The sequence below is a fragment of the Salmo salar genome, chromosome 01, assembly GCF_965601325.2.
Source record: "Salmo salar chromosome 01, fSalSal1, whole genome shotgun sequence".
Classification (NCBI taxonomy): Eukaryota; Metazoa; Chordata; class Actinopteri; order Salmoniformes; family Salmonidae; genus Salmo; species Salmo salar.
Genome location: NC_138291.1, coordinates 15002736 through 15074824, shown reverse-complemented (window position 1 = coordinate 15074824; position 72089 = coordinate 15002736).

Genomic DNA, 72089 nt, shown 5'->3' with positions numbered 1-72089 from the left:
GCTGTCCCAGACAGGCTAAGTACGGTAATGGAACATTTTGACTTTTCGTCTCTGGTTCCGCACTCACGCGTTATGCCTTTGGATAAGTGATCTGTACGCACGAACAAAACGGAGGTATTTGGACATAAATATGGATTATTTGGAACAAAAACAACCTTTCTTTTGGAAGTAGCAGTCCTGGGAGTGTATTCTGACGAAGATCAGCAAAGGTAAGAGAATATTTCTAATACTAATTCTGAGTTTAGGTTTCCCCGAACTTGGCAGGTGTCTGTATAGCTCACCGTGATGGCTGAGCTATGTACTCAGAATATTGAAAAATGTGCTTTCTCCGTAAAGCTATTTTAAAATCTGACACAGCGGTTGCATCCAGGGGTAGGCTATCTATAATTCTTTAAATAATTGTTATATATTTTGTCAACGTTTATGATGAGTATTTTTGTAAATGGATGTGCACATTCACCAGGAGTATTGGTGGGAATACATTTTCTGAACATCACGCGCCAATGTAAAATGCTGTTTTTGGATATAAATATGAACTTTATCGAACAAAACATACATGTATTGTGTAACATAATGTCCTAGGAGTATCATCTGATGAAGATCGTCAAAGGTTAGTGCTTTATTTAGCTGTGTTTTGGGTTTTTGTGACATATATGCTTGCTTGGAAAATGCCTGTGTGATTATATTTGTCTATGTACTCTCCTAACATAATCTAATGTTTTGCTTTCGCTGTAAAGCCTTTTTGAAATCGGACAATGTGGTTACATCAAGGAGAAGTGTATCTTTAAAATGGTGTAAAATAGTTGTATGTTTGAGAAAGTTGAATTATGACATTTTGTTGTTTTTGAATTTGCCGCCCTGATATTTCACTGTCTGTGTCCCGCAGGTGGGACGCTAGCCCACGTAGCCCATAGAAGTTAACCTGTTGGGGCTAGGGGGCAGTATTTGCACGGCCGGATAAAAAACGTACCCGATTTAATCTGGTTACTACTCCTGCCCAGTAACTAGAATATGCATATAATTATTGGCTTTGGATAGCAAACACCCTAAAGTTTCTAAAACTGTTTGAATGGTGTCTGTGAGTATAACAGAACTCATTTGGCAGGCCAAAACCTGAGAAGATTCCTTACAGGAAGTGGCCTGTCTGACCATTTCTTGCCCTCCTTGATCATCTCTAACAAATACAGGGGATCTCTGGCATGACGTGACACTTCCTACGGCTCCCATGGGCTCTCAGAAGGCGGGAAAAAGCTGAATGATGTAATTCCATCCCCAGGCTGAAACACATTAGCGCGTTTGGCAAGTGCTCTATCAGAGGGCCATTAGACTGAGGCTCGTGCATGAGGGGATAGCATGCTTTTACTTTCACTCTCTTTGTAATAAAAAACGATTTCCCGGTCGGAATATTATCGCTTTTTTACGAGAAAAATGGCATAAAAATTGATTTTAAAACAGCGGTTGACATGCTTCGAAGTACGGTAATGGAATATTTAGAATTTCTTTGTCACGAAATGCGCCATGCTCGTCACCCTTATTTACCCTTTCGGATAGTGTCTTGAACGCACGAACAAAACGCCGCTATTTGGATATAACAATGGATTATTTGAGACCAAACCAACATTTGTTATTGAAGTAGAAGTCATGGGAGTGCATTCTGACGAAGAACAGCAAAGGTAATAACATTTTTCTTATAGTAAATCTGACTTTGGTGAGTGCTAAACTTGCTGGGTGTCTAAATAGCTAGCCCTGTGATGCCGGGCTATCTACTTAGAATATTGCAAAATGTGCTTTCACCGAAAAGCTATTTTAAAATCGGACATATCGAGTGCATAGAGGAGTTCTGTATCTATAATTCTTAAAACAATTGTTATGTTTTTTGTGAACGTTTATCGTGAGTAATTTAGTAAATTCACCGGCAGTGTTCGGTCGGAATGCTAGTCACATGCTAGTCACATGCTAATGTAAAAAGCTGGTTTTTGATATAAATATGAACTTGATTGAACAAAACATGCATGTATTGTATAACATAATGTCCTAGGGTTGTCATCTGATGAAGATCATCAAAGGTTAGTGCTGCATTTAGCTGTGGTTTGGGTTTATGTGACATTATATGCTAGCTTGAAAAATGGGTGTCTGATTATTTCTGGCTGGGTACTCTGCTGACATAATCTAATGTTTTGCTTTCGTTGTAAAGCCTTTTTGAAATCGGACAGTGTGGTTAGATTAACGAGAGTCTTGTCTTTAAAATGGTGTAAAATAGTCATATGTTTGAAAAATTGAAGTTTTTGCATTTTTGAGGTATTTGAATATCGCGCCACGGGATTACACTGGCTGTTGAGTATAGAGGTTAAATGGCCCTACAAACTGCGGACCCAGCTTCCGGCAGGGCAGGCGGAGGGGCAGGTTTCACGGCCTGCTGAAGGGGAACACGGACAGCCTCCCATGTCTACTCCGCACCGCAGAAACCTGCCCACATCCTGTTAAACTCTCTCCACCTGCCCATTACTCTCGGGGTGAAACCCTGAAGTAAGGCTGAGCGAGACACCCAGATGTTCCATGAACGCCTTCCAGACCCTAGACGTGAACTGGGGACCCCGATCAGACACTATATCCTCAGGCATCCGTAGTGTGTAGACAAGGCCTCCGCAGTCTGTAGGGCCGAAGGGAGACCGGGCAGAGGGAGGAGACGACAGGACTTAGAGATACAATCCACAACGACCAGGATCGCGGTGTTACCCAGTGAGGGTGGAAGATCAGTCAGAAAATCCTCCGACAGGTGCGACCAAGGCCGCTGTGGAACGGGTAAGGGGTGTAGCTTACCTCTGGGCAGGTGCCTAGGAGCCTTACACTGGGCACACACTGAGCAGGAGGAAACATAAACCCTCACGTCCTTAGCCAAGGTAGGCCACCAGTACCTTCCGCTCAAACAGCGCACTGTCCGACTGATCCCAGGATGACCAGAGGAGGGTGACGTGTGGGCCCAATAGATCAACCGGTCACGAACAGCAGACGGGACATACAGACGCCCAACGGGACACTGGACGGGAGCAGGCTCTGCACGTAACGCCTGCTCTATGTCCGTGTCCAGCTCACGCACTACCGGCGCCACATGGCAGGAGGCGGGGAGTGCGGGAGTGGGATCCATGGGCCGCTCCTCTGTGTCATACAGCCGGGACAATCCATCTGCCTTCATGTTCTGGGAGCCTGGTCTGTAGGAAAGGGTAAACACAAGACGGGTGAAAAACATGGCCCACCTTCCCTGGCGAGGGTTCAGTCTCCTCGCTGCCCGGATGTACTCCAGATTGCAGTGGTCAGTCCAGATGAGAAAAGGGTGTCTAGCCCCCTCAAGCCAATGTCTCTATGCCTTCAAGGCCCTGATGACAGCCACATCATAGTTTCGCTCCGCCTGGCTGAGCTTCTTCGAGAAGAAGGCACAGGGGCGGAGCTTCGGTGGCATACCCGAGCACTGAGAGAGCACAGCTCCTATCTCAGCCTCGGACGCGTCCACCTCCACTATGAACACCAAAGAGGGATCCGGATGGGCCAGCACGGGAGCCGAGATAAACAGAGCCCTCAGGTGACTAAAAGCCCTGTCCGCCTCAGCCGACCACTGCAAACGCACCTGGCCCCCCTTCAGCAGTGAGGTAATGGGAGCCGCTACCTGACCAAAACCTCGGATAAACCTCCGGTAGTAATCGTCAAACCCAAAGAACCACTGCACCTCCTTTACCGTGGTGGGAGTCGGCCAATTACGCAAGGCTGAAATGCGGTCACTCTCCATCTCCACCCCTGAGGTGGAAATGCGATACCCTAGGAAGGAGACGGACTGCTGGAAAAACAAGCATTTCTCAGCCTTGACGTACAGGTCATGCTCCAACAGGCGACCAAGCACCGTGCGCACCAGGGACACATGCTCAGCGCATGTAGCGGAGTACATCAGAATGTCATCAATATACACCACTACACCCTGCCCATGCAAGTCCCTGAAAATCTCGTCTACAAAGGCTTGGAAGACTGATGGCGCATTCGTCAACCCCTACGGCATGACGAGGTACTCATAGTGCCCTTAGGTGGTACTGAAAGCCGTCTTCCACTAATCTCCCTCTCGGATACGCACCAGGTTGTAAGCTCTCCTGAGATCTAGTTTGGTGAAGAAGCGCGCCCCGTGCATTGACTCAATAGCTGTGGCTATGTGTGGTAGCGGGTAACTATACCTGGTTCAGACCCCGATAGTCAATACACGGGTGCAGACCTCCCTCCTTCTTCTTAACAAAAAAGAAACTCGAGGAGATGGGTGAAGTGGCTGACCGAATGTACCCCTGACGCAGGGATTCGGAGACATATGTTTCCATAGCCTCCGTCTCCGCCTGTGAGAGGGGATGCACGTGAATCCTGGGAAGTGCAGCGTCTACCAGGAGATTTATCGCATATTCGCCCCGTCAATGGGGTGGTAATTGAGTCGCCTTCTTTTTAGAGAAGGCGAGAGCCAAATCGGCATATTCAGGGGAATGCGCATGGTGGAGACCTGGTCTGGAATTTACACCGTAGTAGCACCAACGGAAACCCCTAAAAAAAACTCCCGAGCACTCCCGCGACCACCCCGTGAGAGCCCTCTGTGGCCAAGAAACAGTGAGGTCATGACAAACTAGGGTAGGCCTAGCACCACGGGAAATGCAGGAGAGTCAATAAGGAAGAGACTAATTCTCTCCTTGTGAACCCCCCCCCCCCCCCCCCCCCCCTGCGTCACCATGCCCAGAGGAGCGGTGGCCTCCCTGATCAAACCTGACCCAAATGGTCGACTATCTAAGGCGTGAACGGGGAAGGGCACAGCCACGGGAACAATGGGGATCCCTAAACTATGGGCAAACGATCTATCTATAAAATTCCCAGCCGCGCCTGAATTGACGAGCACCTTATGCTGGGAATGCTGGGAAAACTCAGAAAAAGTGACATAGACGAACATATGAGCAACAGAGGGCTCTGGGTGAGAATGGTGCCGGCTCACCTGGGGTGATGCCAGAGCACCCTGCCTGCTGCCTCGATACCCAGAGGAACCAACCCGGCACCGACCGGCAGTGTGATCTCTGCGGCCACAGATGGTGCACGAGTTGGAACCCCCTCCGGTCTCCCTGCGCACCGCCCCTCCCAGCTCCATGGGTATCGGAGAGGGGGTGCGAGTGGATGGAACCACCAGACCCCGATCTCAACGTCCGCTGGTAGCCAGCCGGTTGTCCAGCCGGATGGACAGGTCCACCAGCTGGTCGAACGTGAGGGCGGTGTCTCTGCAGGCCAACTCCCGACGGACATCCTTGCGCAGACTGCAGCGGTAATGGTCGATCAGTGCCCTGTCGTTCCATCCCGGAACGGCAGCCAGGGTCCTAAACTCCAGGGCGAATCCCTGGGCGCTCCTCATCTCCTGCCAGATGGAAGAGGCGCTCACCCGCCGTTCTACCCTTGGGCAGGTGGTCGAAGACGGGTGAACTCCTCAAACTGGTCCAACGCTGCATCTCCCTCTCTCCACACGGCATTGGCCCACTCCAGGGCTTTCCCGGTGAGGCATGAGATGAGGGCGGACACCCTCTCACGGCCTGACGGAGCCGGGTGGACGGTGGCCAGGTAAAGGTCCAGTTGTAAAAGGAACCCCTGGCAGTTCGCAGCCTTCCCATTGTATTCCTGGGGCAGGGAGAGACGAATCCCACTGGGACCAGGAGGAAGAGGGGCACTCAGGGGAGACCCTGGTTGTGCTGGTGGAGGCGCTGGAAGAACTCCCTGTCTCTCCCAGCGGTCCATTGTCTGGACAGCACGGTCCATGGCAGTGCCAAGATGTTGGAGCATTGCTGCATGCTCCCGGACGCGCTCCTCCACCCCTGTACCCGGGGTACCTGAGGGGGTACGCAGCTGGCGGTTGAACGTTTAAAGGGGTACGGGACTATGAAAAGTTTGGGAACCACCGGTTTACAGTATAGTGATTTTGCAAGACAGACTGCAATGAACTGTAATACATTCCTATCTTAACATTAGTCTCTCAAACTTCATTGCGGCATTCTAGAAAAGTGACAGGCCTCCGGTACTCTTTAGAATGTGACATTAACAAGCAGCAGCTTCTGAAAAGCCTTATGACATAACAGACTCCATCCTGACATAGAACTCCAATAGGGATGGCATGGAGGGAGGCATTGGGAAAGCTTGACAGCGTTGAGCCCACATGCTGTTCCCATAGTGTCTCAATCCTGTACAGTAGATCATTATAGTATTCATCTTTAGATAGCTCCCCTTTCTGCCTGCCGCCCAGGCTCCACCTTATTGGCCCTCCCATGCTCACCTGAGATTTAGTTAAATGTTTTTGTCATCACACCGGGGTAGCTCAATCAGAGTTGCCATTGTTTATTGTGATTAAGTACCTCTAATGAACAAATCACCTGCTACCTGGAGAACTTCGAGCTAGGTGTTAAACTCTGGTTATAAAAACCTCTGACCTGCTACCTGGAGCACTTAGAGCTAGGTGTTAAACTCTGGTTAATAAAACCTCTGACCTGCTACCTGGAGCACTAAGAGCTAGGTGTTAAACTCTGGTTATAAAAACCTCTGACCTGCTACCTGGAGCACTAAGAGCTAGGTGTTAAACTCTGGTTATAAAAACCTCTTCCAGCTCTATTGATTTACTGGCAACATTTGATTGTACCCTCGGGCCAGGGGGCCTGCTAGGCCGTGACAGAACTCTTCCTGTTTTACAGACCTAACAAATAAATCTTCTGACCATTAATTCACTGGGCTTTGCCCTCTTCCTGACTGTTACAGACAGGGCACAAGAAAAAATAACAGATTCATATTGGGCACCAGGCTCGTTCGGCGCATTGTTTCTCCCATTGCCCTTTCATATTAGATTAAGTCCGTACAGACAACTCTTGAGTGTTCTGGGAAGATTTTATTGTAGCCAGAGAAAATGCATGAGGAAATGATTTGAGCGGGTTATCCTGTTTTTGCAAGCGACAGTCATTATTTCAATATCCTGTGAGGTTCTTTTACGAGCCCCCCCGCGGCGCATGCTGGCTTCGTCTCCTTCCTTTAGGGAGTTGAGACATTGTACCTCATATTTAACACAAGCCAACTCCAGGGTTTGAGGAGGGTTTGGGGGGGGGGGGGGGGGGGTAGTCATGCAAGGCAGGCTGACTTTTCAAAGGGGAGGCAACTGTAAACACTCAGAAGACGTGACATATGGTACTGGAGAGCGGTGCTGCAGAAGCTTCTGACCGAAGCCTAAATCATTGGTACATTCAGACACCAAATGGTCATTTGAAAACAATGCAACCCCCTTGTAAAATGTTTCTAAGGGTGCTGTCCAATGAAATCTGCATGGCTGTTATCTGAAGAATAATTGCGTTTGATGAGACCTTTTTTATTCCGAAAAATAAGCCCACTGATATATTATGACATGTCCACAGTGTATTGTGAAATGGCTGAAGTTATTGGAATGACAAACACTGAGGTTCTGTAGACAAACACACATTTGACATTCCCATTACAGCACTGTGCTAAACACATAGCTAGCAACGTAGTCATTAACAAACAGCCTCCAACAACATGAAATATACCAGTACCCGTGCATATTCCTGGCCAACATGTTGACTTAGCTTTGAAGCAGCACTACCATTGCCTTTATTGTAGCCTTACGTAACATAGGTTCAAATGAGTCTTTCCAGCCCACAGCTATCCCAGCGGATCCGAGGTAATTGTGATCACATGCCGAGCACGCAGCTTCACACACACTGGCGGTGCGGTGCCGGAATCTTCATAGAGTGATGTCATCATCCTCAGAAGACGACTCAGAAAACCCCCTTAACCTCAGGGACTGGCTTAGATTAGACAGCTGGGCCAACAAGCAGGGAAGGAAGGCATAGGAAGGCATGCCTGTGATGGATATAGCACTGCCCTCATCTTGGAGTCGTGATGTCTTCACGGGGTCGAAGCAGCAGTGAAGCCTCTTTTTTTCATGCCAGCCATATTGGTCACAGCAGGGGAATTTGGTTTGTAATATCTAATAAGCTAACATATGGAATTGTTTTAAGATGGTGATAAAATGTATAATTTTGCCATTTGATTTTGAATTTTTGGACCCATGTGGTTTTAAATAAATATTCAAAAAATATTTGATGCAACATTGACTTTGGCCTTTACTGCTATAGCCAATAGAAACACATTGAATAACACATTTGTATATGGCAAAACTGAGTGTCAAAAAATAAGTAATAAGGTTTTAAAGTGTCTGTCCTATATCTGAGAGATATAGGAAAATGTTTGGTTGGGTCACGTTATTTGTGGCACATTTGACCCCCTATACACTTTTTTCCAATATTATGGTCCTGTATTGGGTTACCTTCAGATGACTCCCCTTTCAATATTTGTGTGCTATGTAAAGCAGAACAACCGACACGTCCATGCTCGAAGGAGTCTCTCCTTTCAATATTGGTTACATATTCGTTTGTAGCTCAAACGGTTCACGTTTTACAGATGATTTCGCAAAGATGTTCTTGTCCGGATCCTCTCATGTGCAGAAAAAGACCGCTTTCACAAGCCCTTTGTCATGGAAAGGGCGCAGACTTTATTTTGGCGAAAATAGGGGATTGAGCTGCAGCCACTACAAGAAACGGTACATTTCTAGCATAAACACACTGGGAGATATTCTATATTCAAAAAGACGTCACCGTTTGATGGACGGGTGCGTCAATTGACTTTAAAGAAAAGATGACAGACTTTGAACATTGCAGATCCGTTAGTGCTACAGCACAAGGGTATGTGTGCGCCTAGGAGGTGGGTAGGTGCTAGTCTCTAGTCATACTAGTCTCACACCAGTCTGTTGAAGTCATGAATATGTTGTTACCCTATGCTCAAACATATAGACCTTCAGGAGGGCAGAGACTTGTGCGTGTTTATACTGTACGTGCCCACGTGCATGTATGTGTGTGTGTATGTGTGTGGGAGTATGTGTGTGATTGTGTGTGATTGTGTGTGAGCATGTACGCATCCGTGTGTGTAATGTGTAGCAGCCAAAATGTGTGATATCTCAACCTCTGGCCAGATCAAACAACTGTCTTCTGCCACGGCCCTGAAGAGGTGCTTTGTCAAAACGTACCAGTCCAGAGACGAGCCATTACTAAGCAAATCCCATAGATGGCCCTTTATCTAAAATGCTTTATTAAATCATAAATATGGACATAATCTACATAGGGAGGTAACCCAGGACAACAATGAGGATCCTGTTTCATGATATCTCTGTTCTGATCCGTTATCAGTGGCAGGGACTAATGAGTTGATTCACAGCAGATACTAATGAGTTGATTCACATCATATCCTAATGAGTTGATTCACAGCAGATACTAATGAGTTGATTGACATTATATCCTAAGGAGTTGAGTCACACCAGATCCTAATGAGTTGATTCACACCAGATCCTAATGAGTTGATTCACAGCAGTGTGTGTGTACTAACTCAGGCTATGACCACATTATTGCATTGGCTGTTTTGGGTATTTCAGCAGAATAATTCATTAATGAATTACTTACTGTAATTATGCACAACTCTGATCACCAAGGCAGAACAGTGGTCATTAGTGAAACATGAATACAAGGGGACTGTCACTGTTACAGCCCACAGGTAACTCTAGCCAACTGTGACGTTGGTCAATGGGTCTTTATTCAATGATGACTGTCCTCTTTGGATCATGAATATCATCATATGATGATGACAACATGTCTATTTCTGGATTATTTTATATATATATATATATATATATATATATATACTGCTCAAAAAAATAAAGGGAACACTTAAACAACACATCCTAGATCTGAATGAAAGAAATAATCTTATTAAATACTTTTTTCTTTACATAGTTGCATGTGCTGACAACAAAATCACACAAAAATAATAAATGGGAATCCAATTTATCAACCCATGGAGGTCTGGATTTGGAGTCACACTCAAAATTAAAGTGGAAAACCACACTACAGGCTGATCCAACTTTGATGTAATGTCCTTAAAACAAGTCAAAATGAGGCTCAGTAGTGTGTGTGGCCTCCACGTGCCTGTATGACCTCCCTACAACGCCTGGGCATGCTCCTGATGAGGTGGCGGATGGTCTCCTGAGGGATCACCTCCCAGACCTGGACTAAAGCATCCGCCAACTCCTGGACAGTCTGTGGTGCAATGTGGCATTGGTGGATGGAGCGAGACATGATGTCCCAGATGTGCTCAATTGGATTCAGGTCTGGGGAACGGGCGGGCCAGTCCATAGCATCAATGCCTTCCTCTTGCAGGAACTGCTGACACACTCCAGCCACATGAGGTCTAGCATTGTCTTGCATTAGGAGGAACCCAGGGCCAACCGCACCAGCATATGGTCTCACAAGGGGTCTGAGGACCTCATCTCGGTACCTAATGGCAGTCAGGCTACCTCTGGTGAGCACATGGAGGGCTGTGCGGCCCCCCAAAGAAATGCCACCCCACACCATGACTGACCCACCGCCAAACCGGTCATGCTTGAGGATGTTGCAGGCAGCAGAACGTTCTCCACGGCGTCTCCAGACTGTCACGTCTGTCACATGTGCTCAGTGTGAACCTGCTTTCATCTGTGAAGAGCACAGGGCGCCAGTGGCGAATTTGCCAATCTTGGTGTTCTCTGGCAAATGCCAAACGTCCTGCACGGTATTGGGCTGTAAGCACAACCCGCACCTGTGGACGTCGGGCCCTCATACCACCCTCATGGAGTCTGTTTCTGACCGTTTGAGCAGACACATGCACATTTGTGGCCTGCTGGAGGTCATTTTGCAGGGCTCTGGCAGTGCTCCTCCTGCTCCTCCTTGCTCAAAGGCGGAGGTAGCGGTCCTGCCGCTGGGTTGTTGCCCTCCTACTGCCTCCTCCACGTCTCCTGATGTACTGGCCTGTCTCCTGGTAGCGCCTCCATGCTTTGGACACTACGCTGACAGACACAGCAAACCTTCTTGCCACAGCTCGCATTGATGTGCCATCCTGGATGAGCTGCACTACCTGAGACACTTGTGTGGGTTGTAGACTCCTTCTCATGCTACCACTTGAGTGAAAGCACCGCCAGCATTCAAAAGTGACCAAAACATCAGCCAGGAAGCATAGGAACTGAGAAGTGGTCTGTGGTTACCACCTGCAGAACCACTCCTTTATTGGGGGTGTCTTGCTTATTGCCTATAATTTCCACCTGTTGTCTATTCCGTTTGCACAACAGCATGTGAAATTTATTGTCAATCAGTGTTGCTTCCTAAGTGGACAGTTTGATTTCACAGAAGTGTGATTGACTTGGAGTTACATTGTGTTGTTTAAGCGTTCCTTTTATTTTTTTGAGCAGTATATATATATATATATATATATATATATATATATATATATATATATATATATATATATATATATAGAGAGAGAGAGAGAGAGAGAGAGAGAGAGAGAGAGAGAGAGAGAGAGAGAGAGAGAGAGAGAGAGAGAGAGATATGCTTCTCCAAATGGAACATAGTGCCAGTTCCAGTATATGTTTGTTGTAAGCTGGTGTGTGTACTACATTTTGTATGTATGTAGGTTATGGTTGAATAATCTAAATATGTATGATCAAACTAGAGTCATGTTCATTAGATCTACGCATCAAACTGAAGAATATGGACTTAAAAAGGACTCCACCTGCACTTGAACGACAAGAGAAGTCTCTGTGGATAAGAGTTTCTGCTAAATTACTAAAATGTAAAAAACAAAACGTAAGTTAAGCTACATTTCATTCTCTGCTGCAAAAGGTTTTGTTGCTGTAGATATAGCTAGACACAAAATGGCTTCTGAATATACAGCTCTTTCCATTACATAGACTGACCAGGTGAATCCAGGTGAAAGCTATGATCCCTTACTGATGTCACCTGTTAAATCCAATTCAATCTGTGTAGATGAAGGGGAGGAGACAGGTTAAAGAAGGATTTTTAAGCCCTGAGACAATTGAGACATGGATTGTGTATGTGTGCCCTTCAGAGGGTGAATGGGCAAGACAAAATATTTAAGTGCCTTTGAACGGGGTATGGTAGTAGGTTCTAGATGCACCGGTTAGAGTGTGCCAAGAACTGCAACGCTGCTGGGTTTTTCCATGCTTGACAGTTTCCTGTGTGTATCAATGATATTGGCTGGATGTCCTTTGTCCACCACACAAAGGACATCCAGACAACTTGACACAACTGTGGGAAGCATTGGAGTCAACATGGGCCAGCATCCCAACGAATTTAGGGTGCATTCAATATTAGGAAGGTGTTTTTAATGTTTTGTACACTCAGTGTATATACTATTAGTTATCTGTATATATAATGTAACAGATAAAGCTGTGTAGGCTAGAGCTATGGCCTGTTCAACACATTGACTCAGAAGGGTCGTAGGTTGTCTGGCTCAGGCACAGGCCCATAACACAGGCCTTTTGAAATCATTAAGTAATGAAGTGGTGCCAATCAAATACAAATGTATCCACAAGCCAGGATGGACCCTTTTATGTTGAAACCATAAATACTGTTCTTAGAGGGCTTGGATAACCATCAGAGCCAATATTTCAAAGCTGATTCAAACATCTGTTATCGCAAAAAGGTTCACACCCAGTGTAAACCACTGACGCTACATAGGATTGTATAATCCACAGGATATGAGGACATTAAGGTTTAGTAGGCTATTATTCATCTGATTATCAATAAATTAATCTCTTAAAAGTATTGTCTCTTTGCCCTGTTGATGGAATACAGGATCCCTTGTTAGATCCTGATATTTGATACACAAAAGCACTTACACAAGCAGCTCCAAAATGCAGGTGTTTCAGCGTAGCTCAGTGCTTTCTGTGGTGGTGGGGCAGCCAGTGGAAAATGTAGAGCGTGTTCTGTCACTCACTACGTCAATACCAAATTTAAGGTTAGAGCTCAAAAATTCAAGCCCCTTGGGTGCTGCCATAGAGTTACATTAGAAGTGCCCATCCAAGAAGGATCAAGGTCATTGGCCACAGATAAAATGACGTCAAATCACGTTATATCTACAGTAGCTTTGATTGGACATCATACTTTCTAAATCTTAGCTAGCAGTCATCATCATGAATCAAGTGGACAATTTACTGGCAAATCCTTTTTAATCGTTGTCATATGAGGAGAAATGATGAAGAGAAATTATAGATAAAATGTATTGGTGCTCATCGGCCATTGGACACAAACATTACACAACAAGTTGGAAATCACAAATTCAACAATGAGTGGTTTGGAAGGAATCAGTGGCTAACTGCAAGCATTGCAAAGCAATCACTAGCCTGCTATTGAGTGGAGTGGGTGTGTGGTCTCAATTCTCAGTTTAAGGTTCTCTTTTCCAAGCTTAAAATGATAAACATTCAACATAGGCCATGCTGTCAATCCAGCGTGATTTCTGCCGCGCTCAAAACAACTGTTAACTCAAAACTGGGAAATCTGACTTCAGTGAGTTCAAGACAACTGGGAACTCAGGAAAAAATTAGCTCCGACTGGGAAAATACGTTTTGAACTTTCATCCAACTTGGAATTGTAAGTCGGGAACTCGGGCCTCTTTCTAGAGCTACAACCTGAAGATCACTGACGTCATCATGGTTCAACCTTGTTTTTTTCCAAGTTCCCAGGTGTCTTGAAAGCACCACAAACCAGAGAATGCCAGACTTTGATGACAAAGTTTGATGACAAGGATGAAGGACCGCCGCGCCATCTTCCTGTTCAAGTGAGCACAGCACAATAAGGTGAGTAAAAAAATGTCTTATATGCTGCTGCATTAATTATCTAATATGCCAGGGAGATATGTATACTGTAGATAAGAAAGTAATACTAAGAGTATGTTGTGTAGTAAGCTGTTAGTTGCCCATGTACCTCACCCTAATCATTTGGTATATTTCCCTCTTAATTTCACCTACTGTTCTGACTTGGTGGGGCACATGTAGCCTATAACCTGTTTTAGAGAAATGTAATCATTGAATATTGTAAAAGCTTTCATTGTCTGTTTATTTGACACCTTTATTTATCCTATGGTTCTGAATTGGTGTACAGGGAGAACACTGTAAGAACTGCCCATGTCCTGAATTCTGTCGCTGTACATTTCAAAAGTGCTAAACAAATAGTTATATTGACTATGTCTGTCCTAGCTCGCTCATTAATGTCTAAATCGAAATTACGGATTGCCTCTTATCCGCTTGTTATCCCCTTATGCCACAATTTCTACATCTTGATTGTCAGTAGAAACCACATTTGTTTAAGCAAGTCAGCCATATCAGTTGTGTTTTTTTTTAAGGTTGTAAATGAGGCTGAATGAACTGTTTCGCTGCCAGACAAGGCTCTGCTGATATCCAGGTCTAGCAGTGGTAAGGTGTTGGGTGCTGTTGGGACTCTGCTTTTGGGACAGCTTTATGTAGGCCCTAACAGTTTGTGGGCACCATTTGTCACAATTATAGTGCAAGTAATGTCACGCCCTGACCTGAGAGAGCGTTTGTTTCTTTATGTGGTTAGGTCAGGGTGTGGGGTGGGCATTCTATGTTTTTGTATTTCTTTGTGTTGGGCCGAGTATGGTTCCTAACCAGAGGCAGCTGTCTATCGTTGTCTCTGATTAGGAACCATACTTAGGCAGCCTGTTTTTCCTTTGGGTTTTGTGGGTAGTTGCTTTCTGTTTATTTGTGAGTACCTGACAAAACTGTCGGCTGTCATTTTTGTTTCATTTGTAAAGTGTTCATTTTTGCATTAAACGACAAGATGAACATATTCCACGCTGCACCTTGGTCTACTCATTTTGACACCTGTGACAAGTAATGTATTGTGTTGCGTTGTGTTGGGTAGTGGCTTTGCTGGCATTCATTCCCCCAAATTTTGGGGGGGTTTGCCCCACCAAGACTTACATGCTACAATCGCCACTGCATACGCGCACACACACAAACCCACAGATGCAAATATTTTGATAGCTGCTACTTATTGTGAACACATCAGTCACCATTGATCTTGGCATAGATATCCATGGTGGGCTCCCATATGCCCATCTCTCTGTCTCTGTTGAGTGGCCCCTGGCCTGCAGCTTATTGGGGGGGGGCTATAGCCAACATTCCATCCCAGACATACACTAATCTGGGAGGCAAATGATAAGGCTGAGGTTTACAGGAGGAGCTTTACACACTCGTCCAAATTTGCATTTAAAGGCCCCAAAGTAATCTTTAGGCTTATTTAAATCTCAGCAAGACACTAGCATAAAAATAATTGAGAGGAAAAATATGTGTGGACCCACCTCCAGTGCTTTCCCATGATAGACCAAATCCCTGCCATAAATGAGTGACAATTTGGATCGCATTGGCGTTCTCACACAACACAGAAGCTTGTCTGTGTGTTATCAATGGCATTTCATTTGACTGAGAATTATTCTTTCTCAACATCCAAATAAAACCGCAACATGGGACAACCGCGCCAGCCAAAAGCCATTTGTGGTTTGTGAAAAAGCTGGAAATAAGGAAGACAATTTGCGTTTTAGAGATTTGAGTCCTGAGATTTTGTATTCAATACAACGAGAGGTCTGGGGATGTATTTCTACACAATATTTATTTTCTTGTAATTATTGCAAAGGCATTCAGGAAAAAATATATATTTTGTATGGTTATCAAACTCCACAAAGAGTCTATTGCTTTAGGGACTGTAACCACCTTAACTAAATACATTACTAGTTAAGATCCTTTTTCTTAATTTTTCTAATATATTTGGTACCCTTCTTAGTGCTCATAATTATTTTTGTTCAAAGGCATGCTTTTAACCTTCTTGTTTTGCTTAGGAGTGTATATTTTTTTATTTCCATTTTTTTTGTCAACATTCGATTGTTATTTAAGGAAAAACAAAAATGACGCAATGCAGGGAATATCACCAGTTGCTAGCATGGTCTTGAAGTATGTTTAACAAACCACTATGCTCAGTGCTCAGCCACTTTGAGTCTGGGTCAGGACTATATTTCCAATATGGGGATATATGGTTGCATCCTATGCATCCAGAAGGGATTTGAAAGATTAATTCCTACCTTTCCGGTTGCATATATGTGTTTTTGTTTGACAAACACCACCCTACAGGGACACTTTTCATAAATACTTAACAATGTGCCTGGCTTTCCAGAGTCAAAGAGCAGTGTGACGGACCAATGCTGGAAAGTGACCCAGATTCAATTTAGACTTGGATGCTTTTAACACTGAGTAGCACCTATGATACAATATTCAACTGTGAACAGTACAATGACAATGTGAACAGCCATTACAACAGAGTATACAGACGGATCACAGATAGGATTTCTTCTCAGGCGAACAGACACTGTTTGAACAGAAACTAAAATATTTAGTGCCAAGAGAGAGATGTTCTTCAAAAACATTTTTAGAAGTGAAAATTCACTGAATGTATTTTCAGTTGAAGACCTGAATGTGCACAATATTGGATTGATATACACAATGCGAATGAACATGCCTCCTTTTGTTAAAGTCAAGGTTGTAGGGTCAGCCCTGGGAATGCTGTGCACAGAAAATAAGGCTATTATGCTCCTGCTGCAAAGAGTAACTAGAGAGGGTTGGTAGAATGACAAAGGGATATTTTGTTGTCACACAACCTTTTTGACCATTCAGTTTATATACTATCTACAAGGACACAGCATTAAAGACAACGGTCCTGCTTTCGACCATACTTGCCAGTCTGTCTGAATTTAGTTTGCACAACACACGGACGGGACACAGGTCAAATCAGCTTCATATAAAAGCCATGGCCCTGGGCTAAGATTTGACCAGCGAGGATGAGACACAGTGTTTGACACGGTGAACAAAATCACCCTTGCTGTCAATCTCCATTGGAGAAATATGAGTAGACAAGGATGAAAAATAAAGATCCGGACATGAGCCCCCTCCTAACACAAGCCTAGCTCCCAGTCACACTGGCCCTCCTAACACAACCCTAGCTCCCAGTCACACTGGCCCTCCTAACACAAGCCTAGCACCCAGTCACACTGGCCCTCCTAACACAACACTAGCTCTCAGTCACACTGGCGCTCCTAACACAAGCCTAGCTCCCAGTCACACTGGCGCTCCTAACACAACCCTAGCTCCCAGTCACACTGGCCCTCCTAACACAAGCCTAGCTCCTAGTCACACTGGCCCTCCTAACACAACCCTAGCTCCCAGTCACACTGGCCCTCCCAGTCACACTGGCCCTCCTAACACAACCCTAGCTCTCAGTCACACTGGCGCTCCTAACACAAGCCTAGCTCCCAGTCACACTGGCCCTCCTAACACAACCCTAGCTCCCAGTCACACTGGCCCTCCTAACACAACCCTAGCTCCCAGTCACACTGGCCCTCCTAACACAAGCCTAGCTCCCAGTCACACTGGCCCTCCTAACACAACCCTAGCTCTCAGTCACACTGGCGCTCCTAACACAACCCTAGCTCTCAGTCACACTGGCCCTCCTAACACAACCCTAGCTCCTAGTCACACTGGCCCTCCTAACACAACCCTAGCTCCCAGTCACACTGGCCCTCCTAACACAACCCTAGCTCCCAGTCACACTGGCCCTCCTAACACAACCCTAGCTCCCAGTTACACTGGCCCTCCTAACACAACCCTAGCTCCCAGTCACACTGGCGCTCCTAACACAAGCCTAGCTCCCAGTCACACTGGCCCTCCTAACACAACCCTAGCTCCCAGTCACACTGGCCCTCCTAACACAACCCTAGCTCCTAGTCACACTGGCCCTCCTAACACAACCCTAGCTCCCAGTCACACTGGCCCTCCTAACACAACCCTAGCTCTCAGTCACACTGGCGCTCCTAACACAAGCCTAGCTCCCAGTCACACTGGCGCTCCTAACACAACCCTAGCTCTCAGTCACACTGGCCCTCCTAACACAACCCTAGCTCCCAGTCACACTGCCCCTCCTAACACAACCCTAGCTCCCAGTCACACTGGCCCTCCTAACACAACCCTAGCTCCCAGTCACACTGGCCCTAACTAACACAACCCTAGCTCCTAGTCACACTGGCCCTCCTAACACAACCCTAGCTCCCAGTCACACTGGCCCTCCTAACACAACCCTAGCTCTCAGTCACACTGGCCCTCCTAACACAACCCTAGCTCTCAGTCACACTGGCGCTCCTAACACAAGCCTAGCTCCCAGTCACACTGGCCCTCCTAACACAACCCTAGCTCCCAGTCACACTGGCCCTCCTAACACAACCCTAGCTCCTAGACACACTGGCCCTCCTAACACAACCCTAGCTCCCAGTCACACTGGCCCTCCTAACACAACCCTAGCTCCCAGTCACACTGGCCCTCCTAACACAAGCCTAGCTCCCAGTCACACTGGCCCTCCTAACACAACCCTAGCTCTCAGTCACACTGGCGCTCCTAACACAACCCTAGGTCTCAGTCACACTGGCCCTCCTAACACAACCCTAGCTCCTCGTCACACTGGCCCTCCTAACACAACCCTAGCTCCCAGTCACACTGGCCCTCCTAACACAACCCTAGCTCCCAGTCACACTGGCCCTCCTAACACAACCCTAGCTCCCAGTCACACTGGCCCTCCTAACACAACCCTAGCTCCCAGTCACACTGGCGCTCCTAACACAAGCCTAGCTCCCAGTCACACTGGCCCTCCTAACACAACCCTAGCTCCCAGTCACACTGGCCCTACTAACACAACCCTAGCTCCTAGTCACACTGGCCCTCCTAACACAACCTTAGCTCCCAGTCACACTGGCCCTCCTAACACAACCCTAGCTCTCAGTCACACTGGCGCTCCCAACACAAGCCTAGCTCCCAGTCACACTGGCGCTCCTAACACAACCCTAGCTCTCAGTCACACTGGCCCTCCTAACACAACCCTAGCTCCCAGTCACACTGGCCCTCCTAACACAACCCTAGCTCCCAGTCACACTGGCCCTCCTAACACAACCCTAGCTCCTAGTCACACTGGCCCTCCTAACACAACCCTAGCTCCCAGTCACACTGGCCCTCCTAACACAACCCTAGCTCTCAGTCACACTGGCGCTCCTAACACAAGCCTAGCTCCCAGTCACACTGGCCCTCCTAACACAACCCTAGCTCCCAGTCACACTGGCGCTCCTAACACAAGCCTAGCTCCCAGTCACACTGGCCCTCCTAACACAACCCTAGCTCCCAGTCACACTGGCCCTCCTAACACAACCCTAGCTCCTAGTCACACTGGCCCTCCTAACACAACCCTAGCTCCCAGTCACACTGGCCCTCCTAACACAACCCTAGCTCTCAGTCACACTGGCGCTCCCAACACAAGCCTAGCTCCCAGTCACACTGGCGCTCCTAACACAACCCTAGCTCTCAGTCACACTGGCCCTCCTAACACAACCCTAGCTCCCAGTCACACTGGCCCTCCTAACACAACCCTAGCTCCCAGTCACACTGGCCCTCCTAACACAACCCTAGCTCCTAGTCACACTGGCCCTCCTAACACAACCCTAGCTCCCAGTCACACTGGCCCTCCTAACACAACCCTAGCTCTCAGTCACACTGGCGCTCCTAACACAAGCCTAGCTCCCAGTCACACTGGCCCTCCTAACACAACCCTAGCTCCCAATCACACTGGCCCTCCTAACACAAGCCTAGCTCCCAGTCACACTGGCCCTCCTAACACAACCCTAGCTCCCTGTCACACTGGCGTTCCTAACACAAGCCTAGCTCCCAGTCACACTGGCCCTCCTAACACAACCCTAGCTCCCTATCACACTGGCCCTCCTAACACAACCCTAGCTCCTAGTCACACTGGCCCTCCTAACACAACCCTAGCTCCCAGTCACACTGGCCCTCCTAACACAACCCTAGCTCCCAGTCACACTGGCCCTCCTAACACAACCCTAGCTCCTAGTCACACTGGCCCTCCTAACACAACCCTAGCTCCCAGTCACACTGGCCCTCCTAACACAACCCTAGCTCTCAGTCACACTGGCGCTCCCAACACAAGCCTAGCTCCCAGTCACACTGGCGCTCCTAACACAACCCTAGCTCTCAGTCACACTGGCCCTCCTAACACAACCCTAGCTCCCAGTCACACTGGCCCTCCTAACACAACCCTAGCTCCCAGTCACACTGGCCCTCCTAACACAACCCTAGCTCCTAGTCACACTGGCCCTCCTAACACAACCCTAGCTCCCAGTCACACTGGCCCTCCTAACACAACCCTAGCTCTCAGTCACACTGGCGCTCCTAACACAAGCCTAGCTCCCAGTCACACTGGCCCTCCTAACACAACCCTAGCTCCCAATCACACTGGCCCTCCTAACACAAGCCTAGCTCCCAGTCACACTGGCCCTCCTAACACAACCCTAGCTCCCTGTCACACTGGCGTTCCTAACACAAGCCTAGCTCCCAGTCACACTGGCCCTCCTAACACAACCCTAGCTCCCTATCACACTGGCCCTCCTAACACAACCCTAGCTCTCAGTCACACTGGCCCTCCTAACACAACCCTAGCTCCCAGTCACACTGGCGCTCCTAACACAAGCCTAGCTCCCAGTCACACTGGCCCTCCTAACACAACCCTAGCTCCCAGTCACACTGGCCCTCCTAACACAACCCTAGCTCCTAGTCACACTGGCCCTCCTAAAACAACCCTAGCTCCCAGTCACACTGGCCCTCCTAACACAACCCTAGCTCTCAGTCACACTGGCGCTCCCAACACAAGCCTAGCTCCCAGTCACACTGGCGCTCCTAACACAACCCTAGCTCTCAGTCACACTGGCCCTCCTAACACAACCCTAGCTCCCAGTCACACTGGCCCTCCTAACACAACCCTAGCTCCCAGTCACACTGGCCCTCCTAACACAACCCTAGCTCCTAGTCACACTGGCCCTCCTAACACAACCCTAGCTCCCAGTCACACTGGCCCTCCTAACACAACCCTAGCTCTCAGTCACACTGGCCCTCCTAACACAACCCTAGCTCTCAGTCACACTGGCGCTCCTAACACAAGCCTAGCTCCCAGTCACACTGGCCCTCCTAACACAACCCTAGCTCCCAGTCACACTGGCCCTCCTAACACAAGCCTAGCTCCCAGTCACACTGGCCCTCCTAACACAACCCTAGCTCCCTGTCACACTGGCATTCCTAACACAAGCCTAGCTCCCAGTAACACTGGACCTCCTAACACAACCCTAGCTCCCTGTCACACTGGCCCTCCTAACACAACCCTAGCTCCCAGTCACACTGGCCCTCCTAACACAAGCCTAGCTCCCAGTCACACTGGCCCTCCTAACACAACCCTAGCTCCCTGTCACACTGGCGTTCCTAACACAAGCCTAGCTCCCAGTCACACTGGCCCTCCTAACACAACCCTAGCTCCCTATCACACTGGCCCTCCTAACACAACCCTAGCTCTCAGTCACACTGGCCCTCCTAACACAACCCTAGCTCCCAGTCACACTGGCGCTCCTAACACAAGCCTAGCTCCCAGTCACACTGGCCCTCCTAACACAACCCTAGCTCCCAGTCACACTGGCCCTCCTAACACAACCCTAGCTCCTAGTCACACTGGCCCTCCTAACACAACCCTAGCTCCCAGTCACACTGGCCCTCCTAACACAACCCTAGCTCTCAGTCACACTGGCACTCCCAACACAAGCCTAGCTCCCAGTCACACTGGCGCTCCTAACACAACCCTAGCTCTCAGTCACACTGGCCCTCCTAACACAACCCTAGCTCCCAGTCACACTGGCCCTCCTAACACAACCCAAGCTCCCAGTCACACTGGCCCTCCTAACACAACCCTAGCTCCTAGTCACACTGGCCCTCCTAACACAACCCTAGCTCCCAGTCACACTGGCCCTCCTAACACAACCCTAGCTCTCAGTCACACTGGCCCTCCTAACACAACCCTAGCTCTCAGTCACACTGGCGCTCCTAACACAAGCCTAGCTCCCAGTCACACTGGCCCTCCTAACACAACCCTAGCTCCCAGTCACACTGGCCCTCCTAACACAAGCCTAGCTCCCAGTCACACTGGCCCTCCTAACACAACCCTAGCTCCCTGTCACACTGGCATTCCTAACACAAGCCTAGCTCCCAGTCACACTGGACCTCCTAACACAACCCTAGCTCCCTGTCACACTGGCCCTCCTAACACAACCCTAGCTCCCAGTCACACTGGCCCTCCTAACACAAGCCTAGCTCCCAGTCACACTGGCCCTCCTAACACAACCCTAGCTCTCAGTCACACTGGCGCTCCTAACACAAGCCTAGCTCCCAGTCACACTGGCCCTCCTAACACAACCCTAGCTCCCAGTCACACTGGCCCTCCTAACACAACCCTAGCTCCCAGTCACACTGGCCCTCCTAACACAAGCCTAGCTCCCAGTCACAATGGCCCTCCTAACACAACCCTAGCTCCCTGTCACACTGGCGTTCCTAACACAAGCCTAGCTCCCAGTCACACTGGCCCTCCTAACACAACCCTAGCTCCCAGTCACACTGGCCCTCCTAACACAAGCCTAGCTCCCAGTCACACCGGCCCTCCTAACACAACCCTAGCTCTCAGTCACACTGGCGCTCCTAACACAAGCCTAGCTCCCAGTCACACTGGCCCTCCTAACACAACCCTAGCTCCCAGTCACACTGGCCCTCCTAACACAAGCCTAGCTCCCAGTCACACTGGCCCTCCTAACACAACCCTAGCTCTCAGTCACACTGGCGCTCCTAACACAACCCTAGCTCTCAGTCACACTGGCCCTCCTAACACAACCCTAGCTCCTCGTCACACTGGCCCTCCTAACACAACCCTAGCTCCCAGTCACACTGGCCCTCCTAACACAACCCTAGCTCCCAGTCACACTGGCCCTCCTAACACAACCCTAGCTCCCAGTCACACTGGCCCTCCTAACACAACCCTAGCTCCCAGTCACACTGGCCCTCCTAACACAACCCTAGCTCCCAGTCACACTGGCGCTCCTAACACAACCCTAGCTCCCAGTCACACTGGCCCTCCTAACACAACCCTAGCTCCTAGTCACACTGGCCCTCCTAACACAACCCTAGCTCCCAGTCACACTGGCCCTCCTAACACAACCCTAGCTCTCAGTCACACTGGCGCTCCCAACACAAGCCTAGCTCCCAGTCACACTGGCGCTCCTAACACAACCCTAGCTCTCAGTCACACTGGCCCTCCTAACACAACCCTAGCTCCCAGTCACACTGGCCCTCCTAACACAACCCTAGCTCCCAGTCACACTGGCCCTCCTAACACAACCCTAGCTCTCAGTCACACTGGCGCTCCTAACACAACCCTAGCTCTCAGTCACACTGGCGCTCCTAACTCAAGCCTAGCTCCCAGTCACACTGGCCCTCCTAACACAACCCTAGCTCTCAGTCACACTGGCCCTCCTAACACAACCCTAGCTCTCAGTCACACTGGCACTCCTAACACAAGCCTAGCTCCCAGTCACACTGGCCCTCCTAACACAAACCTAGCTCCCAGTCACACTGGCCCTCCTAACACAACCCTAGCTCCTAGTCACACTGGCCCTCCTAACACAACCCTAGCTCCTAGTCACACTGGCCCTCCTAACACAACCCTAGCTCCCAGTCACACTGGCCCTCCTAACACAAGCCTAGCTCCCAGTCACACTGGCCCTCCTAACACAACCCTAGCTCTCAGTCACACTGGCGCTCCTAACACAAGCCTAGCTCCCAGTCACACTGGCCCTCCTAACACAACCCTAGCTCCCAGTCACACTGGCCCTCCTAACACAACCCTAGCTCCCAGTCACACTGGCCCTCCTAACACAACCCTAGCTCTCAGTCACACTGGCGCTCCCAACACAAGCCTAGCTCCCAGTCACACTGGCGCTCCTAACACAACCCTAGCTCTCAGTCACACTGGCCCTCCTAACACAACCCTAGCTCCCTGTCACACTGGCGTTCCTAACACAAGCCTAGCTCCCAGTCACACTGGCCCTCCTAACACAAGCCTAGCTCCCAGTCACACTGGCCCTCCTAACACAACCCTAGCTCCCAGTCACACTGGCCCTCCTAACACAACCCTAGCTCTCAGTCACACTGGCGCTCCCAACACAAGCCTAGCTCCCAGTCACACTGGCGCTCCTAACACAACCCTAGCTCTCAGTCACACTGGCCCTCCTAACACAACCCTAGCTCCCAGTCACACTGGCCCTCCTAACACAACCCTAGCTCCCAGTCACACTGGCCCTCCTAACACAACCCTAGCTCTCAGTCACACTGGCGCTCCTAACACAACCCTAGCTCTCAGTCACACTGGCGCTCCTAACTCAAGCCTAGCTCCCAGTCACACTGGCCCTCCTAACACAACCCTAGCTCTCAGTCACACTGGCCCTCCTAACACAACCCTAGCTCCCAGTCACACTGGCACTCCTAACACAAGCCTAGCTCCCAGTCACACTGGCCCTCCTAACACAACCCTAGCTCCCAGTCACACTGGCCCTCCTAACACAACCCTAGCTCCTAGTCACACTGGCCCTCCTAACACAACCCTAGCTCCTAGTCACACTGGCCCTCCTAACACAACCCTAGCTCCCAGTCACACTGGCACTCCTAACACAAGCCTAGCTCCCAGTCACACTGGCCCTCCTAACACAACCCTAGCTCTCAGTCACACTGGCGCTCCTAACACAAGCCTAGCTCCCAGTCACACTGGCCCTCCTAACACAACCCTAGCTCCCAGTCACACTGGCCCTCCTAACACAAGCCTAGCTCCCAGTCACACTGGCCCTCCTAACACAAGCCTAGCTCCCAGTCACACTGGCCCTCCTAACACAACCCTAGCTCTCAGTCACACTGGCGCTCCTAACACAACCCTAGCTCTCAGTCACACTGGCCCTCCTAACACAACCCTAGCTCCTAGTAACACTGGCCCTCCTAACACAACCCTAGCTCCCAGTCACACTGGCCCTCCTAACACAACCCTAACTCTCAGTCACACTGGCGCTCCTAACACAAGCCTAGCTCCCAGTCACACTGGCCCTCCTAACACAACCCTAGCTCCCAGTCACACTGGCCCTCCTAACACAACCCTAGCTCCCAGTCACACTGGCCCTCCTAACACAACCCTAGCTCCCAGTCACACTGGCGCTCCTAACACAACCCTAGCTCCCAGTCACACTGGCCCTCCTAACACAACCCTAGCTCCCAGTCACACTGGCGCTCCTAACACAACCCTAGCTCCCAGTCACACTGGCCCTCCTAACACAACCCTAGCTCCTAGTCACACTGGCCCTCCTAACACAACCCTAGCTCCCAGTCACACTGGCCCTCCTAACACAACCCTAGCTCCCAGTCACACTGGCCCTCCTAACACAACCCTAGCTCCCAGTCACACTGGCCCTCCTAACACAACCCTAGCTCCCAGTCACACTGGCCCTCCTAACACAACCCTAGCTCCCAGTCACACTGGCGCTCCTAACACAACCCTAGCTCCCAGTCACACTGGCCCTCCTAACACAACCCTAGCTCCTAGTCACACTGGCCCTCCTAACACAACCCTAGCTCCCAGTCACACTGGCCCTCCTAACACAACCCTAGCTCTCAGTCACACTGGCGCTCCCAACACAAGCCTAGCTCCCAGTCACACTGGCGCTCCTAACACAACCCTAGCTCTCAGTCACACTGGCCCTCCTAACACAACCCTAGCTCCCAGTCACACTGGCCCTCCTAACACAACCCTAGCTCCCAGTCACACTGGCCCTCCTAACACAACCCTAGCTCTCAGTCACACTGGCGCTCCTAACACAACCCTAGCTCTCAGTCACACTGGCGCTCCTAACTCAAGCCTAGCTCCCAGTCACACTGGCCCTCCTAACACAACCCTAGCTCTCAGTCACACTGGCCCTCCTAACACAACCCTAGCTCCCAGTCACACTGGCACTCCTAACACAAGCCTAGCTCCCAGTCACACTGGCCCTCCTAACACAACCCTAGCTCCCAGTCACACTGGCCCTCCTAACACAACCCTAGCTCCTAGTCACACTGGCCCTCCTAACACAACCCTAGCTCCTAGTCACACTGGCCCTCCTAACACAACCCTAGCTCCCAGTCACACTGGCACTCCTAACACAAGCCTAGCTCCCAGTCACACTGGCCCTCCTAACACAACCCTAGCTCTCAGTCACACTGGCGCTCCTAACACAAGCCTAGCTCCCAGTCACACTGGCCCTCCTAACACAACCCTAGCTCCCAGTCACACTGGCCCTCCTAACACAAGCCTAGCTCCCAGTCACACTGGCCCTCCTAACACAAGCCTAGCTCCCAGTCACACTGGCCCTCCTAACACAACCCTAGCTCTCAGTCACACTGGCGCTCCTAACACAACCCTAGCTCTCAGTCACACTGGCCCTCCTAACACAACCCTAGCTCCTAGTAACACTGGCCCTCCTAACACAACCCTAGCTCCCAGTCACACTGGCCCTCCTAACACAACCCTAGCTCCCAGTCACACTGGCCCTTCTAACACAACCCTAGCTCCCAGTCACACTGGCCCTCCTAACACAACCCTAGCTCCCAGTCACACTGGCGCTCCTAACACAAGCCTAGCTCCCAGTCACACTGGCCCTCCTAACACAACCCTAGCTCCCAGTCACACTGGCCCTCCTAACACAACCCTAGCTCCTAGTCACACTGGCCCTCCTAACACAACCCTAGCTCCCAGTCACACTGGCCCTCCTAACACAACCCTAGCTCTCAGTCACACTGGCGCTCCTAACACAAGCCTAGCTCCCAGTCACACTGGCGCTCCTAACACAACCCTAGCTCCCAGTCACACTGGCCCTCCTAACACAACCCTAGCTCCCAGTCACACTGGCCCTCCTAACACAACCCTAGCTCCCAGTCACACTGGCCCTCCTAACACAACCCTAGCTCCTAGTCACACTGGCCCTCCTAACACAACCCTAGCTCCCAGTCACACTGGCCCTCCTAACACAACCCTAGCTCTCAGTCACACTGGCCCTCCTAACACAACCCTAGCTCTCAGTCACACTGGCGCTCCTAACACAAGCCTAGCTCCCAGTCACACTGGCCCTCCTAACACAACCCTAGCTCCCAGTCACACTGGCCCTCCTAACACAAGCCTAGCTCCCAGTCACAATGGCCCTCCTAACACAACCCTAGCTCCCTGTCACACTGGCGTTCCTAACACAAGCCTAGCTCCCAGTCACACTGGCCCTCCTAACACAACCCTAGCTCCCAGTCACACTGGCCCTCCTAACACAAGCCTAGCTCCCAGTCACACAGGCCCTCCTAACACAACCCTAGCTCTCAGTCACACTGGCGCTCCTAACACAAGCCTAGCTCCCAGTCACACTGGCCCTCCTAACACAACCCTAGCTCCCAGTCACACTGGCCCTCCTAACACAACCCTAGCTCTCAGTCACACTGGCGCTCCTAACACAAGCCTAGCTCCCAGTCACACTGGCCCTCCTAACACAACCCTAGCTCCCAGTCACACTGGCCCTCCTAACACAACCCTAGCTCCCAGTCACACTGGCCCTCCTAACACAACCCTAGCTCCCAGTCACACTGGCGCTCCTAACACAACCCTAGCTCCCAGTCACACTGGCCCTCCTAACACAACCCTAGCTCCTAGTCACACTGGCCCTCCTAACACAACCCTAGCTCCCAGTCACACTGGCCCTCCTAACACAACCCTAGCTCTCAGTCACACTGGCGCTCCCAACACAAGCCTAGCTCCCAGTCACACTGGCGCTCCTAACACAACCCTAGCTCTCAGTCACACTGGCCCTCCTAACACAACCCTAGCTCCCAGTCACACTGGCCCTCCTAACACAACCCTAGCTCCCAGTCACACTGGCCCTCCTAACACAACCCTAGCTCTCAGTCACACTGGCGCTCCTAACACAACCCTAGCTCTCAGTCACACTGGCGCTCCTAACTCAAGCCTAGCTCCCAGTCACACTGGCCCTCCTAACACAACCCTAGCTCCCAGTCACACTGGCCCTCCTAACACAACCCTAGCTCTCAGTCACACTGGCCCTCCTAACACAACCCTAGCTCTCAGTCACACTGGCACTCCTAACACAAGCCTAGCTCCCAGTCACACTGGCCCTCCTAACACAACCCTAGCTCCCAGTCACACTGGCCCTCCTAACACAACCCTAGCTCCTAGTCACACTGGCCCTCCTAACACAACCCTAGCTCCTAGTCACACTGGCCCTCCTAACACAACCCTAGCTCCCAGTCACACTGGCCCTCCTAACACAAGCCTAGCTCCCAGTCACACTGGCCCTCCTAACACAACCCTAGCTCTCAGTCACACTGGCGCTCCTAACACAAGCCTAGCTCCCAGTCACACTGGCCCTCCTAACACAACCCTAGCTCCCAGTCACACTGGCCCTCCTAACACAAGCCTAGCTCCCAGTCACACTGGCCCTCCTAACACAAGCCTAGCTCCCAGTCACACTGGCCCTCCTAACACAACCCTAGCTCTCAGTCACACTGGCGCTCCTAACACAACCCTAGCTCTCAGTCACACTGGCCCTCCTAACACAACCCTAGCTCCTAGTAACACTGGCCCTCCTAACACAACCCTAGCTCCCAGTCACACTGGCCCTCCTAACACAACCCTAGCTCCCAGTCACACTGGCCCTCCTAACACAACCCTAGCTCCCAGTCACACTGGCCCTCCTAACACAACCCTAGCTCCCAGTCACACTGGCGCTCCTAACACAAGCCTAGCTCCCAGTCACACTGGCCCTCCTAACACAACCCTAGCTCCCAGTCACACTGGCCCTCCTAACACAACCCTAGCTCCTAGTCACACTGGCCCTCCTAACACAACCCTAGCTCCCAGTCACACTGGCCCTCCTAACACAACTCTAGCTCTCAGTCACACTGGCGCTCCTAACACAAGCCTAGCTCCCAGTCACACTGGCACTCCTAACACAACCCTAGCTCCCAGTCACACTGGCCCTCCTAACACAACCCTAGCTCCCAGTCACACTGGCCCTCCTAACACAACCCTAGCTCCCAGTCACACTGGCCCTCCTAACACAACCCTAGCTCCTAGTCACACTGGCCCTCCTAACACAACCCTAGCTCCCAGTCACACTGGCCCTCCTAACACAACCCTAGCTCTCAGTCACACTGGCCCTCCTAACACAACCCTAGCTCTCAGTCACACTGGCGCTCCTAACACAAGCCTAGCTCCCAGTCACACTGGCCCTCCTAACACAACCCTAGCTCCCAGTCACACTGGCCCTCCTAACACAAGCCTAGCTCCCAGTCACAATGGCCCTCCTAACACAACCCTAGCTCCCTGTCACACTGGCGTTCCTAACACAAGCCTAGCTCCCAGTCACACTGGCCCTCCTAACACAACCCTAGCTCCCAGTCACACTGGCCCTCCTAACACAAGCCTAGCTCCCAGTCACACCGGCCCTCCTAACACAACCCTAGCTCTCAGTCACACTGGCGCTCCTAACACAAGCCTAGCTCCCAGTCACACTGGCCCTCCTAACACAACCCTAGCTCCCAGTCACACTGGCCCTCCTAACACAAGCCTAGCTCCCAGTCACACTGGCCCTCCTAACACAACCCTAGCTCTCAGTCACACTGGCGCTCCTAACACAACCCTAGCTCTCAGTCAAACTGGCCCTCCTAACACAACCCTAGCTCCTCGTCACACTGGCCCTCCTAACACAACCCTAGCTCCCAGTCACACTGGCCCTCCTAACACAACCCTAGCTCCCAGTCACACTGGCCCTCCTAACACAACCCTAGCTCCCAGTCACACTGGCCCTCCTAACACAACCCTAGCTCCCAGTCACACTGGCCCTCCTAACACAACCCTAGCTCCCAGTCACACTGGCCCTCCTAACACAACCCTAGCTCCTAGTCACACTGGCCCTCCTAACACAACCCTAGCTCCCAGTCACACTGGCCCTCCTAACACAACCCTAGCTCTCAGTCACACTGGCGCTCCCAACACAAGCCTAGCTCCCAGTCACACTGGCGCTCCTAACACAACCCTAGCTCTCAGTCACACTGGCCCTCCTAACACAACCCTAGCTCCCAGTCACACTGGCCCTCCTAACACAACCCTAGCTCCCAGTCACACTGGCCCTCCTAACACAACCCTAGCTCTCAGTCACACTGGCGCTCCTAACACAACCCTAGCTCTCAGTCACACTGGCGCTCCTAACTCAAGCCTAGCTCCCAGTCACACTGGCCCTCCTAACACAACACTAGCTCTCAGTCACACTGGCCCTCCTAACACAACCCTAGCTCTCAGTCACACTGGCACTCCTAACACAAGCCTAGCTCCCAGTCACACTGGCCCTCCTAACACAACCCTAGCTCCCAGTCACACTGGCCCTCCTAACACAACCCTAGCTCCTAGTCACACTGGCCCTCCTAACACAACCCTAGCTCCTAGTCACACTGGCCCTCCTAACACAACCCTAGCTCCCAGTCACACTGGCCCTCCTAACACAAGCCTAGCTCCCAGTCACACTGGCCCTCCTAACACAACCCTAGCTCTCAGTCACACTGGCGCTCCTAACACAAGCCTAGCTCCCAGTCACACTGGCCCTCCTAACACAACCCTAGCTCCCAGTCACACTGGCCCTCCTAACACAAGCCTAGCTCCCAGTCACACTGGCCCTCCTAACACAAGCCTAGCTCCCAGTCACACTGGCCCTCCTAACACAACCCTAGCTCTCAGTCACACTGGCGCTCCTAACACAACCCTAGCTCTCAGTCACACTGGCCCTCCTAACACAACCCTAGCTCCTAGTAACACTGGCCCTCCTAACACAACCCTAGCTCCCAGTCACACTGGCCCTCCTAACACAACCCTAGCTCCCAGTCACACTGGCCCTTCTAACACAACCCTAGCTCCCAGTCACACTGGCCCTCCTAACACAACCCTAGCTCCCAGTCACACTGGCGCTCCTAACACAAGCCTAGCTCCCAGTCACACTGGCCCTCCTAACACAACCCTAGCTCCCAGTCACACTGGCCCTCCTAACACAACCCTAGCTCCTAGTCACACTGGCCCTCCTAACACAACCCTAGCTCCCAGTCACACTGGCCCTCCTAACACAACCCTAGCTCTCAGTCACACTGGCGCTCCTAACACAAGCCTAGCTCCCAGTCACACTGGCGCTCCTAACACAACCCTAGCTCCCAGTCACACTGGCCCTCCTAACACAACCCTAGCTCCCAGTCACACTGGCCCTCCTAACACAACCCTAGCTCCCAGTCACACTGGCCCTCCTAACACAACCCTAGCTCCTAGTCACACTGGCCCTCCTAACACAACCCTAGCTCCCAGTCACACTGGCCCTCCTAACACAACCCTAGCTCTCAGTCACACTGGCCCTCCTAACACAACCCTAGCTCTCAGTCACACTGGCGCTCCTAACACAAGCCTAGCTCCCAGTCACACTGGCCCTCCTAACACAACCCTAGCTCCCAGTCACACTGGCCCTCCTAACACAAGCCTAGCTCCCAGTCACACCGGCCCTCCTAACACAACCCTAGCTCTCAGTCACACTGGCGCTCCTAACACAAGCCTAGCTCCCAGTCACACTGGCCCTCCTAACACAACCCTAGCTCCCAGTCACACTGGCCCTCCTAACACAAGCCTAGCTCCCAGTCACACTGGCCCTCCTAACACAACCCTAGCTCTCAGTCACACTGGCGCTCCTAACACAACCCTAGCTCTCAGTCAAACTGGCCCTCCTAACACAACCCTAGCTCCTCGTCACACTGGCCCTCCTAACACAACCCTAGCTCCCAGTCACACTGGCCCTCCTAACACAACCCTAGCTCCCAGTCACACTGGCCCTCCTAACACAACCCTAGCTCCCAGTCACACTGGCCCTCCTAACACAACCCTAGCTCCCAGTCACACTGGCCCTCCTAACACAACCCTAGCTCCCAGTCACACTGGCGCTCCTAACACAACCCTAGCTCCCAGTCACACTGGCCCTCCTAACACAACCCTAGCTCCTAGTCACACTGGCCCTCCTAACACAACCCTAGCTCCCAGTCACACTGGCCCTCCTAACACAACCCTAGCTCTCAGTCACACTGGCGCTCCCAACACAAGCCTAGCTCCCAGTCACACTGGCGCTCCTAACACAACCCTAGCTCTCAGTCACACTGGCCCTCCTAACACAACCCTAGCTCCCAGTCACACTGGCCCTCCTAACACAACCCTAGCTCCCAGTCACACTGGCCCTCCTAACACAACCCTAGCTCTCAGTCACACTGGCGCTCCTAACACAACCCTAGCTCTCAGTCACACTGGCGCTCCTAACTCAAGCCTAGCTCCCAGTCACACTGGCCCTCCTAACACAACACTAGCTCTCAGTCACACTGGCCCTCCTAACACAACCCTAGCTCTCAGTCACACTGGCACTCCTAACACAAGCCTAGCTCCCAGTCACACTGGCCCTCCTAACACAACCCTAGCTCCCAGTCACACTGGCCCTCCTAACACAACCCTAGCTCCTAGTCACACTGGCCCTCCTAACACAACCCTAGCTCCTAGTCACACTGGCCCTCCTAACACAACCCTAGCTCCCAGTCACACTGGCCCTCCTAACACAAGCCTAGCTCCCAGTCACACTGGCCCTCCTAACACAACCCTAGCTCTCAGTCACACTGGCGCTCCTAACACAAGCCTAGCTCCCAGTCACACTGGCCCTCCTAACACAACCCTAGCTCCCAGTCACACTGGCCCTCCTAACACAAGCCTAGCTCCCAGTCACACTGGCCCTCCTAACACAAGCCTAGCTCCCAGTCACACTGGCCCTCCTAACACAACCCTAGCTCTCAGTCACACTGGCGCTCCTAACACAACCCTAGCTCTCAGTCACACTGGCCCTCCTAACACAACCCTAGCTCCTAGTAACACTGGCCCTCCTAACACAACCCTAGCTCCCAGTCACACTGGCCCTCCTAACACAACCCTAGCTCCCAGTCACACTGGCCCTTCTAACACAACCCTAGCTCCCAGTCACACTGGCCCTCCTAACACAACCCTAGCTCCCAGTCACACTGGCGCTCCTAACACAAGCCTAGCTCCCAGTCACACTGGCCCTCCTAACACAACCCTAGCTCCCAGTCACACTGGCCCTCCTAACACAACCCTAGCTCCTAGTCACACTGGCCCTCCTAACACAACCCTAGCTCCCAGTCACACTGGCCCTCCTAACACAACCCTAGCTCTCAGTCACACTGGCGCTCCTAACACAAGCCTAGCTCCCAGTCACACTGGCGCTCCTAACACAACCCTAGCTCCCAGTCACACTGGCCCTCCTAACACAACCCTAGCTCCCAGTCACACTGGCCCTCCTAACACAACCCTAGCTCCCAGTCACACTGGCCCTCCTAACACAACCCTAGCTCCTAGTCACACTGGCCCTCCTAACACAACCCTAGCTCCCAGTCACACTGGCCCTCCTAACACAACCCTAGCTCTCAGTCACACTGGCCCTCCTAACACAACCCTAGCTCTCAGTCACACTGGCGCTCCTAACACAAGCCTAGCTCCCAGTCACACTGGCCCTCCTAACACAACCCTAGCTCCCTGTCACACTGGCCCTCCTAACACAAGCCTAGCTCCCAGTCACAATGGCCCTCCTAACACAACCCTAGCTCCCTGTCACACTGGCGTTCCTAACACAAGCCTAGCTCCCAGTCACACTGGCCCTCCTAACACAACCCTAGCTCCCAGTCACACTGGCCCTCCTAACACAAGCCTAGCTCCCAGTCACACAGGCCCTCCTAACACAACCCTAGCTCTCAGTCACACTGGCGCTCCTAACACAAGCCTAGCTCCCAGTCACACTGGCCCTCCTAACACAACCCTAGCTCCCAGTCACACTGGCCCTCCTAACACAACCCTAGCTCTCAGTCACACTGGCGCTCCTAACACAAGCCTAGCTCCCAGTCACACTGGCCCTCCTAACACAACCCTAGCTCCCAGTCACACTGGCCCTCCTAACACAACCCTAGCTCCCAGTCACACTGGCCCTCCTAACACAAGCCTAGCTCCCAGTCACACTGGCCCTCCTAACACAACCCTAGCTCCTAGTCACACTGGCCCTCCTAACACAACCCTAGCTCCCAGTCACACTGGCCCTCCTAACACAAGCCTAGCTCCCAGTCACACTGGCCCTCCTAACACAACCCTAGCTCTCAGTCACACTGGCGCTCCTAACACAAGCCTAGCTCCCAGTCACACTGGCCCTCCTAACACAACCCTAGCTCCCAGTCACACTGGCCCTCCTAACACAACCCTAGCTCCCAGTCACACTGGCCCTCCTAACACAAGCCTAGCTCCCAGTCACACTGGCCCTCCTAACACAACCCTAGCTCTCAGTCACACTGGCGCTCCTAACACAACCCTAGCTCTCAGTCACACTGGCCCTCCTAACACAACCCTAGCTCCTAGTAACACTGGCCCTCCTAACACAACCCTAGCTCCCAGTCACACTGGCCCTCCTAACACAACCCTAGCTCCCAGTCACACTGGCCCTCCTAACACAACCCTAGCTCCCAGTCACACTGGCCCTCCTAACACAACCCTAGTTCCCAGTCACACTGGCGCTCCTAACACAAGCCTAGCTCCCAGTCACACTGGCCCTCCTAACACAACCCTAGCTCCCAGTCACACTGGCCCTCCTAACACAACCCTAGCTCCTAGTCACACTGGCCCTCCTAACACAACCCTAACTCCCAGTCACACTGGCCCTCCTAACACAACCCTAGCTCTCAGTCACACTGGCGCTCCTAACACAAGCCTAGCTCCCAGTCACACTGGCGCTCCTAACACAACCCTAGCTCTCAGTCACACTGGCCCTCCTAACACAACCCTAGCTCCCAGTCACACTGGCCCTCCTAACACAACCCTAGCTCCCAGTCACACTGGCCCTCCTAACACAACCCTAGCTCCTAGTCACACTGGCCCTCCTAACACAACCCTAGCTCCCAGTCACACTGGCCCTCCTAACACAACCCTAGCTCTCAGTCACACTGGCCCTCCTAACACAACCCTAGCTCTCAGTCACACTGGCGCTCCTAACACAACCCTAGCTCCCAGTCACACTGGCCCTCCTAACACAACCCTAGCTCCCAGTCACACTGGACCTCCTAACACAAGCCTAGCTCCCAGTCACACTGGCCCTCCTAACACAACCCTAGCTCTCAGTCACACTGGCGCTCCTAACACAAGCCTAGCTCCCAGTCACACTGGCCCTCCTAACACAACCCTAGCTCCCAGTCACACTGGCCCTCCTAACACAAGCCTAGCTCCCAGTCACACTGGCCCTCCTAACACAACCCTAGCTCCCAGTCACACTGGCGTTCCTAACACAAGCCTAGCTCCCAGTCACACTGGCCCTCCTAACACAACCCTAGCTCCCAGTCACACTGGCCCTCCTAACACAAGCCTAGCTCCCAGTCACACTGGCCCTCCTAACACAACCCTAGCTCTCAGTCACACTGGCGCTCCTAACACAAGCCTAGCTCCCAGTCACACTGGCCCTCCTAACACAACCCTAGCTCCCAGTCACACTGGCCCTCCTAACACAACCCTAGCTCTCAGTCACACTGGCGCTCCTAACACAAGCCTAGCTCCCAGTCACACTGGCCCTCCTAACACAACCCTAGCTCCCAGTCACACTGGCCCTCCTAACACAAGCCTAGCTCCCAGTCACACTGGCCCTCCTAACACAACCCTAGCTCCCAGCCACACTGGCCCTCCTAACACAAGCCTAGCTCCCAGTCACACTGGCCCTTCTAACACAACCCTAGCTCCCAGTCACACTGGCCCTCCTAACACAACCCTAGCTCCCAGTCACACTGGCGCTCCTAACACAAGCCTAGCTCCCAGTCACACTGGCCCTCCTAACACAACCCTAGCTCCCAGTCACACTGGCCCTCCTAACACAACCCTAGCTCCTAGTCACACTGGCCCTCCTAACACAACCCTAGCTCCCAGTCACACTGGCCCTCCTAACACAACCCTAGCTCTCAGTCACACTGGCGCTCCTAACACAAGCCTAGCTCCCAGTCACACTGGCGCTCCTAACACAACCCTAGCTCCCAGTCACACTGGCCCTCCTAACACAACCCTAGCTCCCAGTCACACTGGCCCTCCTAACACAACCCTAGCTCCCAGTCACACTGGCCCTCCTAACACAACCCTAGCTCCTAGTCACACTGGCCCTCCTAACACAACCCTAGCTCCCAGTCACACTGGCCCTCCTAACACAACCCTAGCTCTCAGTCACACTGGCCCTCCTAACACAACCCTAGCTCTCAGTCACACTGGCGCTCCTAACACAAGCCTAGCTCCCAGTCACACTGGCCCTCCTAACACAACCCTAGCTCCCAGTCACACTGGCCCTCCTAACACAAGCCTAGCTCCCAGTCACAATGGCCCTCCTAACACAACCCTAGCTCCCTGTCACACTGGCGTTCCTAACACAAGCCTAGCTCCCAGTCACACTGGCCCTCCTAACACAACCCTAGCTCCCAGTCACACTGGCCCTCCTAACACAAGCCTAGCTCCCAGTCACACAGGCCCTCCTAACACAACCCTAGCTCCCAGTCACACTGGCCCTCCTAACACAACCCTAGCTCCCAGTCACACTGGCGCTCCTAACACAAGCCTAGCTCCCAGTCACACTGGCCCTCCTAACACAACCCTAGCTCCCAGTCACACTGGCCCTCCTAACACAACCCTAGCTCCCAGTCACACTGGCCCTCCTAACACAACCCTAGCTCCCAGTCACACTGGCCCTCCTAACACAACCCTAGCTCTCAGTCACACTGGCGCTCCTAACACAAGCCTATCTCCCAGTCACACTGGCGCTCCTAACACAACCCTAGCTCTCAGTCACACTGGCCCTCCTAACACAACCCTAGCTCCCAGTCACACTGGCCCTCCTAACACAACCCTAGCTCCCAGTCACACTGGCCCTCCTAACACAACCCTAGCTCCTAGTCACACTGGCCCTCCTAACACAACCCTAGCTCCCAGTCACACTGGCCCTCCTAACACAACCCTAGCTCTCAGTCACACTGGCCCTCCTAACACAACCCTAGCTCTCAGTCACACTGGCGCTCCTAACACAACCCTAGCTCCCAGTCACACTGGCCCTCCTAACACAACCCTAGCTCCCAGTCACACTGGACCTCCTAACACAAGCCTAGCTCCCAGTCACACTGGCCCTCCTAACACAACCCTAGCTCTCAGTCACACTGGCGCTCCTAACACAAGCCTAGCTCCCAGTCACACTGGCCCTCCTAACACAACCCTAGCTCCCAGTCACACTGGCCCTCCTAACACAAGCCTAGCTCCCAGTCACACTGGCCCTCCTAACACAAGCCTAGCTCCCAGTCACACTGGCGTTCCTAACACAAGCCTAGCTCCCAGTCACACTGGCCCTCCTAACACAAGCCTAGCTCCCAGTCACACTGGCCCTCCTAACACAACCCTAGCTCCCAGTCACACTGGCCCTCTTAACACAAGCCTAGCTCCCAGTCACACTGGCCCTCCTAACACAACCCTAGCTCTCAGTCACACTGGCGCTCCTAACACAAGCCTAGCTCCCAGTCCCACTGGCCCTCCTAACACAACCCTAGCTCCCAGTCACACTGGCCCTCCTAACACAACCCTAGCTCCCAGTCACACTGGCCCTCCTAACACAACCCTAGCTCCCAGTCACACTGGCCCTCCTAACACAACCCTAGCTCCCAGTCACACTGGCGCTCCTAACACAAGCCTAGCTCCCAGTCACACTGGCCCTCCTAACACAACCCTAGCTCCCAGTCACACTGGCCCTCCTAACACAACCCTAGCTCCCAGTCACACTGGCCCTCCTAACACAACCCTAGCTCCCAGTCACACTGGCCCTCCTAACACAACCCTAGCTCTCAGTCACACTGGCGCTCCTAACACAAGCCTATCTCCCAGTCACACTGGCGCTCCTAACACAACCCTAGCTCTCAGTCACACTGGCCCTCCTAACACAACCCTAGCTCCCAGTCACACTGGCCCTCCTAACACAACCCTAGCTCCCAGTCACACTGGCCCTCCTAACACAACCCTAGCTCCTAGTCACACTGGCCCTCCTAACACAACCCTAGCTCCCAGTCACACTGGCCCTCCTAACACAACCCTAGCTCTCAGTCACACTGGCCCTCCTAACACAACCCTAGCTCTCAGTCACACTGGCGCTCCTAACACAACCCTAGCTCCCAGTCACACTGGCCCTCCTAACACAACCCTAGCTCCCAGTCACACTGGCCCTCCTAACACAACCCTAGCTCCCAGTCACACTGGCCCTCCTAACACAACCCTAGCTCCCAGTCACACTGGCGCTCCTAACACAAGCCTAGCTCCCAGTCACACTGGCCCTCCTAACACAACCCTAGCTCCCAGTCACACTGGCCCTCCTAACACAACCCTAGCTCCCAGTCACACTGGCCCTCCTAACACAACCCTAGCTCCCAGTCACACTGGCCCTCCTAACACAACCCTAGCTCTCAGTCACACTGGCGCTCCTAACACAAGCCTATCTCCCAGTCACACTGGCGCTCCTAACACAACCCTAGCTCTCAGTCACACTGGCCCTCCTAACACAACCCTAGCTCCCAGTCACACTGGCCCTCCTAACACAACCCTAGCTCCCAGTCACACTGGCCCTCCTAACACAACCCTAGCTCCTAGTCACACTGGCCCTCCTAACACAACCCTAGCTCCCAGTCACACTGGCCCTCCTAACACAACCCTAGCTCTCAGTCACACTGGCCCTCCTAACACAACCCTAGCTCTCAGTCACACTGGCGCTCCTAACACAACCCTAGCTCCCAGTCACACTGGCCCTCCTAACACAACCCTAGCTCCCAGTCACACTGGACCTCCTAACACAAGCCTAGCTCCCAGTCACACTGGCCCTCCTAACACAACCCTAGCTCTCAGTCACACTGGCGCTCCTAACACAAGCCTAGCTCCCAGTCACACTGGCCCTCCTAACACAACCCTAGCTCCCAGTCACACTGGCCCTCCTAACACAAGCCTAGCTCCCAGTCACACTGGCCCTCCTAACACAACCCTAGCTCCCAGTCACACTGGCGTTCCTAACACAAGCCTAGCTCCCAGTCACACTGGCGCTCCTAACACAAGCCTAGCTCCCAGTCACGCTGGCCCTCTTAACACAACCCTAGCTCTCAGTCACACTGGCGCTCCTAACACAAGCCTAGCTCCCAGTCACACTGGCCCTCCTAACACAACCCTAGCTCCCAGTCACACTGGCCCTCCTAACACAAGCCTAGCTCCCAGTCACACTGGCCCTCCTAACACAACCCTAGCTCCCAGTCACACTGGCCCTCTTAACACAAGCCTAGCTCCCAGTCACACTGGCCCTCCTAACACAACCCTAGCTCTCAGTCACACTGGCGCTCCTAACACAAGCCTAGCTCCCAGTCCCACTGGCCCTCCTAACACAACCCTAGCTCCCAGTCACACTGGCCCTCCTAACACAACCCTAGCTCCCAGTCACACTGGCCCTCCTAACACAAGCCTAGCTCCCAGTCACACTGGCCCTCCTAACACAACCCTAGCTCTCAGTCACACTGGCGCTCCTAACACAAGCCTAGCTCCCAGTCACACTGGAGCTCCTAACACAACCCTAGCTCTCAGTCACACTGGCCCTCCTAACACAAACCTAGCTCCCAGTCACACTGGCCCTCCTAACACAACCCTAGCTCCCAGTCACACTGGCCCTCCTAACACAACCCTAGCTCCTAGTCACACTGGCCCTCCCAACACAACCCTAGCTCCCAGTCACACTGGCCCTCCTAACACAACCCTAGCTCTCAGTCACACTGGCCCTCCTAACACAACCCTAGCTCTCAGTCACACTGGCCCTCCTAACACAAGCCTAGCTCCCAGTCACACTGGCCCTCCTAACACAACCCTAGCTCCCAGTCACACTGGCCCTCCTAACACAACCCTAGCTCCTAGTCACACTGGCCCTCCTAACACAACCCTAGCTCCCAGTCACACTGGCCCTCCTAACACAACCCTAGCTCCCAGTCACACTGGCCCTCCTAACACAACCCTAGCTCCCAGTCACACTGGCCCTCCTAACACAACCCTAGCTCTCAGTCACACTGGCGCTCCTAACACAACCCTAGCTCTCAGTCACACTGGCCCTCCTAACACAACCCTAGCTCCTAGTCACACTGGCCCTCCTAACACAACCATAGCTCCCAGTCACACTGGCCCTCCTAACACAACCCTAGCTCCCAGTCACACTGGCCCTCCTAACACAAGCCTAGCTCCCAGTCACACTGGCCCTCCTAACACAACCCTAGCTCTCAGTCACACTGGCGCTCCTAACACAAGCCTAGCTCCCAGTCACACTGGCACTCCTAACACAACCCTAGCTCCCAGTCACACTGGCCCTCCTAACACAACCCTAGCTCCCAGTCATACTGGCCCTCCTAACACAAGCCTAGCTCCCAGTCACACTGGCCCTCCTAACACAACCCTAGCTCTCAGTCACACTGGCACTCCTAACACAAGCCTAGCTCCCAGTCACACTGGCGCTCCTAACACAACCCTAGCTCTCAGTCACACTGGCCCTCCTAACACAACCCTAGCTCCCAGTCACACTGGCGCTCCTAACACAACCCTAGCTCTCAGTCACACTGGCCCTCCTAACACAACCCTAGCTCCCAGTCACACTGGCCCTCCTAACACAACCCTAGCTCCCAGTCACACTGGCCCTCCTAACACAAGCCTAGCTCCCAGTCACACTGGCCCTCCTAACACAACCCTAGCTCTCAGTCACACTGGCGCTCCTAACACAAGCCTAGCTCCCAGTCACACTGGCCCTCCTAACACAACCCTAGCTCCCAGTCACACTGGCCCTCCTAACACAACCCTAGCTCCCAGTCACACTGGCCCTCCTAACACAAGCCTAGCTCCCAGTCACACTGGCCCTCCTAACACAACCCTAGCTCTCAGTCACACTGGCGCTCCTAACACAAGCCTAGCTCTTAGTTACACTGGCGCTCCTAACACAACCCTAGCTCTCAGTCACACTGGCCCTCCTAACACAACCCTAGCTCGCAGTCACACTGGCCCTCCTAACACAACCCTAGCTCCCAGTCACACTGGCCCTCCTAACACAACCCTAGCTCCCAGTCACACTGGCCCTCCTAACACAACCCTAGCTCCCAGTCACACTGGCCCTCCTAACACAACCCTAGCTCTCAGTCACACTGGCCCTCCTAACACAAGCCTAGCTCCCCGTCACACTGGCCCTCCTAACACAACCCTCGCTCCCAGTCACACTGGCGCTCCTAACACAAGCCTAGCTCCCAGTCACACTGGCCCTCCTAACACAACCCTAGCTCCCAGTCACACTGGCCCTCCTAACACAACCCTAGCTCCCAGTCACACTGGCCCTCCTAACACAACCCTAGCTCTCAGTCACACTGGCGCTCCTAACACAAGCCTAGCTCCCAGTCACACTGGCGCTCCTAACACAACCCTAGCTCTCAGTCACACTGGCCCTCCTAACACAACCCTAGCTCCCAGTCACACTGGCCCTCCTAACACAACCCTAGCTCCCAGTCACACTGGCCCTCCTAACACAACCCTAGCTCCCAGTCACACTGGCCCTCCTAACACAACCCTAGCTCCCAGTCACACTGGCCCTCCTAACACAACCCTAGCTCTCAGTCACACTGGCCCTCCTAACACAAGCCTAGCTCCCAGTCACACTGGCCCTCCTAACACAACCCTAGCTCCCAGTCACACTGGCCCTCCTAACACAACCCTAGCTCCCAGTCACACTGGCCCTCCTAACACAACCCTAGCTCCCAGTCACACTGGCCCTCCTAACACAACCCTAGCTCCCAGTCACACTGGCCCTCCTAACACAAGCCTAGCTCCCAGTCACACTGGCCCTCCTAACACAACCCTAGCTCTCAGTCACACTGGCGCTCCTAACACAAGCCTAGCTCCCAGTCACACTGGAGCTCCTAACACAACCCTAGCTCTCAGTCACACTGGCCCTCCTAACACAACCCTAGCTCCCAGTCACACTGGCCCTCCTAACACAACCCTAGCTCCCAGTCACACTGGCCCTCCTAACACAACCCTAGCTCCCAGTCACACTGGCCCTCCAAACACAAGCCTAGCTCCCAGTCACACTGGCCCTCCTAACACAACCCTAGCTCTCAGTCACACTGGCGCTCCTAACACAAGCCTAGCTCCCAGTCACACTGGAGCTCCTAACACAACCCTAGCTCTCAGTCACACTGGCCCTCCTAACACAACCCTAGCTCCCAGTCACAGTGGTCCTCCTAACACAACCCTAGCTCCCAGTCACACTGGCCCTCCTAACACAACCTTAGCTCCTAGTCACACTGGCCCTCCTAACACAACCCTAGCTCCCAGTCACACTGGCCCTCCTAACACAACCCTAGCTCTCAGTCACACTGGCCCTCCTAACACAACCCTAGCTCTCAGTCACACTGGCCGTCCTAACACAAGCCTAGCTCCCAGTCACACTGGCCCTCCTAACACAACCCTAGCTCCCAGTCACACTGGCCCTCCTAACACAACCCTAGCTCCTAGTCACACTGGCCCTCCTAACACAACCCTAGCTCCCAGTCACACTGGCCCTCCTAACACAACCCTAGCTCTCAGTCACACTGGCGCTCCTAACACAAGCCTAGCTCCCAGTTACACTGGCCCTCCTAACACAACCCTAGCTCTCAGTCACACTGGCCCTCCTAACACAACCCTAGCTCCCAGTCACACTGGCCCTCCTAACACAACCCTAGCTCCCAGTCACACTGGCCCTCCTAACACAACCCTAGCTCCCAGTCACACTGGCCCTCCTAACACAACCCTAGCTCCCAGTCACACTGGCCCTCCTAACACAAGCCTAGCTCCCAGTCACACTGGCCCTCCTAACACAACCCTAGCTCTCAGTCACACTGGCTCTCCTAACACAAGCCTAGCTCCCAGTCACACTGGAGCTCCTAACACAACCCTAGCTCTCAGTCACACTGGCCCTCCTAACACAACCCTAGCTCCCAGTCACACTGGCCCTCCTAACACAACCCTAGCTCCCAGTCACACTGGCCCTCCTAACACAACCCTAGCTCCTAGTCACACTGGCCCTCCTAACACAACCCTAGCTCCCAGTCACACTGGCCCTCCTAACACAACCCTAGCTCTCAGTCACACTGGCCCTCCTAACACAACCCTAGCTCTCAGTCACACTGGCCGTCCTAACACAAGCCTAGCTCCCAGTCACACTGGCCCTCCTAACACAACCCTAGCTCCCAGTCAAACTGGCCCTCCTAACACAACCCTAGCTCCTAGTCACACTGGCCCTCCTAACACAACCCTAGCTCCCAGTCACACTGGCCCTCCTAACACAACCCTAGCTCTCAGTCACACTGGCGCTCCTAACACAAGCCTAGCTCCCAGTTACACTGGCCCTCCTAACACAACCCTAGCTCTCAGTCACACTGGCCCTCCTAACACAACCCTAGCTCCTAGTCACACTGGCCCTCCTAACACAACCCTAGCTCCCAGTCACACTGGCCCTCCTAACACAACCCTAGCTCTCAGTCACACTGGCCCTCCTAACACAAGCCTAGCTCCCAGTCACACTGTCCCTCCTAACACAAGCCTAGCTCCCAGTCACACTGGCCCTCCTAACACAAGCCTAGCTCCCAGTCACACTGGCCCTCCTAACACAACCCTAGCTCCCAGTCACACTGGCCCTCCTAACACAACCCTAGCTCTCAGTCACACTGGCGCTCCTAACACAACCCTAGCTCTCAGTCACACTGGCCCTCCTAACACAACCCTAGCTCCTAGTCACACTGGCCCTCCTAACACAACCCTAGCTCCCAGTCACACTGGCCCTCCTAACACAACCCTAGCTCCCAGTCACACTGGCCCTCCTAACACAACCCTAGCTCCCAGTAACACTGGCCCTCCTAACACAACCCTAGCTCCCAGTCACACTGGCCCTCCTAACACAACCCTAGCTCCCAGTCACACTGGCCCTCCTAACACAACCCTAGCTCCCAGTCACACTGGCCCTCCTAACACAACCCTAGGTCTCAGTAACACTGGCGGTCCTAACACAACCCTAGCTCCCAGTCACACTGGACCTCCTAACACAACCCTAGCTCCCAGTCACACTGGCCCTCCTAACACAAGCCTAGCTCCCAGTCACACTGGCCCTCCTAACACAAGCCTAGCTCTCAGTCACACTGGCCCTCCTAACACAACCCTAGCTCTCAGTCACACTGGCGCTCCTAACACAAGCCTAGCTCCCAGTCACACTGGCGCTCCTAACACAACCCTAGCTCTCAGTCACACTGGCCCTCCTAACACAACCCTAGCTCCCAGTCACACTGGCCCTCCTAACACAACCCTAGCTCTCAGTCACACTGGCGCTCCTAACACAACCCTAGCTCTCAGTCACACTGGCCCTCCTAACACAACCCTAGCTCCTAGTCACACTGGCCCTCCTAACACAACCCTAGCTCCCAGTCACACTGGCCCTCCTAACACAACCCTAGCTCCCAGTCACACTGGCCCTCCTAACACAACCCTAGCTCCCAGTCACACTGGCCCTCCTAACACAACCCTAGCTCTCAGTCACACTGGCCCTCCTAACACAAGCCTAGCTCCCAGTCACACTGGCCCTCCTAACACAAGCCTAGCTCCCAGTCACACTGGCCCTCCTAACACAACCCTAGCTCTCAGTCACACTGGCGCTCCTAACACAAGCCTAGCTCCCAGTCACACTGGCCCTCCTAACACAACCCTAGCTCCCAGTCACACTGGCCCTCCTAACACAACCCTAGCTCCCAGTCACACTGGCGCTCCTAACACAACCCTAGCTCTCAGTCACACTGGCCCTCCTAACACAACCCTAGCTCCTAGTCACACTGGCCCTGCTAACACAACCCTAGCTCCCAGTCACACTGGCCCTCCTAACACAACCTTAGCTCCCAGTCACACTGGCCCTCCTAACACAACCCTAGCTCCCAGTCACACTGGCCCTCCTAACACAACCCTAGCTCTCAGTCACACTAGCGCTCCTAACACAAGCCTAGCTCCCAGTCACACTGGCGCTCCTAACACAACCCTAGCTCCCAGTCACACTGGCCCTCCTAACACAACCCTAGCTCCCAGTCACACTGGCCCTCCTAACACAACCCTAGCTCCTAGTCACACTGGCCCTCCTAACACAACCCTAGCTCCCAGTCACACTGGCCCTCCTAACACAACCCTAGCTCTCAGTCACACTGGCCCTCCTAACACAACCCTAGCTCCCAGTCACACTGGCCCTCCTAACACAAGCCTAGCTCCCAGTCACACTGGCCCTCCTAACACAACCCTAGCTCTCAGTCACACTGGCGGTCCTAACACAAGCCTAGCTCCCAGTCACACTGGCCCTCCTAACACAACCCTAGCTCCCAGTCACACTGGCCCTCCTAACACAACCCTAGCTCCCAGTCACACTGGCCCTCCTAACACAAGCCTAGCTCCCAGTCACAATGGCCCTCCTAACACAACCCTAGCTCTCAGTCACACTGGCGCTCCTAACACAAGCCTAGCTCCCAGTCACACTGGCGCTCCTAACACAACCCTAGCTCTCAGTCACACTGGCCCTCCTAACACAACCCTAGCTCCCAGTCACACTGGCCCTCCTAACACAACCCTAGCTCTCAGTCACACTGGCGCTCCTAACACAACCCTAGCTCTCAGTCACACTGGCCCTCCTAACACAACCCTAGCTCCTAGTCACACTGGCCCTCCTAACACAACCCTAGCTCCCAGTCACACTGGCCCTCCTAACACAACCCTAGCTCCCAGTCACACTGGCCCTCCTAACACAAGCCTAGCTCCCAGTCACATTGGCCCTCCTAACACAACCCTAGCTCTCAGTCACACTGGCGCTCCTAACACAAGCCTAGCTCTTAGTTACACTGGCGCTCCTAACACAACCCTAGCTCTCAGTCACACTGGCCCTCCTAACACAACCCTAGCTCCCAGTCACACTGGCCCTCCTAACACAACCCTAGCTCCCAGTCACACTGGCCCTCCTAACACAACCCTAGCTCCCAGTCACACTGGCCCTCCTAACACAACCCTAGCTCCCAGTCACACTGGCCCTCCTAACACAACCCTAGCTCTCAGTCACACTGGCCCTCCTAACACAAGCCTAGCTCCCAGTCACACTGGCCCTCCTAACACAAGCCTAGCTCCCAGTCACACTGGCCCTCCTAACACAACCCTAGCTCTCAGTCACACTGGCGCTCCTAACACAAGCCTAGCTCCCAGTCACACTGGCCCTCCTAACACAAACCTAGCTCCCAGTCACACTGGCCCTCCTAACACAACCCTAGCTCCCAGTCACACTGGCGCTCCTAACACAACCCTAGCTCTCAGTCACACTGGCCCTCCTAACACAACCCTAGCTCCTAGTCACACTGGCCCTGCTAACACAACCCTAGCTCCCAGTCACACTGGCCCTCCTAACACAACCTTAGCTCCCAGTCACACTGGCCCTCCTAACACAACCCTAGCTCCCAGTCACACTGGCCCTCCTAACACAACCCTAACTCTCAGTCACACTAGCGCTCCTAACACAAGCCTAGCTCCCAGTCACACTGGCGCTCCTAACACAACCCTAGCTCCCAGTCACACTGGCCCTCCTAACACAACCCTAGCTCCCAGTCACACTGGCCTTCCTAACACAACCCTAGCTCCTAGTCACACTGGCCCTCCTAACACAACCCTAGCTCCCAGTCACACTGGCCCTCCTAACACAACCCTAGCTCTCAGTCACACTGGCCCTCCTAACACAAGCCTAGCTCCCAGTCACACTGGCCCTCCTAACACAAGCCTAGCTCCCAGTCACACTGGCCCTCCTAACACAACCCTAGCTCTCAGTCACACTGGCGCTCCTAACACAAGCCTAGCTCCCAGTCACACTGGCCCTCCTAACACAACCCTAGCTCCCAGTCACACTGGCCCTCCTAACACAACCCTAGCTCCCAGTCACACTGGCGCTCCTAACACAACCCTAGCTCTCAGTCACACTGGCCCTCCTAACACAACCCTAGCTCCTAGTCACACTGGCCCTGCTAACACAACCCTAGCTCCCAGTCACACTGGCCCTCCTAACACAACCTTAGCTCCCAGTCACACTGGCCCTCCTAACACAACCCTAGCTCCCAGTCACACTGGCCCTCCTAACACAACCCTAGCTCTCAGTCACACTAGCGCTCCTAACACAAGCCTAGCTCCCAGTCACACTGGCGCTCCTAACACAACCCTAGCTCCCAGTCACACTGGCCCTCCTAACACAACCCTAGCTCCCAGTCACACTGGCCCTCCTAACACAACCCTAGCTCCTAGTCACACTGGCCCTCCTAACACAACCCTAGCTCCCAGTCACACTGGCCCTCCTAACACAACCCTAGCTCTCAGTCACACTGGCCCTCCTAACACAACCCTAGCTCCCAGTCACACTGGCCCTCCTAACACAAGCCTAGCTCCCAGTCACACTGGCCCTCCTAACACAACCCTAGCTCTCAGTCACACTGGCGGTCCTAACACAAGCCTAGCTCCCAGTCACACTGGCCCTCCTAACACAACCCTAGCTGCCAGTCACACTGGCCCTCCTAACACAACCCTAGCTCCCAGTCACACTGGCCCTCCTAACACAAGCCTAGCTCCCAGTCACACTGGCCCTCCTAACACAACCCTAGCTCTCAGTCACACTGGCGCTCCTAACACAAGCCTAGCTCCCAGTCACACTGGCGCTCCTAACACAACCCTAGATCTCAGTCACACTGGCCCTCCTAACACAACCCTAGCTCCCAGTCACACTGGCCCTCCTAACACAACCCTAGCTCTCAGTCACACTGGCGCTCCTAACACAACCCTAGCTCTCAGTCACACTGGCCCTCCTAACACAACCCTAGCTCCTAGTCACACTGGCCCTCCTAACACAACCCTAGCTCCCAGTCACACTGGCCCTCCTAACACAACCCTAGCTCCCAGTCACACTGGCCCTCCTAACACAAGCCTAGCTCCCAGTCACACTGGCCCTCCTAACACAACCCTAGCTCTCAGTCACACTGGCGCTCCTAACACAAGCCTAGCTCCCAGTCACACTGGCCCTCCTAACACAACCCTAGCTCCCAGTCACACTGGCCCTCCTAACACAACCCTAGCTCCCAGTCACACTGGCGCTCCTAACACAACCCTAGCTCTCAGTCACACTGGCCCTCCTAACACAACCCTAGCTCCCAGTCACACTGGCCCTCCTAACACAACCCTAGCTCCCAGTCACACTGGCCCTCCTAACACAACCCTAGCTCCCAGTCACACTGGCCCTCCTAACACAACCCTAGCTCCCAGTCACACTGGCCCTCCTAACACAACCCTAGCTCCCAGTCACACTGGCCCTCCTAACACAACCCTAGCTCTCAGTCACACTGGCGCTCCTAACACAAGCCTAGCTCCCAGTCACACTGGAGCTCCTAACACAACCCTAGCTCTCAGTCACACTGGCCCTCCTAACACAACCCTAGCTCCCAGTCACACTGGTCCTCCTAACACAACCCTAGCTCCCAGTCACACTGGCCCTCCTAACACAACCCTAGCTCCTAGTCACACTGGCCCTCCTAACACAACCCTAGCTCCCAGTCACACTGGCCCTCCTAACACAACCCTAGCTCTCAGTCACACTGGCCCTCCTAACACAACCCTAGCTCTCAGTCACACTGGCCGTCCTAACACAAGCCTAGCTCCCAGTCACACTGGCCCTCCTAACACAACCCTAGCTCCCAGTCACACTGGCCCTCCTAACACAACCCTAGCTCCCAGTCACACTGGCCCTCCTAACACAACCCTAGCTCTCAGTCACACTGGCGCTCCTAACACAAGCCTAGCTCCCAGTTACACTGGCCCTCCTAACACAACCCCAGCTCTCAGTCACACTGGCCCTCCTAACACAACCCTAGCTCCCAGTCACACTGGCCCTCCTAACACAACCCTAGCTCCCAGTCACACTGGCCCTCCTAACACAACCCTAGCTCCCAGTCACACTGGCCCTCCTAACACAACCCTAGCTCCCAGTCACACTGGCCCTCCTAACACAAGCCTAGCTCCCAGTCACACTGGCCCTCCTAACACAACCCTAGCTCTCAGTCACACTGGCGCTCCTAACACAAGCCTAGCTCCCAGTCACACTGGAGCTCCTAACACAACCCTAGCTCTCAGTCACACTGGCCCTCCTAACACAACCCTAGCTCCCAGTCACACTGGCCCTCCTAACACAACCCTAGCTCCCAGTCACACTGGCCCTCCTAACACAACCCTAGCTCCTAGTCACACTGGCCCTCCTAACACAACCCTAGCTCCCAGTCACACTGGCCCTCCTAACACAACCCTAGCTCTCAGTCACACTGGCCCTCCTAACACAACCCTAGCTCTCAGTCACACTGGCCGTCCTAACACAAGCCTAGCTCCCAGTCACACTGGCCCTCCTAACACAACCCTAGCTCCCAGTCACACTGGCCCTCCTAACACAACCCTAGCTCCTAGTCACACTGGCCCTCCTAACACAACCCTAGCTCCCAGTCACACTGGCCCTCCTAACACAACCCTAGCTCTCAGTCACACTGGCGCTCCTAACACAAGCCTAGCTCCCAGTCACACTGGCCCTCCTAACACAACCCTAGCTCTCAGTCACACTGGCGCTCCTAACACAACCCTAGCTCTCAGTCACACTGGCCCTCCTAACACAACCCTAGCTCCCAGTCACACTGGCCCTCCTAACACAACCCTAGCTCCCAGTCACACTGGCCCTCCTAACACAACCCTAGCTCCCAGTCACACTGGCCCTCCTAACACAACCCTAGGTCTCAGTAACACTGGCGGTCCTAACACAACCCTAGCTCCCAGTCACACTGGCCCTCCTAACACAACCCTAGCTCCCAGTCACACTGGCCCTCCTAACACAAGCCTAGCTCCCAGTCACACTGGCCCTCCTAACACAAGCCTAGCTCTCAGTCACACTGGCCCTCCTAACACAACCCTAGCTCTCAGTCACACTGGCGCTCCTAACACAAGCCTAGCTCCCAGTCACACTGGCGCTCCTAACACAACCCTAGCTCTCAGTCACACTGGCCCTCCTAACACAACCCTAGCTCCCAGTCACACTGGCCCTCCTAACACAACCCTAGCTCTCAGTCACACTGGCGCTCCTAACACAACCCTAGCTCTCAGTCACACTGGCCCTCCTAACACAACCCTAGCTCCTAGTCACACTGGCCCTCCTAACACAACCCTAGCTCCCAGTCACACTGGCCCTCCTAACACAACCCTAGCTCCCAGTCACACTGGCCCTCCTAACACAACCCTAGCTCCCAGTCACACTGGCCCTCCTAACACAACCCTAGCTCTCAGTCACACTGGCCCTCCTAACACAAGCCTAGCTCCCAGTCACACTGGCCCTCCTAACACAAGCCTAGCTCCCAGTCACACTGGCCCTCCTAACACAACCCTAGCTCTCAGTCACACTGGCGCTCCTAACACAAGCCTAGCTCCCAGTCACACTGGCCCTCCTAACACAACCCTAGCTCCCAGTCACACTGGCCCTCCTAACACAACCCTAGCTCCCAGTCACACTGGCGCTCCTAACACAACCCTAGCTCTCAGTCACACTGGCCCTCCTAACACAACCCTAGCTCCTAGTCACACTGGCCCTGCTAACACAACCCTAGCTCCCAGTCACACTGGCCCTCCTAACACAACCTTAGCTCCCAGTCACACTGGCCCTCCTAACACAACCCTAGCTCCCAGTCACACTGGCCCTCCTAACACAACCCTAGCTCTCAGTCACACTAGCGCTCCTAACACAAGCCTAGCTCCCAGTCACACTGGCGCTCCTAACACAACCCTAGCTCCCAGTCACACTGGCCCTCCTAACACAACCCTAGCTCCCAGTCACACTGGCCCTCCTAACACAACCCTAGCTCCTAGTCACACTGGCCCTCCTAACACAACCCTAGCTCCCAGTCACACTGGCCCTCCTAACACAACCCTAGCTCTCAGTCACACTGGCCCTCCTAACACAACCCTAGCTCCCAGTCACACTGGCCCTCCTAACACAAGCCTAGCTCCCAGTCACACTGGCCCTCCTAACACAACCCTAGCTCTCAGTCACACTGGCGGTCCTAACACAAGCCTAGCTCCCAGTCACACTGGCCCTCCTAACACAACCCTAGCTCCCAGTCACACTGGCCCTCCTAACACAACCCTAGCTCCCAGTCACACTGGCCCTCCTAACACAAGCCTAGCTCCCAGTCACAATGGCCCTCCTAACACAACCCTAGCTCTCAGTCACACTGGCGCTCCTAACACAAGCCTAGCTCCCAGTCACACTGGCGCTCCTAACACAACCCTAGCTCTCAGTCACACTGGCCCTCCTAACACAACCCTAGCTCCCAGTCACACTGGCCCTCCTAACACAACCCTAGCTCTCAGTCACACTGGCGCTCCTAACACAACCCTAGCTCTCAGTCACACTGGCCCTCCTAACACAACCCTAGCTCCTAGTCACACTGGCCCTCCTAACACAACCCTAGCTCCCAGTCACACTGGCCCTCCTAACACAACCCTAGCTCCCAGTCACACTGGCCCTCCTAACACAAGCCTAGCTCCCAGTCACATTGGCCCTCCTAACACAACCCTAGCTCTCAGTCACACTGGCGCTCCTAACACAAGCCTAGCTCTTAGTTACACTGGCGCTCCTAACACAACCCTAGCTCTCAGTCACACTGGCCCTCCTAACACAACCCTAGCTCCCAGTCACACTGGCCCTCCTAACACAACCCTAGCTCCCAGTCACACTGGCCCTCCTAACACAACCCTAGCTCCCAGTCACACTGGCCCTCCTAACACAACCCTAGCTCCCAGTCACACTGGCCCTCCTAACACAACCCTAGCTCTCAGTCACACTGGCCCTCCTAACACAAGCCTAGCTCCCAGTCACACTGGCCCTCCTAACACAAGCCTAGCTCCCAGTCACACTGGCCCTCCTAACACAACCCTAGCTCTCAGTCACACTGGCGCTCCTAACACAAGCCTAGCTCCCAGTCACACTGGCCCTCCTAACACAAACCTAGCTCCCAGTCACACTGGCCCTCCTAACACAACCCTAGCTCCCAGTCACACTGGCCCTCCTAACACAACCTTAGCTCCCAGTCACACTGGCCCTCCTAACACAACCCTAGCTCCCAGTCACACTGGCCCTCCTAACACAACCCTAGCTCTCAGTCACACTAGCGCTCCTAACACAAGCCTAGCTCCCAGTCACACTGGCGCTCCTAACACAACCCTAGCTCCCAGTCACACTGGCCCTCCTAACACAACCCTAGCTCCCAGTCACACTGGCCTTCCTAACACAACCCTAGCTCCTAGTCACACTGGCCCTCCTAACACAACCCTAGCTCCCAGTCACACTGGCCCTCCTAACACAACCCTAGCTCTCAGTCACACTGGCCCTCCTAACACAAGCCTAGCTCCCAGTCACACTGGCCCTCCTAACACAAGCCTAGCTCCCAGTCACACTGGCCCTCCTAACACAACCCTAGCTCTCAGTCACACTGGCGCTCCTAACACAAGCCTAGCTCCCAGTCACACTGGCCCTCCTAACACAACCCTAGCTCCCAGTCACACTGGCCCTCCTAACACAACCCTAGCTCCCAGTCACACTGGCGCTCCTAACACAACCCTAGCTCTCAGTCACACTGGCCCTCCTAACACAACCCTAGCTCCTAGTCACACTGGCCCTGCTAACACAACCCTAGCTCCCAGTCACACTGGCCCTCCTAACACAACCTTAGCTCCCAGTCACACTGGCCCTCCTAACACAACCCTAGCTCCCAGTCACACTGGCCCTCCTAACACAACCCTAGCTCTCAGTCACACTAGCGCTCCTAACACAAGCCTAGCTCCCAGTCACACTGGCGCTCCTAACACAACCCTAGCTCCCAGTCACACTGGCCCTCCTAACACAACCCTAGCTCCCAGTCACACTGGCCCTCCTAACACAACCCTAGCTCCTAGTCACACTGGCCCTCCTAACACAACCCTAGCTCCCAGTCACACTGGCCCTCCTAACACAACCCTAGCTCTCAGTCACACTGGCCCTCCTAACACAACCCTAGCTCCCAGTCACACTGGCCCTCCTAACACAAGCCTAGCTCCCAGTCACACTGGCCCTCCTAACACAACCCTAGCTCTCAGTCACACTGGCGGTCCTAACACAAGCCTAGCTCCCAGTCACACTGGCCCTCCTAACACAACCCTAGCTGCCAGTCACACTGGCCCTCCTAACACAACCCTAGCTCCCAGTCACACTGGCCCTCCTAACACAAGCCTAGCTCCCAGTCACACTGGCCCTCCTAACACAACCCTAGCTCTCAGTCACACTGGCGCTCCTAACACAAGCCTAGCTCCCAGTCACACTGGCGCTCCTAACACAACCCTAGCTCTCAGTCACACTGGCCCTCCTAACACAACCCTAGCTCCCAGTCACACTGGCCCTCCTAACACAACCCTAGCTCTCAGTCACACTGGCGCTCCTAACACAACCCTAGCTCTCAGTCACACTGGCCCTCCTAACACAACCCTAGCTCCTAGTCACACTGGCCCTCCTAACACAACCCTAGCTCCCAGTCACACTGGCCCTCCTAACACAACCCTAGCTCCCAGTCACACTGGCCCTCCTAACACAAGCCTAGCTCCCAGTCACACTGGCCCTCCTAACACAACCCTAGCTCTCAGTCACACTGGCGCTCCTAACACAAGCCTAGCTCCCAGTCACACTGGCCCTCCTAACACAACCCTAGCTCCCAGTCACACTGGCCCTCCTAACACAACCCTAGCTCCCAGTCACACTGGCGCTCCTAACACAACCCTAGCTCTCAGTCACACTGGCCCTCCTAACACAACCCTAGCTCCCAGTCACACTGGCCCTCCTAACACAACCCTAGCTCCCAGTCACACTGGCCCTCCTAACACAACCCTAGCTCCCAGTCACACTGGCCCTCCTAACACAACCCTAGCTCCCAGTCACACTGGCCCTCCTAACACAACCCTAGCTCCCAGTCACACTGGCCCTCCTAACACAACCCTAGCTCTCAGTCACACTGGCGCTCCTAACACAAGCCTAGCTCCCAGTCACACTGGAGCTCCTAACACAACCCTAGCTCTCAGTCACACTGGCCCTCCTAACACAACCCTAGCTCCCAGTCACACTGGCCCTCCTAACACAACCCTAGCTCCCAGTCACACTGGCCCTCCTAACACAACCCTAGCTCCTAGTCACACTGGCCCTCCTAACACAACCCTAGCTCCCAGTCACACTGGCCCTCCTAACACAACCCTAGCTCTCAGTCACACTGGCCCTCCTAACACAACCCTAGCTCTCAGTCACACTGGCCTTCCTAACACAAGCCTAGCTCCCAGTCACACTGGCCCTCCTAACACAACCCTAGCTCCCAGTCACACTGGCCCTCCTAACACAACCCTAGCTCCTAGTCACACTGGCCCTCCTAACACAACCCTAGCTCCCAGTCACACTGGCCCTCCTAACACAACCCTAGCTCTCAGTCACACTGGCGCTCCTAACACAAGCCTAGCTCCCAGTTACACTGGCCCTCCTAACACAACCCTAGCTCTCAGTCACACTGGCCCTCCTAACACAACCCTAGCTCCCAGTCACACTGGCCCTCCTAACACAACCCTAGCTCCCAGTCACACTGGCCCTCCTAACACAACCCTAGCTCCCAGTCACACTGGCCCTCCTAACACAACCCTAGCTCCCAGTCACACTGGCCCTCCTAACACAAGCCTAGCTCCCAGTCACACTGGCCCTCCTAACACAACCCTAGCTCTCAGTCACACTGGCGCTCCTAACACAAGCCTAGCTCCCAGTCACACTGGAGCTCCTAACACAACCCTAGCTCTCAGTCACACTGGCCCTCCTAACACAACCCTAGCTCCCAGTCACACTGGCCCTCCTAACACAACCCTAGCTCCCAGTCACACTGGCCCTCCTAACACAACCCTAGCTCCTAGTCACACTGGCCCTCCTAACACAACCCTAGCTCCCAGTCACACTGGCCCTCCTAACACAACCCTAGCTCTCAGTCACACTGGCCCTCCTAACACAACCCTAGCTCTCAGTCACACTGGCCGTCCTAACACAAGCCTAGCTCCCAGTCACACTGGCCCTCCTAACACAACCCTAGCTCCCAGTCACACTGGCCCTCCTAACACAACCCTAGCTCCTAGTCACACTGGCCCTCCTAACACAACCCTAGCTCCCAGTCACACTGGCCCTCCTAACACAACCCTAGCTCTCAGTCACACTGGCGCTCCTAACACAAGCCTAGCTCCCAGTCACACTGGCCCTCCTAACACAACCCTAGCTCTCAGTCACACTGGCCCTCCTAACACAACCCTAGCTCTCAGTCACACTGGCCCTCCTAACACAAGCCTAGCTCCCAGTCACACTGGCCCTCCTAACACAACCCTAGCTCCCAGTCACACTGGCCCTCCTAACACAACCCTAGCTCCCAGTCACACTGGCCCTCCTAACACAACCCTAGCTCCCAGTCACACTGGCCCTCCTAACACAACCCTAGCTCCCAGTCACACTGGCCCTCCTAACACAAGCCTAGCTCCCAGTCACACTGGCCCTCCTAACACAACCCTAGCTCTCAGTCACACTAGCGCTCCTAACACAAGCCTAGCTCCCAGTCACACTGGCGCTCCTAACACAACCCTAGCTCCCAGTCACACTGGCCCTCCTAACACAACCCTAGCTCCCAGTCACACTGGCCCTCCTAACACAACCCTAGCTCCTAGTCACACTGGCCCTCCTAACACAACCCTAGCTCCCAGTCACACTGGCCCTCCTAACACAACCCTAGCTCTCAGTCACACTGGCCCTCCTAACACAAGCCTAGCTCCCAGTCACACTGGCCCTCCTAACACAAGCCTAGCTCCCAGTCACACTGGCCCTCCTAACACAACCCTAGCTCTCAGTCACACTGGCGCTCCTAACACAACCCTAGCTCTCAGTCACACTGGCCCTCCTAACACAACCCTAGCTCCTAGTCACACTGGCCCTCCTAACACAACCCTAGCTCCCAGTCACACTGGCCCTCCTAACACAACCCTAGCTCTCAGTCACACTAGCGCTCCTAACACAAGCCTAGCTCCCAGTCACACTGGCGCTCCTAACACAACCCTAGCTCCCAGTCACACTGGCCCTCCTAACACAACCCTAGCTCCCAGTCACACTGGCCCTCCTAACACAACCCTAGCTCCTAGTCACACTGGCCCTCCTAACACAACCCTAGCTCCCAGTCACACTGGCCCTCCTAACACAACCCTAGCTCTCAGTCACACTGGCCCTCCTAACACAACCCTAGCTCCCAGTCACACTGGCCCTCCTAACACAAGCCTAGCTCCCAGTCACACTGGCCCTCCTAACACAACCCTAGCTCTCAGTCACACTGGCGGTCCTAACACAAGCCTAGCTCCCAGTCACACTGGCCCTCCTAACACAACCCTAGCTCCCAGTCACACTGGCCCTCCTAACACAACCCTAGCTCCCAGTCACACTGGCCCTCCTAACACAAGCCTAGCTCCCAGTCACACTGGCCCTCCTAACACAACCCTAGCTCTCAGTCACACTGGCGCTCCTAACACAAGCCTAGCTCCCAGTCACACTGGCGCTCCTAACACAACCCTAGCTCTCAGTCACACTGGCCCTCCTAACACAACCCTAGCTCCCAGTCACACTGGCCCTCCTAACACAACCCTAGCTCTCAGTCACACTGGCGCTCCTAACACAACCCTAGCTCTCAGTCACACTGGCCCTCCTAACACAACCCTAGCTCCTAGTCACACTGGCCCTCCTAACACAACCCTAGCTCCCAGTCACACTGGCCCTCCTAACACAACCCTAGCTCCCAGTCACACTGGCCCTCCTAACACAAGCCTAGCTCCCAGTCACACTGGCCCTCCTAACACAACCCTAGCTCTCAGTCACACTGGCGCTCCTAACACAAGCCTAGCTCCCAGTCACACTGGCCCTCCTAACACAACCCTAGCTCCCAGTCACACTGGCCCTCCTAACACAACCCTAGCTCCCAGTCACACTGGCGCTCCTAACACAACCCTAGCTCTCAGTCACACTGGCCCTCCTAACACAACCCTAGCTCCCAGTCACACTGGCCCTCCTAACACAACCCTAGCTCCCAGTCACACTGGCCCTCCTAACACAACCCTAGCTCCCAGTCACACTGGCCCTCCTAACACAACCCTAGCTCCCAGTCACACTGGCCCTCCTAACACAACCCTAGCTCCCAGTCACACTGGCCCTCCTAACACAACCCTAGCTCTCAGTCACACTGGCGCTCCTAACACAAGCCTAGCTCCCAGTCACACTGGAGCTCCTAACACAACCCTAGCTCTCAGTCACACTGGCCCTCCTAACACAACCCTAGCTCCCAGTCACACTGGCCCTCCTAACACAACCCTAGCTCCCAGTCACACTGGCCCTCCTAACACAACCCTAGCTCCTAGTCACACTGGCCCTCCTAACACAACCCTAGCTCCCAGTCACACTGGCCCTCCTAACACAACCCTAGCTCTCAGTCACACTGGCCCTCCTAACACAACCCTAGCTCTCAGTCACACTGGCCTTCCTAACACAAGCCTAGCTCCCAGTCACACTGGCCCTCCTAACACAACCCTAGCTCCTAGTCACACTGGCCCTCCTAACACAACCCTAGCTCCCAGTCACACTGGCCCTCCTAACACAACCCTAGCTCTCAGTCACACTGGCGCTCCTAACACAAGCCTAGCTCCCAGTTACACTGGCCCTCCTAACACAACCCTAGCTCTCAGTCACACTGGCCCTCCTAACACAACCCTAGCTCCCAGTCACACTGGCCCTCCTAACACAACCCTAGCTCCCAGTCACACTGGCCCTCCTAACACAACCCTAGCTCCCAGTCACACTGGCCCTCCTAACACAACCCTAGCTCCCAGTCACACTGGCCCTCCTAACACAAGCCTAGCTCCCAGTCACACTGGCCCTCCTAACACAACCCTAGCTCTCAGTCACACTGGCGCTCCTAACACAAGCCTAGCTCCCAGTCACACTGGAGCTCCTAACACAACCCTAGCTCTCAGTCACACTGGCCCTCCTAACACAACCCTAGCTCCCAGTCACACTGGCCCTCCTAACACAACCCTAGCTCCCAGTCACACTGGCCCTCCTAACACAACCCTAGCTCCTAGTCACACTGGCCCTCCTAACACAACCCTAGCTCCCAGTCACACTGGCCCTCCTAACACAACCCTAGCTCTCAGTCACACTGGCCCTCCTAACACAACCCTAGCTCTCAGTCACACTGGCCGTCCTAACACAAGCCTAGCTCCCAGTCACACTGGCCCTCCTAACACAACCCTAGCTCCCAGTCACACTGGCCCTCCTAACACAACCCTAGCTCCTAGTCACACTGGCCCTCCTAACACAACCCTAGCTCCCAGTCACACTGGCCCTCCTAACACAACCCTAGCTCTCAGTCACACTGGCGCTCCTAACACAAGCCTAGCTCCCAGTTACACTGGCCCTCCTAACACAACCCTAGCTCTCAGTCACACTGGCCCTCCTAACACAACCCTAGCTCTCAGTCACACTGGCGGTCCTAACACAAGCCTAGCTCCCAGTCACACTGGCCCTCCTAACACAACCCTAGCTCCCAGTCACACTGGCCCTCCTAACACAACCCTAGCTCCCAGTCACACTGGCCCTCCTAACACAAGCCTAGCTCCCAGTCACACTGGCCCTCCTAACACAACCCTAGCTCTCAGTCACACTGGCGCTCCTAACACAAGCCTAGCTCCCAGTCACACTGGCGCTCCTAACACAACCCTAGCTCTCAGTCACACTGGCCCTCCTAACACAACCCTAGCTCCCAGTCACACTGGCCCTCCTAACACAACCCTAGCTCTCAGTCACACTGGCGCTCCTAACACAACCCTAGCTCTCAGTCACACTGGCCCTCCTAACACAACCCTAGCTCCTAGTCACACTGGCCCTCCTAACACAACCCTAGCTCCCAGTCACACTGGCCCTCCTAACACAACCCTAGCTCCCAGTCACACTGGCCCTCCTAACACAAGCCTAGCTCCCAGTCACACTGGCCCTCCTAACACAACCCTAGCTCTCAGTCACACTGGCGCTCCTAACACAAGCCTAGCTCCCAGTCACACTGGCCCTCCTAACACAACCCTAGCTCCCAGTCACACTGGCCCTCCTAACACAACCCTAGCTCCCAGTCACACTGGCGCTCCTAACACAACCCTGGCTCTCAGTCACACTGGCCCTCCTAACACAACCCTAGCTCCCAGTCACACTGGCCCTCCTAACACAACCCTAGCTCCCAGTCACACTGGCCCTCCTAACACAACCCTAGCTCCCAGTCACACTGGCCCTCCTAACACAACCCTAGCTCCCAGTCACACTGGCCCTCCTAACACAACCCTAGCTCCCAGTCACACTGGCCCTCCTAACACAACCCTAGCTCTCAGTCACACTGGCGCTCCTAACACAAGCCTAGCTCCCAGTCACACTGGAGCTCCTAACACAACCCTAGCTCTCAGTCACACTGGCCCTCCTAACACAACCCTAGCTCCCAGTCACACTGGCCCTCCTAACACAACCCTAGCTCCCAGTCACACTGGCCCTCCTAACACAACCCTAGCTCCTAGTCACACTGGCCCTCCTAACACAACCCTAGCTCCCAGTCACACTGGCCCTCCTAACACAACCCTAGCTCTCAGTCACACTGGCCCTCCTAACACAACCCTAGCTCTCAGTCACACTGGCCTTCCTAACACAAGCCTAGCTCCCAGTCACACTGGCCCTCCTAACACAACCCTAGCTCCCAGTCACACTGGCCCTCCTAACACAACCCTAGCTCCTAGTCACACTGGCCCTCCTAACACAACCCTAGCTCCCAGTCACACTGGCCCTCCTAACACAACCCTAGCTCTCAGTCACACTGGCGCTCCTAACACAAGCCTAGCTCCCAGTTACACTGGCCCTCCTAACACAACCCTAGCTCTCAGTCACACTGGCCCTCCTAACACAACCCTAGCTCCCAGTCACACTGGCCCTCCTAACACAACCCTAGCTCCCAGTCACACTGGCCCTCCTAACACAACCCTAGCTCCCAGTCACACTGGCCCTCCTAACACAACCCTAGCTCCCAGTCACACTGGCCCTCCTAACACAAGCCTAGCTCCCAGTCACACTGGCCCTCCTAACACAACCCTAGCTCTCAGTCACACTGGCGCTCCTAACACAAGCCTAGCTCCCAGTCACACTGGAGCTCCTAACACAACCCTAGCTCTCAGTCACACTGGCCCTCCTAACACAACCCTAGCTCCCAGTCACACTGGCCCTCCTAACACAACCCTAGCTCCCAGTCACACTGGCCCTCCTAACACAACCCTAGCTCCTAGTCACACTGGCCCTCCTAACACAAGCCTAGCTCCCAGTCACACTGGCCCTCCTAACACAACCCTAGCTCTCAGTCACACTGGCCCTCCTAACACAACCCTAGCTCTCAGTCACACTGGCCGTCCTAACACAAGCCTAGCTCCCAGTCACACTGGCCCTCCTAACACAACCCTAGCTCCCAGTCACACTGGCCCTCCTAACACAACCCTAGCTCCTAGTCACACTGGCCCTCCTAACACAACCCTAGCTCCCAGTCACACTGGCCCTCCTAACACAACCCTAGCTCTCAGTCACACTGGCGCTCCTAACACAAGCCTAGCTCCCAGTTACACTGGCCCTCCTAACACAACCCTAGCTCTCAGTCACACTGGCCCTCCTAACACAACCCTAGCTCCCAGTCACACTGGCCCTCCTAACACAACCCTAGCTCCTAGTCACACTGGCCCTCCTAACACAACCATAGCTCCCAGTCACACTGGCCCTCCTAACACAACCCTAGCTCTCAGTCACACTGGCCCTCCTAACACAAGCCTAGCTCCCAGTCACACTGGCCCTCCTAACACAAGCCTAGCTCCCAGTCACACTGGCCCTCCTAACACAAGCCTAGCTCCCAGTCACACTGGCCCTCCTAACACAACCCTAGCTCCCAGTCACACTGGCCCTCCTAACACAACCCTAGCTCTCAGTCACACTGGCGCTCCTAACACAACCCTAGCTCTCAGTCACACTGGCCCTCCTAACACAACCCTAGCTCCTAGTCACACTGGCCCTCCTAACACAACCCTAGCTCCCAGTCACACTGGCCCTCCTAACACAACCCTAGCTCCCAGTCACACTGGCCCTCCTAACACAAGCCTAGCTCCCAGTCACACTGGCCCTCCTAACACAACCCTAGGTCTCAGTAACACTGGCGGTCCTAACACAAGCCTAGCTCCCAGTCACACTGGCCCTCCTAACACAACCCTAGCTCCCAGTCACACTGGCCCTCCTAACACAACCCTAGCTCCCAGTCACACTGGCCCTCCTAACACAAGCCTAGCTCCCAGTCACAATGGCCCTCCTAACACAACCCTAGCTCTCAGTCACACTGGCGCTCCTAACACAAGCCTAGCTCCCAGTCACACCGGCGCTCCTAACACAACCCTAGCTCTCAGTCACACTGGCCCTCCTAACACAACCCTAGCTCCCAGTCACACTGGCCCTCCTAACACAACCCTAGCTCTCAGTCACACTGGCGCTCCTAACACAACCCTAGCTCTCAGTCACACTGGCCCTCCTAACACAACCCTAGCTCTCAGTCACACTGGCGCTCCTAACACAAGCCTAGCTCCCAGTCACACTGGCCCTCCTAACACAACCCTAGCTCCTAGTCACACTGGCCCTCCTAACACAACCCTAGCTCCCAGTCACACTGGCCCTCCTAACACAACCCTAGCTCTCAGTCACACTGGCCCTCCTAACACAAGCCTAGCTCCCAGTCACACTGGCCCTCCTAACACAAGCCTAGCTCCCAGTCACACTGGCCCTCCTAACACAACCCTAGCTCTCAGTCACACTGGCGCTCCTAACACAAGCCTAGCTCCCAGTCACACTGGCCCTCCTAACACAACCCTAGCTCCCAGTCACACTGGCCCTCCTAACACAACCCTAGCTCCCAGTCACACTGGCGCTCCTAACACAACCCTAGCTCTCAGTCACACTGGCCCTCCTAACACAACCCTAGCTCCTAGTCACACTGGCCCTGCTAACACAACCCTAGCTCCCAGTCACACTGGCCCTCCTAACACAACCTTAGCTCCCAGTCACACTGGCCCTCCTAACACAACCCTAGCTCCCAGTCACACTGGCCCTCCTAACACAACCCTAGCTCTCAGTCACACTAGCGCTCCTAACACAAGCCTAGCTCCCAGTCACACTGGCGCTCCTAACACAACCCTAGCTCCCAGTCACACTGGCCCTCCTAACACAACCCTAGCTCCCAGTCACACTGGCCCTCCTAACACAACCCTAGCTCCTAGTCACACTGGCCCTCCTAACACAACCCTAGCTCCCAGTCACACTGGCCCTCCTAACACAACCCTAGCTCTCAGTCACACTGGCCCTCCTAACACAACCCTAGCTCCCAGTCACACTGGCCCTCCTAACACAAGCCTAGCTCCCAGTCACACTGGCCCTCCTAACACAACCCTAGCTCTCAGTCACACTGGCGGTCCTAACACAAGCCTAGCTCCCAGTCACACTGGCCCTCCTAACACAACCCTAGCTCCCAGTCACACTGGCCCTCCTTACACAACCCTAGCTCCCAGTCACACTGGCCCTCCTAACACAAGCCTAGCTCCCAGTCACACTGGTCCTCCTAAAACAACCCTAGCTCTCAGTCACACTGGCGCTCCTAACACAAGCCTAGCTCCCAGTCACACTGGCGCTCCTAACACAACCCTAGCTCTCAGTCACACTGGCCCTCCTAACACAACCCTAGCTCCCAGTCACACTGGCCCTCCTAACACAACCCTAGCTCTCAGTCACACTGGTGCTCCTAACACAACCCTAGCTCTCAGTCACACTGGCCCTCCTAACACAACCCTAGCTCCTAGTCACACTGGCCCTCCTAACACAACCCTAGCTCCCAGTCACACTGGCCCTCCTAACACAACCCTAGCTCCCAGTCACACTGGCCCTCCTAACACAAGCCTAGCTCCCAGTCACACTGGCCCTCCTAACACAACCCTAGCTCTCAGTCACACTGGCGCTCCTAACACAAGCCTAGCTCCCAGTCACACTGGCCCTCCTAACACAACCCTAGCTCCCAGTCACACTGGCCCTCCTAACACAACCCTAGCTCCCAGTCACACTGGCGCTCCTAACACAACCCTAGCTCTCAGTCACACTGGCCCTCCTAACACAACCCTAGCTCCCAGTCACACTGGCCCTCCTAACACAACCCTAGCTCCCAGTCACACTGGCCCTCCTAACACAACCCTAGCTCCCAGTCACACTGGCCCTCCTAACACAACCCTAGCTCCCAGTCACACTGGCCCTCCTAACACAACCCTAGCTCCCAGTCACACTGGCCCTCCTAACACAACCCTAGCTCTCAGTCACACTGGCGCTCCTAACACAAGCCTAGCTCCCAGTCACACTGGAGCTCCTAACACAACCCTAGCTCTCAGTCACACTGGCCCTCCTAACACAACCCTAGCTCCCAGTCACACTGGCCCTCCTAACACAACCCTAGCTCCCAGTCACACTGGCCCTCCTAACACAACCCTAGCTCCTAGTCACACTGGCCCTCCTTACACAACCCTAGCTCCCAGTCACACTGGCCCTCCTAACACAACCCTAGCTCTCAGTCACACTGGCCCTCCTAACACAACCCTAGCTCTCAGTCACACTGGCCGTCCTAACACAAGCCTAGCTCCCAGTCACACTGGCCCTCCTAACACAACCCTAGCTCCCAGTCACACTGGCCCTCCTAACACAACCCTAGCTCCTAGTCACACTGGCCCTCCTAACACAACCCTAGCTCCCAGTCACACTGGCCCTCCTAACACAACCCTAGCTCTCAGTCACACTGGTGCTCCTAACACAAGCCTAGCTCCCAGTTACACTGGCCCTCCTAACACAACCCTAGCTCTCAGTCACACTGGCCCTCCTAACACAACCCTAGCTCCCAGTCACACTGGCCCTCCTAACACAACCCTAGCTCCCAGTCACACTGGCCCTCCTAACACAACCCTAGCTCCCAGTCACACTGGCCCTCCTAACACAACCCTAGCTCCCAGTCACACTGGCCCTCCTAACACAAGCCTAGCTCCCAGTCACACTGGCCCTCCTAACACAACCCTAGCTCTCAGTCACACTGGCGCTCCTAACACAAGCCTAGCTCCCAGTCACACTGGAGCTCCTAACACAACCCTAGCTCTCAGTCACACTGGCCCTCCTAACACAACCCTAGCTCCCAGTCACACTGGCCCTCCTAACACAACCCTAGCTCCCAGTCACACTGGCCCTCCTAACACAACCCTAGCTCCTAGTCACACTGGCCCTCCTAACACAACCCTAGCTCCCAGTCACACTGGCCCTCCTAACACAACCCTAGCTCTCAGTCACACTGGCCCTCCTAACACAACCCTAGCTCTCAGTCACACTGGCCGTCCTAACACAAGCCTAGCTCCCAGTCACACTGGCCCTCCTAACACAACCCTAGCTCCCAGTCACACTGGCCCTCCTAACACAACCCTAGCTCCTAGTCACACTGGCCCTCCTACCACAACCCTAGCTCCCAGTCACACTGGCCCTCCTAACACAACCCTAGCTCTCAGTCACACTGGCGCTCCTAACACAAGCCTAGCTCCCAGTTACACTGGCCCTCCTAACACAACCCTAGCTCTCAGTCACACTGGCCCTCCTAACACAACCCTAGCTCCCAGTCACACTGGCCCTCCTAACACAACCCTAGCTCCTAGTCACACTGGCCCTCCTAACACAACCCTAGCTCCCAGTCACACTGGCCCTCCTAACACAACCCTAGCTCTCAGTCACACTGGCTCTCCTAACACAAGCCTAGCTCCCAGTCACACTGGCCCTCCTAACACAAGCCTAGCTCCCAGTCACACTGGCCCTCCTAACACAACCCTAGCTCCCAGTCACACTGGCCCTCCTAACACAACCCTAGCTCTCAGTCACACTGGCGCTCCTAACACAACCCTAGCTCTCAGTCACACTGGCCCTCCTAACACAACCCTAGCTCCTAGTCACACTGGCCCTCCTAACACAACCCTAGCTCCCAGTCACACTGGCCCTCCTAACACAACCCTAGCTCCCAGTCACACTGGCCCTCCTAACACAAGCCTAGCTCCCAGTCACACTGGCCCTCCTAACACAACCCTAGGTCTCAGTAACACTGGCGGTCCTAACACAAGCCTAGCTCCCAGTCACACTGGCCCTCCTAACACAACCCTAGCTCCCAGTCACACTGGCCCTCCTAACACAACCCTAGCTCCCAGTCACACTGGCCCTCCTAACACAAGCCTATCTCCCAGTCACAATGGCCCTCCTAACACAACCCTAGCTCTCAGTCACACTGGCGCTCCTAACACAAGCCTAGCTCCCAGTCACACTGGCGCTCCTAACACAACCCTAGCTCTCAGTCACACTGGCCCTCCTAACACAACCCTAGCTCCCAGTCACACTGGCCCTCCTAACACAACCCTAGCTCTCAGTCACACTGGCGCTCCTAACACAACCCTAGCTCTCAGTCACACTGGCCCTCCTAACACAACCCTAGCTCTCAGTCACACTGGCGCTCCTAACACAAGCCTAGCTCCCAGTTACACTGGCCCTCCTAACACAACCCTAGCTCTCAGTCACACTGGCCCTCCTAACACAACCCTAGCTCCCAGTCACACTGGCCCTCCTAACACAACCCTAGCTCCCAGTCACACTGGCCCTCCTAACACAACCCTAGCTCCCAGTCACACTGGCCCTCCTAACACAACCCTAGCTCCCAGTCACACTGGCCCTCCTAACACAAGCCTAGCTCCCAGTCACACTGGCCCTCCTAACACAACCCTAGCTCTCAGTCACACTGGCGCTCCTAACACAAGCCTAGCTCCCAGTCACACTGGAGCTCCTAACACAACCCTAGCTCTCAGTCACACTGGCCCTCCTAACACAACCCTAGCTCCCAGTCACACTGGCCCTCCTAACACAACCCTAGCTCCCAGTCACACTGGCCCTCCTAACACAACCCTAGCTCCTAGTCACACTGGCCCTCCTAACACAACCCTAGCTCCCAGTCACACTGGCCCTCCTAACACAACCCTTGCTCTCAGTCACACTGGCCCTCCTAACACAACCCTAGCTCTCAGTCACACTGGCCGTCCTAACACAAGCCTAGCTCCCAGTCACACTGGCCCTCCTAACACAACCCTAGCTCCCAGTCACACTGGCCCTCCTAACACAACCCTAGCTCCTAGTCACACTGGCCCTCCTAACACAACCCTAGCTCCCAGTCACACTGGCCCTCCTAACACAACCCTAGCTCTCAGTCACACTGGCGCTCCTAACACAAGCCTAGCTCCCAGTCACACTGGCCCTCCTAACACAACCCTAGCTCTCAGTCACACTGGCCCTCCTAACACAACCCTAGCTCTCAGTCACACTGGCCATCCTAACACAAGCCTAGCTCCCAGTCACACTGGCCCTCCTAACACAACCCTAGCTCCCAGTCACACTGGCCCTCCTAACACAACCCTAGCTCCTAGTCACACTGGCCCTCCTAACACAACCCTAGCTCCCAGTCACACTGACCCTCCTAACACAACCCTAGCTCTCAGTCACACTGGCGCTCCTAACACAAGCCTAGCTCCCAGTTACACTGGCCCTCCTAACACAACCCTAGCTCTCAGTCACACTGGCCCTCCTAACACAACCCTAGCTCCCAGTCACACTGGCCCTCCTAACACAACCCTAGCTCCCAGTCACACTGGCCCTCCTAACACAACCCTAGCTCCCAGTCACACTGGCCCTCCTAACACAACCCTAGCTCCCAGTCACACTGGCCCTCCTAACACAAGCCTAGCTCCCAGTCACACTGGCCCTCCTAACACAACCCTAGCTCTCAGTCACACTGGCGCTCCTAACACAAGCCTAGCTCCCAGTCACACTGGAGCTCCTAACACAACCCTAGCTCTCAGTCACACTGGCCCTCCTAACACAACCCTATCTCCCAGTCACACTGGCCCTCCTAACACAACCCTAGCTCCCAGTCACACTGGCCCTCCTAACACAACCCTAGCTCCTAGTCACACTGGCCCTCCTAACACAACCCTAGCTCCCAGTCACACTGGCCCTCCTAACACAACCCTAGCTCTCAGTCACACTGGCCCTCCTAACACAACCCTAGCTCTCAGTCACACTGGCCGTCCTAACACAAGCCTAGCTCCCAGTCACACTGGCCCTCCTAACACAACCCTAGCTCCCAGTCACACTGGCCCTCCTAACACAACCCTAGCTCCTAGTCACACTGGCCCTCCTAACACAACCCTAGCTCCCAGTCACACTGGCCCTCCTAACACAACCCTAGCTCTCAGTCACACTGGCGCTCCTAACACAAGCCTAGCTCCCAGTTACACTGGCCCTCCTAACACAACCCTAGCTCTCAGTCACACTGGCCCTCCTAACACAACCCTAGCTCCCAGTCACACTGGCCCTCCTAACACAACCCTAGCTCCTAGTCACACTGGCCCTCCTAACACAACCCTAGCTCCCAGTCACACTGGCCCTCCTAACACAACCCTAGCTCTCAGTCACACTGGCGCTCCTAACACAACCCTAGCTCTCTGTCACACTGGCCCTCCTAACACAACCCTAGCTCCTAGTCACACTGGCCCTCCTAACACAACCCTAGCTCCCAGTCACACTGGCCCTCCTAACACAACCCTAGCTCCCAGTCACACTGGCCCTCCTAACACAAGCCTAGCTCCCAGTCACATTGGCCCTCCTAACACAACCCTAGCTCTCAGTCACACTGGCGCTCCTAACACAAGCCTAGCTCTTAGTTACACTGGCGCTCCTAACACAACCCTAGCTCTCAGTCACACTGGCCCTCCTAACACAACCCTAGCTCCCAGTCACACTGGCCCTCCTAACACAACCCTAGCTCCCAGTCACACTGGCCCTCCTAACACAACCCTAGCTCCCAGTCACACTGGCCCTCCTAACACAACCCTAGCTCCCAGTCACACTGGCCCTCCTAACACAACCCTAGCTCTCAGTCACACTGGCCCTCCTAACACAAGCCTAGCTCCCAGTCACACTGGCCCTCCTAACACAAGCCTAGCTCCCAGTCACACTGGCCCTCCTAACACAACCCTAGCTCTCAGTCACACTGGCGCTCCTAACACAAGCCTAGCTCCCAGTCACACTGGCCCTCCTAACACAACCCTAGCTCCCAGTCACACTGGCCCTCCTAACACAACCCTAGCTCCCAGTCACACTGGCGCTCCTAACACAACCCTAGCTCTCAGTCACACTGGCCCTCCTAACACAACCCTAGCTCCTAGTCACACTGGCCCTGCTAACACAACCCTAGCTCCCAGTCACACTGGCCCTCCTAACACAACCTTAGCTCCCAGTCACACTGGCCCTCCTAACACAACCCTAGCTCCCAGTCACACTGGCCCTCCTAACACAACCCTAGCTCTCAGTCACACTAGCGCTCCTAACACAAGCCTAGCTCCCAGTCACACTGGCGCTCCTAACACAACCCTAGCTCCCAGTCACACTGGCCCTCCTAACACAACCCTAGCTCCCAGTCACACTGGCCCTCCTAACACAACCCTAGCTCCTAGTCACACTGGCCCTCCTAACACAACCCTAGCTCCCAGTCACACTGGCCCTCCTAACACAACCCTAGCTCTCAGTCACACTGGCCCTCCTAACACAAGCCTAGCTCCCAGTCACACTGGCCCTCCTAACACAAGCCTAGCTCCCAGTCACACTGGCCCTCCTAACACAACCCTAGCTCTCAGTCACACTGGCGCTCCTAACACAAGCCTAGCTCCCAGTCACACTGGCCCTCCTAACACAACCCTAGCTCTCAGTCACACTAGCGCTCCTAACACAAGCCTAGCTCCCAGTCACACTGGCGCTCCTAACACAACCCTAGCTCCCAGTCACACTGGCCCTCCTAACACAACCCTAGCTCCCAGTCACACTGGCCCTCCTAACACAACCCTAGCTCCTAGTCACACTGGCCCTCCTAACACAACCCTAGCTCCCAGTCACACTGGCCCTCCTAACACAACCCTAGCTCTCAGTCACACTGGCCCTCCTAACACAACCCTAGCTCCCAGTCACACTGGCCCTCCTAACACAAGCCTAGCTCCCAGTCACACTGGCCCTCCTAACACAACCCTAGCTCTCAGTCACACTGGCGGTCCTAACACAAGCCTAGCTCCCAGTCACACTGGCCCTCCTAACACAACCCTAGCTCCCAGTCACACTGGCCCTCCTTACACAACCCTAGCTCCCAGTCACACTGGCCCTCCTAACACAAGCCTAGCTCCCAGTCACACTGGTCCTCCTAACACAACCCTAGCTCTCAGTCACACTGGCGCTCCTAACACAAGCCTAGCTCCCAGTCACACTGGCGCTCCTAACACAACCCTAGCTCTCAGTCACACTGGCCCTCCTAACACAACCCTAGCTCCCAGTCACACTGGCCCTCCTAACACAACCCTAGCTCTCAGTCACACTGGTGCTCCTAACACAACCCTAGCTCTCAGTCACACTGGCCCTCCTAACACAACCCTAGCTCCTAGTCACACTGGCCCTCCTAACACAACCCTAGCTCCCAGTCACACTGGCCCTCCTAACACAACCCTAGCTCCCAGTCACACTGGCCCTCCTAACACAAGCCTAGCTCCCAGTCACACTGGCCCTCCTAACACAACCCTAGCTCTCAGTCACACTGGCGCTCCTAACACAAGCCTAGCTCCCAGTCACACTGGCCCTCCTAACACAACCCTAGCTCCCAGTCACACTGGCCCTCCTAACACAACCCTAGCTCCCAGTCACACTGGCGCTCCTAACACAACCCTAGCTCTCAGTCACACTGGCCCTCCTAACACAACCCTAGCTCCCAGTCACACTGGCCCTCCTAACACAACCCTAGCTCCCAGTCACACTGGCCCTCCTAACACAACCCTAGCTCCCAGTCACACTGGCCCTCCTAACACAACCCTAGCTCCCAGTCACACTGGCCCTCCTAACACAACCCTAGCTCCCAGTCACACTGGCCCTCCTAACACAACCCTAGCTCTCAGTCACACTGGCGCTCCTAACACAAGCCTAGCTCCCAGTCACACTGGAGCTCCTAACACAACCCTAGCTCTCAGTCACACTGGCCCTCCTAACACAACCCTAGCTCCCAGTCACACTGGCCCTCCTAACACAACCCTAGCTCCCAGTCACACTGGCCCTCCTAACACAACCCTAGCTCCTAGTCACACTGGCCCTCCTTACACAACCCTAGCTCCCAGTCACACTGGCCCTCCTAACACAACCCTAGCTCTCAGTCACACTGGCCCTCCTAACACAACCCTAGCTCTCAGTCACACTGGCCGTCCTAACACAAGCCTAGCTCCCAGTCACACTGGCCCTCCTAACACAACCCTAGCTCCCAGTCACACTGGCCCTCCTAACACAACCCTAGCTCCTAGTCACACTGGCCCTCCTAACACAACCCTAGCTCCCAGTCACACTGGCCCTCCTAACACAACCCTAGCTCTCAGTCACACTGGTGCTCCTAACACAAGCCTAGCTCCCAGTTACACTGGCCCTCCTAACACAACCCTAGCTCTCAGTCACACTGGCCCTCCTAACACAACCCTAGCTCCCAGTCACACTGGCCCTCCTAACACAACCCTAGCTCCCAGTCACACTGGCCCTCCTAACACAACCCTAGCTCCCAGTCACACTGGCCCTCCTAACACAACCCTAGCTCCCAGTCACACTGGCCCTCCTAACACAAGCCTAGCTCCCAGTCACACTGGCCCTCCTAACACAACCCTAGCTCTCAGTCACACTGGCGCTCCTAACACAAGCCTAGCTCCCAGTCACACTGGAGCTCCTAACACAACCCTAGCTCTCAGTCACACTGGCCCTCCTAACACAACCCTAGCTCCCAGTCACACTGGCCCTCCTAACACAACCCTAGCTCCCAGTCACACTGGCCCTCCTAACACAACCCTAGCTCCTAGTCACACTGGCCCTCCTAACACAACCCTAGCTCCCAGTCACACTGGCCCTCCTAACACAACCCTAGCTCTCAGTCACACTGGCCCTCCTAACACAACCCTAGCTCTCAGTCACACTGGCCGTCCTAACACAAGCCTAGCTCCCAGTCACACTGGCCCTCCTAACACAACCCTAGCTCCCAGTCACACTGGCCCTCCTAACACAACCCTAGCTCCTAGTCACACTGGCCCTCCTACCACAACCCTAGCTCCCAGTCACACTGGCCCTCCTAACACAACCCTAGCTCTCAGTCACACTGGCGCTCCTAACACAAGCCTAGCTCCCAGTTACACTGGCCCTCCTAACACAACCCTAGCTCTCAGTCACACTGGCCCTCCTAACACAACCCTAGCTCCCAGTCACACTGGCCCTCCTAACACAACCCTAGCTCCTAGTCACACTGGCCCTCCTAACACAACCCTAGCTCCCAGTCACACTGGCCCTCCTAACACAACCCTAGCTCTCAGTCACACTGGCTCTCCTAACACAAGCCTAGCTCCCAGTCACACTGGCCCTCCTAACACAAG